The sequence below is a fragment of the Triplophysa dalaica genome, chromosome 1 (assembly GCF_015846415.1).
Source record: "Triplophysa dalaica isolate WHDGS20190420 chromosome 1, ASM1584641v1, whole genome shotgun sequence".
Taxonomy (NCBI): Eukaryota; Metazoa; Chordata; class Actinopteri; order Cypriniformes; family Nemacheilidae; genus Triplophysa; species Triplophysa dalaica.
Genome location: NC_079542.1, coordinates 34,225,310 through 34,297,398, shown reverse-complemented (window position 1 = coordinate 34,297,398; position 72,089 = coordinate 34,225,310). Strand labels below are relative to the sequence as shown.

Here is a 72,089-nt window from a genome sequence, read left to right as displayed (position 1 = left end):
TTATAAGCCCTCGACACGAGTGTCGAAGAGAGCTTACAAGCCTTGGACGGGAGTCTAGGCCGACCCCTCCAGGTGGTAGCCGTTTGCGGGCACAGGTGTCCTGCAACAGCACGCTCCACCTGGGGGATGTCGACATATCCTCTAGCCGCCCCGCCCTCCAGGGAAGTAACAGCTACAGAGCCACCAAATCTGGAACGCGACGAAAAGGGCGCGTTCCAGGATTTTGATAGCTCCTCATGCACCTCCGGGAAAAATGGTACCGGGGCAGGGCGCGGCCTCTGGTCGCGCCCCAATCCCAGAAACCAAGAATCCAGCCGCGAGCGCTTGGGTGAAGGCGGCGTACCGCACGACAGCCCAATGCTCACGGCTGCTCGGTTGAGCATGGTTGACATCTCAGCTTCAGATTCCTCATGACCTCGACCGACCGAAGACGGGAGATCGGAGGAATCTTCAGCATCCGATGCCAAAAGGGAGCTGTCCGATGCATAGACAGAGACTTCGTCCTCATCCCTTTTACGAGTCTGCCCGCTATGGGACGGTCGACCGCCGCCCATCGGGGACGCACCAGGTGAGCGTCTCGGGGTATGGGTGGTCTGCAGAGCCGGAGCTGGCAGAACAACATCCATAGGAGCCCCCGAATCAGCCCCGTCGCTCGCCACAGACGTTAACGCCGCCGTAGCGGCGGACGTCCGGGAGGACGACGGGGTGGTGGCGTCACTCAGAAAGAACGCCGCCAACCGTGACCGCAACACCTTGATCGCCGTGTTCTCGCAGATAGAACACGAGGGATCAGAGAGACCGGCCTCAGCATGTTTGATCCCCAAACACATGAGGCAGGTATCATGGCCGTCTGACTCAGGGATGAGTCTGTCACAACCCAGGGCACAGCTACGAGACATGCCCGCAGCTGCGGGAAAAAGTGGCCCTAAAAAGGGCCTTATTTTCTCTCTTAGAATTTGTAGCTCTCTGCCGAAACGCCAGGGAAAGTCCGCTCTCAGAGGGGGGAGTTCCGCTGCTCCGCGTTGAATATCCGGCAGTAGAAGTCAAAGAGAATGATACTTAAGCCAAGTAGCCGTCAGCATCAGGTTCCGAAGAACAAAGGATGATGAATGACCGCCGCCATCTTCCTTTTATACCCGTATGTACGGGGCGGAGACTGGCGTGCTCGGGCCATTCGCCAATCACCATTGGCGTTTTAGTTTTATCTCGGAGATGATAGGTTCTCAGAATCAAACCCCAGTCTGTCTCTCAACAACGTCGAGAGACCGACTGAAGGGGAACTGTCTTTTCTAAGACGTTTATCAGATGTTTTCGAGATCTTTAGCAGACAACTTACAGACGCACCTGTAAAGGGAAAATGTCTTATGCCAAACTAAGGTATATGTTTCTTATTGCTGTGTTTCAGAAGAGAATGGCTAATATTAGATGTTTATAGATTATTAGGACCTATATGTTTTATCCATCGTGCATATTTTATAGCAGATAAAATGTTTCTTGACGCATGCTTTTCCATTACTGTTCTGTAAATACATATGAATAATAATCACAAAGTTTGGTCATTATGAATACGAACCTTGCATTAGAGAACAAAAAAAACTAATCAATACAATTTCTCAGCAATTCAGGCATTTAGTATCTTTAAATATGGCCTTCTGTTGGAATAGATGATAGTCAGTGTGTGAACAGCCTGAAAACCTCTGATCTGCCTGAAATGAAGAGTATCTTTCATCCAGCAATGATAACATACATCCTTTGATAGAACCAACAACTTGCTCATATACTTTTTTATTCTTCACTTTATGTTCAGTCTTTTAAGTTTTGTTGTATTGTATTCATTTTATTAATTGAATTTAATTCAGTAATTTAAGTAATTTAAACAAACAATAAAAACTAAAGAGAAAGAAAATATTAAAGATGAGTGTTTACGTTCAGGTGCAATTCTCTGGTTGTTCTGCAGGTGTCCTCATAACTCTGTCTTCTTGAGGATTTACAATTACTCCTGAGCACTCGCTGAATCCACTCAAAGGTGTTTAAAAAAGTTATCATTTATTTTGTAGTATTGATTTCTGCATTATCTCTGTGAATATTCAAATCCACTGCAATAACAAAACAGTCAAACTCTGAGGAAATCATTGATTTTCCATTGAAGAATAAAAACGTACAGTATATATATATATACATCAATTAATCACAATACTACAGAAGAGAACTGACTGTGATCACAGATTTGTTTTGTTTTCGCAGGTCAACACACATGTGAATATCACCAGACTTCTTTAGGGAGACCCAAAGACATGCATCTCCACTTTAATTGATGTCTTAAGTCAAGAAGAAGACTTTTCTCTTCTTCTCTGCATTTCAGATATACCAACATTAGTATGTACACAAATTTGACAAACTCTAAATAGGCACATGTACTCTGTTGTATTACTATGCCGGAAAAAAAAAAACATTGACAAACTCCGAACAGGCATAGTTTACATAAAATGAAGACGTACAAGACTCACAAGGCAAGCTGATTTGACAGTGTCATGGTTCCACTACCATGTCATGTTTTATTCCTGTCTCAAGTGGAGCCATGGCATTGCCTGATGGTTTTATGTGGGAAAGACCTAGTTCTTTCTCGTGTCTTGTCATTGTTCCCTACATCTCGTTCCTCGTCAGCCTCTCCTTAGTGCTAATCCCCAGCACCTGTTGCTCGTTACCATCCTCTGTTTGTTTCCCCTATAAAGAGTCCTCATGTTTCTTTGTCTCGTTGCTCGTGCATTGTATGCAGTACCTGTTCATGTTCCTGTTTCCCGTGTCTAAGTGAGTTTAGTGTAGTGTTTGTTACCAGTGTTTGCCTTATAGTTTAGTCAGTCAGTGTTCTTGTTTAAGTTATATATATTCCTGTCCTGTTTTCCCCCTCGTGGGTTTTTGTTTTGCCTGTCTTGTTTAGTTGTGTTTATTTGTTAATAAACATCCCTGTCACATCTACCGTCCGTGTCTGCCTGCAATTGGGTTCTCACGCCATGTCTCAAATTGAGAATCATGACAGACAGTGCTTAAACTTTGACTTTCATCTCCTTCTTACACAAACACAACATCAATAAAATGAAATATCTTGGTCATTCACTTGGGATAGTCAAGATGCAGGGAATAGGTCCTGAGGCAGGATCTCCAAATTGCTGATTTTTTCAACCTTTAGTTAGTGTGTAATGTTGCTGTTAGAGCATTAATAATACCTGCACAATGATAAAGCTCAAAGTTCAGTGCCAAGCGAGATTATGTCTTTAACAGAAATTGCATTTCAAGGACTATAGCCCTCTACTTCACAGGATTATTTCTGTGTTATTTCCCTTGCCATAGAAGAAAACAATTGCGATCTCTAACATAGATTGACGTTTGCACATGCACTAGCAGACCTCCGTCACACTTCAACCGATCAGCATGTTTTTAACTGAAAAAGTGAAGTTGACCCAATTGTTACTGTTTAATGCTAAAAGCCAAAGTTTATGAATACACGTTCACTGAGAGGGGCACTGAGAGGGGCACCGACCTATCACATCAGCCTGAGAAGCGGAAGCTTGCTGAAATGGTATGGGTGGGACATCTTTACAAACGGAAGAAATCCAGTGTGAGAAGCTGAACAATAGACTTGTTAAACACCCAAAAAACACAATCAAAGCTTCGAAAACAGGGAAAAAGTCTAATCTAAAATCGACAGCTGAATTTAAGTAAAATTAATAGTGTCATCAAAATCGACACATGCATATCGTGCAAACCAGGGGTAAGTATTAAAATGACCAAATTTTCATACATTTGATGCAAGGCATTGCAGATGAATAGGATAGATAAAATAACTCAAGCATATCACCACAGAACTTCCCTAGTTATTAGTTAATGACTTGTATCAAGAGGATTTTCCCTTTGATGTTGTTTAAATATGCATATAGCTGGCTTTGGTTCATTTAAAAGAGATCTACAGAAGCGAACAGATCGTAGGTTTTTAAACAAACGCCTTAATTTTGCAAAAGAAGAATTGGAAAGTACATCAATAGCCTCAAAACTGAACATGCATGTAGTGTACTGCCTTAAAGGGGTCACATGAATAAAAACATGATTAACTTGTGTTTATGGTGTAATAAAATGTGTTTTACGGGTGAAAAAACAATTTTACATACTGTACAAGCACGATGTGCTCCGATTAGCCAGTCGCCCATTGTGTTGTTATTGGCTGAATATCTCAATCGTGTGGCGCAAATGTTAACTAATGTTAACTAACTACTGTAAACTAATCCCTTCACACTGGAATCTCCCCTTAACTCCCCTTGAAGTTCACTTGACAGGGCGTGTAAGGTCAACTGGACAAGGGAAATTTCCACTGAGTCACAACAGCAGGTTTCTTTTCTATGCGGTTTGCATGTCAAGATTTGAATCTCTTACACCACATTCACCAGAGAGGACCAGAGTATCATTTTTACAGTTTTATGAAAAATTGCGTTCAATTTGTATGCGGTTTTTTTCTTTTTTGTATTTTCATACACAAACCCAACCGAACATGTTTGTCGTGTTCTTTTAGCTTGTTATGAGAAGTGTTTTCCATCCAACCGGTGAGCTCTTAATGGTGTTAACTTCATTAATTATATCTTAGATGACAGAAAACTAGAGATGCATATTTGAACTGTTTTTCACTAGCAATAATGAAAATAAATGGTTTAAGCAGTTTTTTATTTTCTTATTTTCATGTAAATATGTAGAATGAATCCTTCATTTGAATCGATCGTGTTAACAAATGAATCCCACAGATGTAAACAAAACATTTTCACAGGACACTAGAAGGTCAGGTCGTTTTAATTTGTATCTTTTAGGAATGTAAAACACGTCTGGAGCCTGGGTTGGTTTTGCTTGGTTATTGAGCTGGTTTTGTTATGCAGATCTGGCAACCCTGTCACCAGGCGACCTGTTGGCACGGGGGTCGACAACTCCGCATTCGCTGAATGAAAACTTTTCATCGTAATTCAACTTAATATTCAAAGAAAGAATAAATAAGTCTTACACCAATGTTAAGTGCTAAATTGTTTATTTCATACATATTTTAGCGACAATGAGATAATTTCTTACATTTACAATTGGTTAGTTTGTGAAGCCTATTTCTTTTAGACAGTGAACGGCAGCTCAGTGCTTCTAATCCTAAACAAGCAGGGAATTTTGCAGTCTTACGTGTGCCTGTCTTAGCTGCATGCTGATAACAAGAAGGATGAAGCCAACAAAATAGAAAACTATGACCTCTTTATTCCATAAGGCAAACAATGTACATTGTTATTTAAACATGCCCAGCTCGTTTGAAGTGCAAATTGTCATTATTTCCTCAAGATGCCATTTAGCCATTTTTATATGATTAAATCAAAGACATATAACATAATAAAGGTAGCCTGTAAAATGAGTTTTTCAGTCATAACTAAATGTTGTTAAGCTTTAACAAATTTTGCATAATAATCAATTAATGTTAACTGCAAACATATAGTGGAGAGAGCAAGTTGATTTATATGATCAAAAATGATAAAAGTACAATTTTGCAAGTTTAAAAGCTGAGAGTTGATCATTCATACAGTGTGTAGTTTGATGTTGTTTTATAGGACTCGTTTGATATATTAGCTAAGTGCTGTTAAATAATGTTCTACTCCAGAAACTGTATTTAAATGAAACATAAAGGCATGTTTATGTTGTTTTCTCATTTTAAAACTAGAAAATGAATAAACACACCCAAACAGACACCTGATGACGTCTTTTTCTTGTACTAACATAGGGATGGTCTTTATTTTCATTCTGAGTTTTGCATTTCTACCTGATTTGATTTGGTAATTTGTCTCACAATGACAGCGCAGGGGTTCTGAGAGGAGCTTCTGCAAAGATTCAAGAGAAGAGTGAAGAAGAGAGGAGGACTCTCACACTGAGTGACATCTTCATCTGTAACCGCAGAGGTAAGTTCTGCTCATAACACATAAGAAACTCAATTCTCTTCTCTATTCTCATATTCCGTTTGTTCAGTAGAGAGATGGACAACCTCGTTCATCTGATTTTACTTTCTGGTGAGTATATATCACAAAATTATCTCATAGAACACACAAATCATGTTAACAAACATCTTCATTTTTGAACAGAATGTTTTTTAAGACTGTGTTACTTTATATTATTTGTCAACAGGTCTTGTTTTCTTTCCTGGTAGTTTAGAAGGTAATACATTCTTTTGATTCTTAACATGCAAAATTATGTTTAATTCTAAATGTTGATTTTGAAATAACATTGTTTAAGTCATTAGTTAGATAAGGACACTTATTCAACTTTCACTTGGATGTTTTATGAATCTTGACGTCATTATTATTTGCTTCGTGTTTCAATGTTGATTTCTTAAAACTACAATTAGGATTATTAAAACAAAGTGTTTGTAAAATTTGAACAAATTTAAAACGTAATCCGTCCATATTCAACTTAGATCGTATTTCAAACAGCTTTGAAATGTAACTGAAACCTGCAAAGTTTAGCTGTTCAGAGGGTTTGTGGGTCTACAGTATCAGTCTCCAAACAAATCATGAAGGTTAAAGAGATTCAAATGGTTATTAGCAGTTTATCACAGATGTTTTTATATTTACATTTTGTTTCAGACAATATAGCGATTAAAGGAAATGCAGTACAGTCGTCTACATTTCTCACCTGGGCAGCTCAAAGTGCCATCGATGGTAGAAGATATGGAGCATTTGAAGTATTCTGCTCTGTTACAGCATATGAATTGAACCCATGGTGGAGGTTGGATCTCCTGCAAAATTATCAGATTAGTACAGTACTCCTCACTTCTAGATCAGATGGAAATTTGGAGCAAATCAATGGAGCAGAGATTCGTATTGGAAACTCACTGGAGAACAATGGAAACAACAATCCAATGTAAAGTTATTTATGAAATCAAGCTGCTTTCGCACCAAACAGTTATAAGACATCATAGGAACCAAACATATAGTCTGTCCTCCCTCTAACACAATTTATAACGTTCTATTGGCTGCATCTGTTGCATTAGGACCTCTGAAGTGACGTAAGCGAGCCGACAGCACAGCATCCAAAAATGTTGAACAACATGTGCTTTGGGCTGTGTTTTTGTATGATGAGGGTTTTGTGATAACGGAGACAGATAGACATATCAGTTGTAATTGAAAAATAATAACAACATAAATTGCTATATGTCAAAAAGCGGGTACTTCTGCCAGTAGTTACAGGAGCTATAAATGATCCTCCTGTGGTGCAAAAGCCTCTTAAACCTTTCCTTAGAGATTGATGGATTGAAACACCTCTATAGAGATTCATTGATCTCTCTTTCTTTCTCTCTCTATTTCTTTCTTTCTTTCTTTCTTTCTTTCTTTCTCTCTCTCTCTCTCTCTCTCTCTCTCTCTCTCTGTCGGTCTCTCTGTCATTCACTCTCTCTCTGTCGGTCTCTCTGTCATTCATTCTCTCTCTCTCTCTCTCTCTCTCTCTCTCTCTCTCTGTCGGTCTCTCTGTCATTCACTCTCTCTCTCTCTCTCTAGATGTGCTGTGACTTCTGGTTTTCTAGCTAGTCAAACCCTCACTTACTCATGTCATGGGATGGAGGGACGTTATGTGAATGTGGTCATACCTGGACGTGCATCTTATCTCACTCTGTGTGAAGTGGAGGTCTATGACACAGGTAACTGACTCTGTACCATTAGATAGCTCTGGGGAATTTGATTCACTGTACAACATTTACTTCTGGAACTGTTGACATCATATAGAATTGTATGATTTATTAATCAAATCTATCTGTTTGTAACTTGATCAGTCATGAAATATCCCACATACAGTATATTTACGTTTTAAAATGTCAAAGGCTGTCAGACTCCAAACAGAACCTGAAGTTTAAAGGTTTATCATAGATGTGCTTTATATAACTCCAGATTGAATGATTGATTATGTTCTTTTAGACAATTTAGCATTTAATGGAACGGTAACACAATCCTCCGCATTTCTCAACCGTGGAGCTGAATTGGCCGTAGATGGTACAAGATATGACTCAAATCCAAAACCACAATGCTCAACCACATCATCTGAGAGTAACCCATGGTGGAGGCTGGACCTTGTGAATAATTATGACATCAGTACAGTGATCATCACTGCTAGATCAGACGAATATGCAGGTCAAACAAACGGAGCAGAGATTCGTATTGGAAACTCACTAGCAAACAATGGAAACAACAATCCCATGTAAAGTTATTCATCAAATCTCTTGGACACATTTCATTGATTGATATTTAAACCTTAAAAAAAGATTCCTTTTAATCTCTCTCTATCTAGATGTGATGTGACTTCTGGTTTTCTAACTGGTTACACCCTCACTTACTCATGTCATGGGATGGATGGACGTTATGTGAATGTGGTCATGACTGGACGAACATCTTTTCTCTCTCTGTGTGAAGTGGAGGTCTATGGAAAACGTAATTTCTAAAACCTTAATTATGTACAGTACAGCTGAAATTAGATTTGCTATGGGCAGTTTCCCGGACAGGCCATTGGGGGTCCCCAATACATCAGTGCTGTGTTATCTTAAAATGCACACAAGTGATCTTTTTTGTGTAAGGCACGTTTGTAATCACACTTAAATATCTTAAAAAATCCCTGCTCAGGGAAACATCTTTATTTTAATGAGTCATATTCATGTAGGTCAGTAGTGGATCATTGTATTGGCAGTGCAAAAGGTTGTGGAGTCAATCCCCAGGAAAAACACATAACAGAAAATGCGTGGCTTGAATGCACTGGATAAAAGCATTTGCCGAATGCATAAACGTTATATTATATTTAAAAATGTACATTTCGAGCCATGGAAATATAGATTTGTGTGGTACTTTTCAACACATATTGCATCTGTGTGTGTCTTCCAAAGCATTTAAATGACATTATATCAATGTGTATTTACAAACCACAAGCTGTTGTGAATGTGTGTTGATATCATTGAAATCTGAGCCAAACACAACTGACCTGTTTGAAGGAATAATTTGTTGATGTGTATGTGTATGTGTATATTTTATTTGGCTTTTTAATGTATACAGCTTTAAAAGGCACATCCATCCTCCCTGTATTATTAAAGTAATCTGTAAAGGTTAATTGGGTTTATAAATGTCTTCTGTAGTAAAACTATATTTTCAAACTATCAGCATTGGCTTTATTGCGCTAGAGATGTGCGCAAGAATTCACATGAAGGAATGATGTGCAGTAGTTTTCTGCAGTCTTGTGTATAAACTTATTCAATAATGAGATTCTACTGGTCTGATTTTGATTCAGATTCTTGAGTGTTTGTTGGACTAAACTAACATTTTACTTAAAACTGTGTTTTGTCTGTTTCAGCTCATAGAAAAAAAAACCTTCTGAGGCTGAAATTTTCCTCCAGTGGTGATGTAGAGGTTGAGAGCGACAAAATCCTCCAACAGGTGAGAAAAAGAGTCTTAAAATACAAAAGTAAATGTGATGATTTAAGAGAGAAGTGATATATGAGAGTGTTTGATGTGTGTAAATATATGAGATGAGTGATGATGAGAGAATGAGAAATGACAGTATGTTTCATGTGTGGATTGAAATATTTGATGGATTTTAGCTCCAGTCTGCTCTGGCATTGACCATCTCTGATTTTAAACTGTCCTGGACACAAATACCCAAGAAAGAAGAAGAACAGGAGGAAGAACAGAAGGAGGACGGAAGCAGGTACATTCTCTTTAAAATGTTTTGAAATACAGTGATTGATCAACAGAGAAACAATATCGATAGAGAGTGATCTAAAATATTATAAAAGTCCACATTAAAAAATACATCATCACAAATGCAGCGAGTTGAGATCCCAGTTGCTGGTTAAATAGTAATTGTCTTTGTTGGGGTTTGACTGGGATTGATTTTAATGTTTATTGTCAGGGAACAGAATTCAGTGGGGGTTATAACACGGCTTTATTCAAAACAAAACAGAATAAGCAGGTATCAGATCAGTGACAAAAACAGAGGCAGTCCGTGGGGCAGCAGACCCAAGAAATCGACTAGAAGGATGGGGAAAGATGGGTACGCTGGTGGGAGGGGGAAAAAGTAAAAAGGGCATCAAAAAGAACAAAAGCACAAGAGCCTGGGCAAAACAAGACAAGGCAGAAGTGTTATTCCTAATCCATCACGGGAAAGTTAGTAATCCAACAAAACAGGAGAGTAAATTATCCACACAACGAGAGAGGCAGTAATCTAGTATTACAACACAAGGTAGCAGCATACTGTGGATATTGCTTTTTTTTTACATTCACGCGAGCGTTCACTTACAGATGAACACACAGCCTTGCAAAGGACACTGCTTTTTAGGCTCATACGCGTACACACGGGTTATGACGCATGTCCATCACGACATATTGCAACACCTCTCCAGGCCTACAGGGGTCAGGTTTTCTCCTACAACATTGCATCAATGATCCCAGGACACTGTTGCCAACTGGTTGGTAAACTATTTACTGCCAGAAATGGAATTCGATTATGTGACCTGCGAGTTCTTTACATTTGGGGTTGTCAACTTTGTGACTTTGAAATAAGGGTCAAAATTTGATCTGTGCAGAAGTGCTAATTATCATATGCATGACCTAATCGCATCGTATTTCGTATACAGTACTACATTTTAGTATTTTAACACAACTAAATGTGCAATAAAGCCGTTCTCATTTACATATTTTCCGTTTCTGTTTTCAGAAATAAATAAAATAGTAGGCTATGCGTCCATCTGGGTAACAAACCATTCAGAAACAAGGCCTCATTTACTTAACCTAAACTGATTCGTGTCAGGGGGCTGTGATCAGATGACAGATGTCGGTAATATCATTCTCAAGAGTCCTGATCGCTGCTGCTGCTTCAATCACTGGTTAGACAGCGGAGCAGTCAATAAACGGTACATGCAAAGTCACGTATGGGAAGAAGCAGGCAGGCTCAAAATACGGGATGTCCCGAATAATACGGGATGGTTGGCAACCATCTTTATAGACGAGGTAACAAAATTCCTGCGCTACGCTTACAGTGCACGCGTATTATTCTGATTACGCTGTCTCTCCCATACGCTTCAAAAGGGAACTATACTTCAGCCTTCAGTTTAACGATCTGACAAAGTGCATACAGCGACAGGGGATTAAACATGGGCAAAGCAATGAGGGCACAAAGGGGGGTGGGACACACACACTGACAACCAGCACAAATGACAAGATGTCAAAACAGCCCCACGTGCTCGACAACACACACACAGACAGACAAAGATAAACCTGGGGTCTGATAGTTAATACACTGACATCTGGATGATTCAGTTTCTGTTGTGCTAAAATTATTGTTGAATTGTATTTTTTGCAGGTCCTTGTGTTAAAAGAGCTGCCGTTTAAAGTCATTGATCCAGACCATATCACTCCTATATATGTTTCATTAATGGTGTCTATAACTAAATGTATCAGATTGTTAAAATCTACATTATACACTTATTGATTCTCTAAATATAGGCAATAAATGACACACCCGCAAGTCATTGACAACACTTGGACCTCACAATATCTTCAGAAAACACAGATTAAGTTTTCTGACTCCCACACAGACTGCAACTCAACCAACTTTAAAAGGGCTGAAAGTCAGTAAAGACATCGGTGAAGTAGTTCATGTGACTCCAGTGATTTAGCAGTACATAAGATAAAGCAACGAGGATCCTTTTAGTGCGCAAACAAACAAAAAAAGGCTCTCATGAACGCATCATTGCGTTCACTGTCATTGTGTCTTGGTGCATCTCGAAAGGGTTTTTATTTTAAATTGAAATTATTAAATATAACTGTTATTTTTGTTTGCGCACAAAAAAGTACCCTCGTCGCTTTAAAGTACTTAATGTTAAAACACTGGATTCACATTGATTATTTTAACAATGTCATTACTCACTTTCTGTGCTTTGAAAGTTTGAAGCGTTGAGGTCTACGTTGGAGTCAGAAAGCGCAACAAAACTATCTTAATGTGTGTTCTGAAGGTAAACAGAGGTTGTAGGGTTCTCCAACGACTTGAGGGTGAGTAACACGTGGCAGAATTTTCATTTTTGTCTGAGAAACGCTTTAATTTAAATACACATGTAATCTAAAGGAGTTTGTTGGTAGACTCTTTAATTCATATTTATTCATAATTACATTTTCAATCTAACTGTTATCAAGATTATGATTATGAGTTTGTATAATGTTTAAGCTCATTTTGTATCAGAGATAAACACATTTAATGCACAATGAGACCATTACACTTTATTTACGAGACAATTTCAATATTTTAAATGTAAACTCATAATGTAAATGTGTCATTGTTTAAGTAATAAGAAAACCATGTGAGGAATATTGTGTGTAAAATAAAAATTTGTTGTGTCATGTTGAATTGTTGCCCAACTGAGTAAACGCACAATGTGTATTTTTAAAAAGGAAAAGTGTGTGACTTGGTACATTTCCATCCTGAATAAAATCAAGAATCTTCTTAGTTTAACAAGTAATCATATTTAACATTTCATCAGATTTTATTTGAACGTGCCAATGCCAGTGTAGCGATACAAGAATTCTATATAATCCTAATCTGTTATGGTAGAACTATTTTATAGCCTTTTAACTTTAAATAACCACATAGCTACAGTAGGCCAATGTGTGTATATGTTTGTTTTATTTGTGCACTGAACGGAACTGCAGTAATATTATGGACATGTTGCTGTAGCAGGTCAGGTGCCTTGAAATAATGAATGTCTGGAAGTTAAAACGTCTTGTTGCATCAATGTGAAGAAAAACACTTGTAATGTTTTAAAAAATAAAAAAGGATTTGTGTTTATGTTGTACTTATTAATTCACAATGTAGGGTAAGTAAATAAAGTGTGCCATTTTCTGCCAATGAAACATTTATGTATTTTAATTAATAGAGAAAAACTAAAAATTAAAAACCATGTCATTCAAAAATAAATGAATTTAAAAACTTCTACATGAAAAGAGTTACATATTGGTGTGTAATGATAGATCGCCTGTAAAAGATATCTGCTCAAGTCATTGCATTATATATTTTTTATATTAAGTCATCCAAAAAAGTTAAGTAATATAGTGATATATTGCAGATATAGTGACAATATTACTTGATCAGAATCTCTTTCCAACTGCATGGTGTTTCATACACAAATATGTGAGTTAAACCCCAAAGTTTCTGTGGACAATGATCATTCTTAATGTCGGCATGAAGATTTTTACACAGTGGTGAAGTATTTTTGTAAATTATTTATCCGTACACAACACATTTAAAAACGTTAAGGGCTCGGCTTAGTCCAGGCGAATTGCGGTTTCGTTCTGCGTTTTCGGGTAAAACGAAGCTTGAAAATGTTGAGAGATGGTACTGTGTTTTCGAACAATCCCAAACCCCTTTGTTTCTGGAAGCGGTGTTTACATGAGACGTATGAAAAATAGCGTATGTGGCGAAAGAGATCGCAGAGGTACATCTGTACCATCTCTGCAACACGACATTCTAAAACATTATAGTTTTAGTTTTCAAGGTGTTGGGTTAAACCCGCTGGGTTAATGTTCTGGATTGTTTCTGCTCACCGCTGGGTTATTTGAAGAGTCTCGCACGCTTACCGCCCTGAAGATGTTGAGTGTACTACGCAACTTTCATTTTAATAAAGAACAAAGGGGCAAAGTCACTGGTTGGAGCAATTTAAAGGTAAGTTTTTTTACGTTTTAACTGAATATTTATTGAAATAGACAGAATATTTAACATTTTACAAGTCTTAACTACAATGGTACAATGGTCCAGGAACGCTTCTCTCGGCGTCCACTCTGGACATTAAGTAGGTATGATGACATCGTAACCACTCGCGGCGAACATTTTGACTCAAAAATGTGTTCCAACCCGCGCGGTACTAAAATGTGTGTGTCATTCAATATCTTCTCCTGGCCGCCTGGTGGGAGTATGTTTTTCCAGAATACGACGATAACTACATCGAGGGCAAGCCCCTGGAGCGTTGGACACTTCGGGATTTCAGCCCTAATGTGATTTCAGGTCACTGCGGCTTTCAGTAAATTTGCGTTGCGTTCAACCGGTCGTTGGGCTTCATCTAAGCTTTGGACACTAATGAAAGGTAGTTGGACCTAAATACATAGGTCTTATCTTGTTACTTACGAAATTCCATCGAAATCCATCGAGGAGAAAGTATTTAACTAAATCGCGGAAATTGTGAAGTCACATTTGTGGCGGGTAGATTAGCGAATGTAATGCAGGCGCCGTTCTAAAAAAAACATCGTCTGTATTCAACTCATTCTGACGGTGTTTTTCTTGAAATTTCTCTCAATTAGTCATGCTATGTAGTTTAAAATGCACATCATATGTGTTGTATGAATATGAATTAGCAATTAATTTTGATGTGTATTGTTTTTTTCTCTTGTATTCTCAAAATAAATGTTTATGAATATGTATGAACACTTATTCATTTTATTTGTTTTCAGTGAGGTACCATGGGTCTGATGCCCATTCCAGCTAAAACAGTATATTTTCATGATTTCATTTGAAAGAACTAACAAAATCCTACCTTCTATTCAAATTTCATGCAACTATCTGATAAAATAAGGAAGTTACAAGCAAAAATGTGTGAATAATAAGCATTTTAGGTCACACGACTTCTATTGGAGTTAATGTTAATTATTTTACTATATTCCTCGGTACTATAAATATCATAACTTTCGCAATCCTCAACTGATTTTCACAATTCAGGTGTCGTCGGAAAGGGAAATTTTAGCTCTGTCTATTCATGTGATCCATTTTGAGATTAGGGGTGTTTGAAAATTTTGTCCCCATACCTACATTAAGCGGCCAGTCAATTATGTTGCTCCCTCTGTTTTAAACCAAAAATTTCAAGGTTTGTGCATATATTAAAGAAAGACGAGCGTGGTAGCCTGTATTTAATCAGTTGATTTGCTGCACGTGTGGTTTCTCAGTGTATTAAGTGTAATTCATAATGTATTATACATAATTTATATGTCTTTAGTTAGTTTTATTAATTGACATGTGTTGCTACATATTGTGGAGAATTTGTATTAATTATTTTTAATGTTATTTATAATGCTTGTTAATGTTTGATATGAAACATTTTTATTTATTATAATTAAACTATTTTCTTTTAATCATGCAAATCTAAAAATATTGCTGTTACTGGCTGTAAAAGTTAAAACATTTATTAACAATTATTTGTACAGTCAAATAAAAATGAATTTTTAAAAATATATGTCAATTGTCTTGATTGAGAATGACGTAGAGAAGAAATTAAGAATAACCCAGCAAGAATAACCCAGATTTAAACACATGAATAGTTAAAATGACAACATTTTAGTTTTTTTCAATAACCCAGCATGCTGGGTGATCATGTGTAACCCAGTGTGCTGGGTTACTTTAACCCAGTATGTGTTCTGTCCAATATTTACCCAGCGCTGGGTTGCCAATTGGGTTGTTTTTAACCCAGCCATTTTTAGAGTGTACCCAAAAAGTGTTTAACATGTGGAAAAATAACCCAGCAAAACAACCCAACGGACTCAACCCAGCGGTATGGGTTAAAAGATAACCCTGCCATTTTTAGAGTGTTCATGCTACTTAGATGTTATCGTAATTGGTTACTTTCCACCATGGATATATCTACACCAATTTATTTAAGTGCCATTTAATTACAGTAGTACATGTGATGTTTCAAGACAGTGCCACCTAGCGTACATGAGATGTTACACTTTTTTAACAATTGCTTATAACTCTTGAACGCTTTATCTAAAATTTGTTTTCTGACATAATTTCTCCTCCTTGCCGATTCCACTGATGCCTCGTTTGTCATTTTCTAACATTCTACATCATACATGGATGTTGTGCAACTTAAAGATGTTTAGAATATATATACTGTATCCTCTACACTGTATTTCTGTTACTTTTGCTCTACTGTCTCATTTCAGCCATTCCTGAAAACGTTTCTTGTATCTTTGAAGTGTATGTTGTGATTCCATTCTCAGCTGTTTTTTAAACACATTCGTTTTTTACTTACATTTTGTTCTTGGGACTGTGAGCTGTAATCGCTCCAACTTTGGTTATTGTGACATATCGCTACTTCACCTTTATCAGCCTTTCCCAGGAGCCCGGTTGTGGGATGTCTGCTGTCCCCTCTTCATCAGAGATTTGTCTTTTTTTCTCTCGTTGGTCTGCTCCACTACGGCGCTTGACACCGTTTCGCTGCTTGCAGCTATATGTGTTAATCGTTATAATGTGAACGGCCCTTTAGTCAGGCATATGTGGGTAACCATAATGAACAATTGTCATTAATCGTATTGTTGACATATGAAATCATGAAACTGCTTCCCATTTCATTTCAAATCAAAATTGTAAAGCTAAAGTAATGCTAAAGAGAGCGAGGATATGCTACTATATTCAATTCCTCTGTCCTTACGTCTTTTCATTGCACATGTGAAGCATAAGCTACTATCACATGATGGAAGAGCCGGCCCTCCCTATAAGTGACCTAAGCGGCAGCTTTGTGCCCAGCCGCCACTAGAGGGCCCCCAAGAGCACATGAAATTACAGCTTTTTTGTGATATATTCACCACACACATCCTTTTTCTCACGTAGGACCATACCCACAATTTTTTCTTTGGTGTGTGTCAAAATTTTTGAAATGACGGACTAAAGGCAAGCTTGTAATATCAAAATAAGTGAGGTGGTGAAGGATTTAATCATTTAATCAGTTACGTAATTACATTTAATCATTTAATTACTTTTGTCTTATTAAGAGGTGAAGTCATAATATTGTGAGTGTTTTAATACATGCATTTGATACCCAACCTATGTGCGGATAATGAAGTGCTTGCAGCAGAGGAATGTGAGTGTGTGGGGGAGAGGGGGCATCTTCGGCTGCAGTTGTGTAGGGGGTTTGGGGAGGTATGTGGAATGTATGTTGTTGTTTTTTTAGGAATGTTTTCCAAGAACCAAAAAGGACACAGCAGGAGTTGATTGGTGGAGAGAGGACAAAGCAGAAATTGATGATTGGTGGAAACAAGGGAGACCCCCTCCCTCTGCAGAAGAGAGATCGTGGAGACATACCATATATTTGTGTAATGTTGTTTTTTCTAGATTGTTCTTTGTGAGACGTTGTGTCTGAGACAACCCAGCGCAGTACTTTGATACTTTCTGACCAATAAACTTCAATACTTGTTAGAGATTGCCTTCCTTCAATTTTTGAAAATGCAGGACGCCTTTAAAGTCCAACAGTGGCCAGTCAAATTAAAGTAGGTGGTATTAACTGGTTAGCGAGCAGAGCAGTGACCAGGCTAGATGATCTTGCAGTGATCTTGACTAGATGAATGCCTCCTAAATCGGCCACACAAAAAAGTGGGAAAACCACAAAGGGAGGGGCGATATGAACTCTTCGGCTACCGTTAGCGCAGTAACAGGTGCTAATGCTAATAACATGGACGCACTGGCAAACGCAGTTACTGCTTTGCAGACCTCTATCGACTCGTTTCGGGAGGAGAACCGGGCGTCTATTGCCTCTCTACATTCAATCCTGAGTATGTATGGCCAACGAATTACCGACGTGGAGGAATGAGTTTGACAAGAGGCAGAGCAGTGCGGAAATTTCAAATTCGCTGATTAAAGACAACGATGCATTGAGGGAGAAGGTAGCGTACTTGGAAAACTACACATTCATCGATGCGCTTGGGGAAGACAGTTTTAGAAGCTGCCATCAGTCGATAGAGCCCACAGGAGTTTGGCCCCAAAACCAGCGGATGGCGACAATATACCACAGCCATTCATTGTCAATCGTCATCATTTTCAAACCAAAGAGTTGATCCTGCACCTCGCCAGACAGAAGGGACCGCTCTCTTTCAACGGATCAAGATTTCACATCTTTCCTGATTACAGCCATAATATCAACAAACGACGCACAGCCTTCTCTGAATCCAAAAAGAAGCTCCACGCCGCGAACAACCTGTTCGGCCTCTTACTCTGCCGTTCACACAATGGGAAACGTATGGATTACACCAACCCTGCGGGGGCGCTGACCTACATTGATTACAAGGTTATTGATGATAGCACCACACACGCTGCAGAGAATGGTGATTGAGGTACTGTTAATGATCGGGTCCATGACGCCAAGAATCATTTAAAAGAGATGGTGGTGTCACTAGATAAGGTACTCTGTCATACTTTCTGACAGTACTTTCTATTTTTATTGTACTATATATATATATATATATATATATATTTTAGCATTGTTCATAGCTGCAGTGAATGTTTTGTTCTTTACGGTGTGTATATACATCACACATAATGCTATTTTATTATTATTTATTTTTTTGTGATCACCACCGATCTCCCTACAGTGACGATCTAAGGTTTATGGATATCATGGTTCCAATTACGTGAAATGATGTCCAGGTCATGTAATACACTGCTGGAGAGGTTCATTAATGGTTGAAAAAAAGTATCCATCGTTAAGGGTAGTATGCAAATGCAGGTTTGCAGTAGTTTGAAGTTTTCTGAGGGGAATACCTTTTTAAGGCTTTTCTATGTGTTATATGTTGTAGTTTTGAAGTGTTATTTGTTCTTTATGCAGTTTGTGCACCTATCCGGCTTTCTTATCATCTAAATGGGGTAAACACGGGTATTTCTGAATTGGGTGGTTCTAATGACACAGAATAATTCACATCTTGTCCCAGGTACAGATGACATGAAAATTATAAATTTGAATGTGAAGGGTCTGAATCAGGCAATTAAGAGAAAAAAGGTTCTCTCTCACTTACAACATCTTGGGGTTGGCATTGCTTTCCTACAGGAAACCCACCTTCAAAATCGAGACCAGTCTAAAATTCACAAAGAATGGGTTGGGCAAATGTTTCATTCACAATTCAACTATAAAGGCAGAGGAGTAGCTATACACTTTCATAAAAAGATTCCTGTCATTGTATTAGACACTATCTTGGACCCAAATGGCAGATATGTGGTGGTTGTGGGAGGGCTGTTTCAGTTTATCTTAGTATTGGTCAATATTTACTGCCCAAACTTTGATGATGAAATTTTAGGAAAATGCTAAACTATATTCCTAATCTGGATAGTTGTCACTTGATTATGTCGGGGGATTACAACCCGGTGATGGATTCTGTCTTGGGTCGCTCTTCTCAGTCTGTACAAAGACCGTCTAAATCTGTACAAACAATCCAGTCGTTCATAGATATACATAAACTTATAGACCCATGGAGACTTAAACATCCCACCAAAAGGGAGTATTCATATTTATCCAGCGTACACAAGTCATTCTCCAGGATAGATTTTTTTTGGTTGACACCGATTTGCTTAATGTTATAACAGATTGTTAATATGATCCAATCATTATTTCTGATCACGCCCCAGTTAGTATTAAGGTAACTCTTCCAACTCAGAGGACCAAACGGACATGGCAGCTTGATACTCTCCTGCTGGCTGATTCAGACTTTGTGAAGTTCATTGCGGAACAAATAGATTTCTTTCTGCAGGTAAATAGGACGGATGGCATCTCAGCCTCAACCCTCTGGGAGACACTTAAAGTGTATCTCAGGGGACAGATAATTTCTCGCTCTGCTTATATTAGGAGTACGAAAAATAAGAATATTGAGGAGCTATCTTCAGAAATTAAGGCTCTGGACAGACTCATATTTGGTTCTCTGACCCCTGCTTTGATTAGGAGGAGAGTTGGCTTACAAACTTAAATTGATCTCCTAACTACCACCCAAGCGGAGAGGTTCATTTTTAAGTTGCATAGTAGATTCTACGAAGAAGGAGGATAAACCTTCCAAACTATTAGATAGTCAACTCCGCCAGAAAGCTGTCCCGTGTTATCTCGCAAATTATGCTACCTGATGGCTCCTCAACGGATGACCATCAGGCGTTAAAAATTACTGCTTTAAAGACTTTTATTCTAAATGATATTCTTCAGATTCAATACTAGATCACAACCAATTCCTTGAATTTACCCTGACTCTAAAGAACGATTGGAACAAAATCTTACGCTGAAGGAAATCAAAAATGCAATATTGTCCCTTCAGAGTGGAAAAGCCCCTGGCCCAGACAGATTTCCAACTGATTTTTATAAAAAAATGTATAGATAAACTTGACCCTCTTCTTCTCTCAGTCTATGCAGAAGCACTGGAGAATAATTTTATTCTGCCAACGCTCCGCCAGGCATCTATTACACTTTTGCTGAAAAAGAATAAGGACCCTCGAGATTGCTCATTTTATAGGCCTATAATTCTTAAAATCTTGCAGAAATTTGGAAACATATCTGGGTATAAACTAAATTTTAATAAGAGCGAATATTTCCCCATTAGTAATAATGCCAAATAAACTGTGGTTAAAAGATTGGAATGTCAGGACCCCTGCATGGCTCCAGATTGAAAAGGTTACAAGCAGCCCACACTCACTCCCTACTTTGCTCTGTGCACCCCTGCCATCACTAGTTAATAATATTAAGAATAATATAATTGTAACTCAATCACTACGTATCATAACTTAGTTCAAAAGCTGTCTGGGTATTCAGAGTATGTTTTCTCATTCACCAATAACACATAACCATCTTTTTCAACCATCCCTAATGGACAATGGCTTCAAAATTTGGTATGACAAGGGCATTCATAGTATTGAGGATTTGTTTGTTATTGATACTTTTGCTAGCTTTGAACAATTTTCCCAAAAAATTGGTCTGACCACTAATAATTTTTTTCGATTCTTGCAAATTCGAGATTTTACTCGTAAAAAGTTTGCTAATTTTCCTACACTCCCCTCTCCCTCCTGTTTGGATTTCCTATTAAGGGTCAATATGCTAAATAAGAGTAGAATATCATTTATTCCCATATCATGGATAGCTGCAACCTATCTATTTCACATATTCGAGAACAGTGGGAAAGTGACTTGGGGGTGCAGCTGTCTGATGAGGAATGGGATATGGCTCTTACTCGAGTCCACTCTTCTTCCATGTGTTCCAGACATTCTTTAATACAGTTCAAAGTGCTACACAGGTTGCACTTCTCAAAAGCTAAATTAGCAAGAATATTTCCTAACGTAGACCCAATATGTGATAGATGTAAACAGACGCCAGCTACTTCCTATCATATGTTTTGGTCTTGTCCGAAACTTGCCCTTTCTGGTCGTCCTTTTTTGAAGTCATCTCAAAGGCTTATGCCTATAACATCCCATCTTCTCCCTTGATTGCCGTTTTTGGTTGTTTTTCTGATACAACGGGGTCCATTCCCCCTGTTCATTTACATAAGGTCATTGCCTTTTCCTCCTTATTAGCTAGACGTTTAATTTTATTTAAATGGAAGGCTGCTACTCCATCACATCACCACTGGATTAGGCACATGGAGAAAATCAGATGTACCCTCAACGGTTCCATCAACAGATTCTACAAAACCTGGGACCCTCTGATAACTTATGTGAACAATTTACCTGGACTGGAACTGGAACTCTGAATGTTTACACCTACCCTTGGTCAGTCCTGAAATAATGAATGTTAGGTGCACTTGATTTTTATTTTATTCTGTTGTCTGTGACAAGTTTGCCAGGTCGATTTTGGGTTTCGTCTGTCTTTGTCTTTCTCTTGTTGGTTTTTATGTTTACTCATTTTGTCTATTGTTGTTTGCACAACTGTTGTATACAATAAGTGGAAAATAACAAATAAAGTGTTTAAAAAAAAGGTTTAACATCCGGCAGTATTCACTGACGCATACGACAAAATGCTGATTAATTTGATATAATTACAGTATCTGTCGATTCAGTTTTTTATTTGGTATAAGGTTAAGAATAATTGTGGGCATATTTTAAATTAATTTAATGGTTATCAGGTAAATACACTAAATTGAAATAAAACAGAAAAGATTCAATAATCCTCAAGGGCTGTGTGGCTTTAAAAGGGTGTTTACATGTTGTGGTTTAATTAAATATATATATTTTTTAAAATAACAGTTTTGCAAATAGTTAAATGCATTAAACAAAAAATCCACAACCTTTGTATCGTCTGTGCTTAAATTTTGAAGGGAAAGTTCACCTAAAATTGGAAGAACATGAAATTATCAAATGTTTTGACAATCACAAAGCACTTGTAATGAAAGGTTTATGAGATTCCTGCATCCCAAACACAGCTACAACTAACAGAATTGGTGTGTGTTAGATTTAATGTGTGCGTGGAAATAATCAAACATTAATAATAGTCGTTTGTATTTGGGGTACAGGGGTTCCCGTAAAGCCTTTGCCCGACCCTTTACGTAGACAATTGGTTTCATGTCACATGACTACAAATTGCAAGTTTATATTGTAACGTTACACACAAATTCCATTTCATATACTTGGATCCTTCATCCTCAAACACATCAAATGCCTAACATTTACTGAGCTTTGTATTAGTTTAATATAGTATCTTATTTCTAACCAAAATATTTCCAGCTTGTTGTCATTGCTGAGCTTCATTAGCATGACTGTTAACATTATTATATTACCTACATATTTAAAGTACAGCTGTCAGCAATATAGAAAATAAACATGTCTAAATAAAACTGGAAATCTATAATCAGAGTTTAAAAATATGACCTTAGATAAATTGAAATGCTATAATAAATATGATATAGTTAATCCATTGACACCTGACTACTGATGCTCTACACACTTTATCTCAAGCTATATGACACACAATTACACAACTTACAACACAAAAATAGTGTTGACGACTATAATGAGATTGAAATGATGACATTCAGCAGTGATGAACACCACGTCAATCACACCATCAATAATAGAGAAGAACAATAATAAAATTTAGTGAATAAAATCAGTCAGCATTTTTCCTTTTCAGATTAAAGATGTTTCACACAAGAACCTGTAAATAAAACAAAGATTCAGTCGATCACATATATATTTTTTCATTATTATACTTAATAATAAAGACCAGGAGTGTATTTCCCAAAAGTATTGTCAGTTAACTATGGTTCCATATTTCCAGTATAGTTCAACAAATTATTATGAATAAATGTTTGCAGTCTATATTCACCTTTGTCTGCTCGCAGTTCTTCTTCTTTCTTGGGTAGTTGTGTCCAGGACAGTTTAAAATCAGAGACGTGTGATCCCAGAGCAGACTGGAGCTAAAATCCATCAAATATTTCAATCCACACATGAAACATACTGTCATTTCTCATTCTCTCATCATCACTCATCTCATATATTTACACACATCAAACACTCTCATATATCACTTCTCTCTTAAATCATCACATTTACTTTTGTGTTTTAAGACTCTTTTTCTCACCTGATGGAGGATTGTGTCGCTCTCAGCAGCTACATCACCACTGGAGGAAAATTTCAGCCTCAGAAAGGTTTTTCTTCTGTGAACTATAACTGAAAACACAAATTCGATAATCATATAGATATACAAACACTGATATTTGAGGGAAACACTGGAAGAGGGCATCAATGAACCAAAGCAGTAAGAATACAGAATAACAAGAAACGACTAAAAAATTTAGTTTTTTTTCTTTGCATATTTGAAAAATGTTTTGCTGCAGAAGACAAAGAGATCTCCAGGTCACAGAGATCAATGAAACAACTAAAACGCTGTATTATGCTTCCTAGGCAAGTAGTTAATGTCGTCCCTTTGTAAAAGAAAATAATATGTATGATATCACTGTTTTACTAATCCCTATTATTGAAGTTTATTATAGAGACAAGCACAGCATTGTTTGATTACATTGTCTCTTAGCATGCTATGAAAACTCTAAAGCACTTGTGTGAGCTAAATCTAATACTTCAAGCTACTGAGTTGTTTGATCCCGGAACAATTAGGTTGACTCGCACATAACCTTAACACAGTTTGGCTCCTATAGAACTGTTTCCAAATCCTGGTCCTGGAGATCCCAACACTTTGCAATTTTCTCTCAATCTCATCTGACACACTTGGAGACTTTAAAATAGACTTAAAAGGTGTAGAAGATAAGGAAAATGTGCAGGGCTGGGCTTCTCCAGGACCAGGATTGGGAACAATGCTATAAATATGTATCCTTTCAAGACATGTTCCATATCGTGGGGCACAGGTGTCAAACTCAATTCCTGGATAGCCGGTGTCCAGCAGAGTTCAGCTTCAATCACACCTGCTTGGATGTTTCTTGTAATCTTGAAGATCTAAATTAGCTGAATCAGGTGAGTTTGACACATCTAATTTATGAGATTACTAAATGTATAGTTTCATTCAAGACACATTACCATGTGCCTTCCATGACGATGGTGCTGAATTGATTTTGGTATTGATCACTTTAGAACCAGGGGCTGCTTCACTGCGTTACATTAGATCATGCTCTTTATAAAATAAATAATCGAAATGGCATTCATCAGGATCTTATAAAAATAATCAAAATTATAAATTGTCAGTTTTGTCTTCACTGGCCTTTGGAAGTGTCATTTATATTCTAACAGCAATGGCATGGATGCCTTGATGCACCTCCATGACTTTGTTCCGGACGAAGGCATACGGTTTATTACCAAAATGCTGTTGTAATGTAAATGACAAGCCAAAATACATGAAAAGTTTCCATTTTAAGTCAAAAACGGTGTCATGTAAACAGCCCAAAACACTGTGACGACTTCACCCTGCCTGTGAAAACCAGACTAAAATCTCAAAATCCAAATTTGAGATAACAAGCATGAAAGTTTGATTTTACAATGGTTTAACAAGGACATAAAGATTATATTCTCAGAGAATGATCTTAACACTATGTTGGATTTTATTATTATGTTGATTTTCACAGACCGGGCTACAAAATTTTCCAAGTCAAAGTTTAAACGTTCTTAACTCTACCAAACATTATAGTTTTTTTAGGAATTACGTTTTCCATAGACCTCCACCTCACACAGACTGAAAACAGATGTACGTCCAGTCAAGAATACATTCACATAACGTCCCTCCATCCCTTGACATGAGTAACTGATGGTTTGAGCAACTAGAAGATCAGAAGTCACAGCACATCTAGAGAGAGAAAATCAATGAATCTCTATAGAGGTGTTTAAATCAATTAATGAAAAGTGTTCAAGTGATTTCATGAATAACTTTACATGGGATTGTTATTTCCATTGTTTTCCAGTGAGTTTCCAATCCGAATCTCTGCTCCATTAGTTTCTTCATGGCAGCAGTCTGGTCTAGCACTGATGATCACTGTAGTAATGTTACAATAATCCAGAAGGTCCAGCCTCCACCATGGGTTACTCTCATATGCTGTACCAGAGCAGAATGGGCTAATAAATGGGTCTGGTCCATATCTGACACCATCTATGGCATGTTGAGTTTCCCAGTTGTCAAATGTGGATGACTGTGTCACTGTTCCTTTAAATGCTAAATTCTCTAGAAAATATATGTTGAAAGAGAGTTGATCAGTCAGTCTGTAGATATATAAACACATCTATGAGAATCAAGTAATAACCATTTGAATCTTTTCAACTCTTATGTTCATGACAGACCCAACTGCCTCTTTAATCAACTGAAAACCTTTAACCTGACATTGAAATATAAATCTGATACTTCATGACAGCTCTAAAAAGACTGAAAATTCATTTTAAACGATAATGTTACATTTCAAACATTAAAAGACAAAAACACAAGGAAATGTTTGATTGATGACACAAATATGTGACCCTGGAAAACAAAACCAGTCTTATGGGTCATTCTTTTCAAATTGATATTTTAACATAATCTGAAAGATGAATGAATACGATTTCTATCGTTGTATTACTTTTAAAATAGGACAATATCTGGCTGAAATACAACCGTGTAAAACTGCAAAATATCTAAATATTGAGAAAATTGCCTTTGAAGTTGTTAATCAGAGGCAATGAGGCAGGCCATCCACTCACAAAAATAAAGTTTTTATATATTTTAGGTAGGGAAGTTACAAAACATCTTTATGGAACATGATCTTTACTTAATATCCTAATGATTTTTGACATAAAATAAAAATAGATAATTTTGACCCATACAATGTATTTTTGTCTTTTACTAAAAATGTTCCCGTGCTACTTAAGACTGGTTTTGTGATCACAAATGATAAATTATACATTTTGAGTGATTTTGAATTAAATTATAAATAAAGATTTTTTTCATAAAATGAATCAAATTTCCCAGTGCTATATCTATCACTATAGAATTAGTTGTCTTATAACCTGTCCCATAGACCTCCACTTCACACAGGAGGAGACTAGATGTACGTCCAGACATGACAACATTCACATAACGTCCCTCCATTACACCACATGATAAACTGACAGTGTTTCCAGGTAGAGGATTAGAAGTCACAGCACATCTAGAGAGAGAAAGAGAGACAGAGAGAGATAATCAATGAATCTCTATAGATGTGTTTCAATCAATCAATGAAAAGTGTTCTAGTGATTTCATGAATAACTTTACATGGGATTGTTGTTTCCATTGTTTTCCAGTGAGTCTCCAATACGAATCTCTACTCCACTGGCTAGATCCAAACTGCTGACATCAGTAGTGATGATCACTGTACTAATGCTATAAGTATCCAAGAGATCCAACCTCCACCATGGGTCAATGTCATAGTCTGTGACAGAGCAACATGGACTAGCAACAGGATCTGGTCCATATTTTACTCCATCTATGGCATAGTGAGCTGCCCAGTCATTATATATGGATGATTGTGTCGCTGTTCCTCTGAATGCTAAATTCTCTAGGAAATATATATTCAAAGACAGTTGATCAGTCAGTCTGCAGATATATCAACACTCATGAAATCTGTTAACATTAAAGATGGATTCTGTCATGTACTGTAACATATGAAGTGATTTCATGGACACAGATAAATAAATCCTTGATTATACTGTAAACATAACAATTCAACGCAAAAGATAACTGTCAGAATAAGTTGATGATGCACCATATGCAGCAAATACTTCCATTGCTTAGATTTCTTTCATATTTCATATCGCTCTCTTTTTTATAAGGGGCTTAAATTAGTAAAACAATTATTGATGATTAGCGAAGAAATACAATGGACCCTATCAGACACAATGGACACAATGTGATGCCAGGCATAAGTGTTTTTTTGCTAGTTTAACCATTTTCACGTCATGCGCCGTATTGTTTATTTAGCAAATGTCAATGGTGCAGTATTTTTAGTAGGACGTTTTAGCGGGTGCACAATGTGTGTAAACTCTGTTTATTAAACACACAATGACGCGCAGCATCACACAAACATGCCCAATATAAAAATGAAAGGTTTAATGTGGAAAAAGTATATTATTGTGAACATAAGGATAAGTCCAATCAAGTTCTGCTATGTAAACTATGTCATGCCTCCTGACTTCTTCACACTGTTAAACGTGCTGGCTTCTCATGCTTCACATGGTCAACTTGTTAAAAAACAAGTCAGACATATGACATAGTATTGCTATGCTTGATACACTCACCCAGCACTCCAATTTGTTTCAAAAAGTTTTTAATAAGTTTGGGTCCCTGTTTCATAACATATATTTTTGGAACTATCTGAAGTCTCCATGAATCAAGGGTCTTGCAAAATTTGACCTTTTGTTGGCCCAACTCTCTCACAATGGCTATGGGCAAGGCGAAGGACAAAGCCTACCAACGCGCCAACCGACGAGCAAGACCCGCTTACCGTAAAGATTGTCTGCGCTGGCGGTGCTGTGGGCCTGCAGCAGGTTACTCTTGAGATAGTGAAGTTTAGGTGTGTCTGTTTGTTCACGGCATTTCAATGAATGAAGTTATTTAAGCGGTGGATATAACGCTGGATTTGCAGATCGTTTGAAACTAATAGATGGAGCGGTCACATTGCTAAAAGATGTTGGAAACTGAAACTGAGTCATGTTTAATTGGCAATCGGCGTGTACGTCAGTGATGCATAGATGGCGGTTACATCCGTGGGCGCTGTGGATGATCTGCCAGTCGGGTGGATCGGGTAATAGAAAATACATTCTGATTAATTGTGGGTGGGACAGATCAGTCATTAATGATAAAAATATTAACTACATTTCTCTAAAATATGAATGTGTTTTAAATTCATTTTCCATCCGGCAGATCCTCATTTGCACTCATTTAAAAGAAGTACTGCGGCGGTAGAGGGGGTCGAAACAGATCCGAGATAAAAAAAATTAAAAGAACTAAAAACAAAACAAAAGGAAGGGGAAAAAAAGTGCAGTGTGGGAGCATTTTATTGAAGTGTAAACAAGGATGAATCAAGTGTTGGGTATGTAATATGCAACGGCTGGGAGGCATTGTATGTATATGAAAGCCACAAAAGCAAAGTTAAAGTATATGAATCCACTGTTAGGAAAGTTACAGTATAATATTACTAATTATTTGAACAGACAGGGCTAGTAAATTTACCGAAAGTCATTTGTGTGTGTTGAATGTTGCAGTGCAGGGGCGCAGATGGGATTTTTTTATTTGGAGGGACCAAGTTGTTTGCAAATGATTTCATCTAAGTTAGTTATTTTGCATAGTTTGGTCTTTAAATTTAGCTCAAGTAGTTTCTTTGCGTCGTCTGGCTTAATGGTTTGCACTCAATTTGACTGTGTTAATTCGCTATTTGCCTCGGTCCAGTCACCTAATAGTAATACTCTCCACATTTTGCAGTGTTTGCTAAGTAATATGCAGCCATATCACCCTATAGCCCAAGGCTAACACCAATAAGCTGGTGTGTGGTTGGCATTGTGGCGCAATATGGCTGCCGTCACATCATCCAGTTGAATACTGCACATTGGTGGTGGTTGAGGAGATTCCCCCTTCCATGAAAAGCACTTTGAGAGCCCAGGCATATACAAATAAATAACAAAACTGATCTGTCACATCTGGGAAAAGTCAACAGGCATAGGATACTTAAAAAGTTTGTTTTTTGAAAAAACAAGGTGGTTGACTCTTTATTACCTTGTGTGGCAGTTATGAAGCCTATTTATTTCAGTTCATCAAAATCACCAGCTCATTCATAGATGATGGCGTTTGATCACTATGGTTACCACTACAACAGACACAATTAAGGAAGCTAATAGCTAGTCATAGGACCCCGGGGGCGGGATCAGGAGTCTTAGCAGACAAGGAGCAGGAAACTGTCCCAATTCTGGGGCAGCAGCCTTCTAAGATCTCTGACCTAAAAACAAGACCTAAAATTCTTGGCCGAAGCCGAATAATAACCGAATATTACTTTTGTATTTCTTCTATTTATTTAGCCATTTTTTTACCTTCAAATAAAATTGAGCAAACAAGTAGGCTAAATTAAACAAAAATGTAGCCTTCTCCCTTCAGAAATAGCCTATATTAGGCCTATAACTGAAAGAATGTACTGTAAATTAAGTACTTCATTAAAAAGTGTCATTCAACATTATATGCTAAACATATTAATAAACAAACTTTTTGATAATTATAGGCTACACTGCAAAATAACTCTCTCTCCCTCCCTCCCTCCCTCCCTCTCTCTCTCTCTCTCTCTCTCTCTCTCTCTCCCTCCCTCTCTCCCTCTCTCTCTCCCTCCCTCCCTCCCTCCCTCCCTCCCTCTCTCTCTCTCTCTCTCTCTCTCTCCCTCCCTCTCTCCCTCTCTCTCTCCCTCCCTCTCTCCCTCTCTCTCTCTCTCCCTCTCTCTCTCTCTCTCTCTCTCTCTCCCTCCCTCTCTCCCTCTCTCTCTCCCTCCCTCTCTCCCTCTCTCTCTCCCTCTCTCTCTCCCTCCCTCCCTCCCTCTCTCCCTCCCTCCCTCCCTCCCTCCCTCTCTCTCTCCCACATGTTGCACAGTATGAATTGGAACATATTATTGGACTTCAGAAATAGATCAGTGTCTCTACATCTCAAACACCCCAAATCATGCTGCAGGTGGAAATGAAACACATCAATTTAGTTGTTATCCAACGATAAGGCGTTTCATTTTTGACATATATGAAGTAAACAGAGATGTTTCGGAGTAAAGTCAGAGAAATAAATGTATCTGTTAAATCAATTACATGTTATAAACTTGAATTATTTTGTGCCAGATTAGATGCATAAAATATCTGTTGAATATATTTAAATGATAAATGATTACTTGACAATTCAAGTAAATAATGTGTTATTTTCTATATTAGCGTTTATAAAAGTAGTGAATGTTGTATTTAATGTTTCTGCACTCATTAACATTTACATTTAGGCATTTGACAGACGCTTTTATCCAAAGCGACTTACATTGCTTTATCCTATACATTTTACATAGGTATTTGCAATCCCCCGGGATCGAACCCACAAGCTTGCGTTGTTTATGCAATGCTCTTACCACTGAGTTACAGGAAAGGTCTCACACAAATCATGTCAAGCGGTTATTGGGTGAGTGAGTAAATCATTACATTGCTTTGTTTAGTGTCTTAAAAGCCTATTCATACTATTCTAGAAACTTTTCACTCATCCGCAATCAATCTTATCATTTTGGATGTGTTGTGTTGATGTTGTCATGTAAATATATGTGAACATATAGAATCAAATCTTTTAATGTTTTGAAGTTATTGTGCATGAGGACTGGTTTATAAAAACATCATCTTATATTTAACCTTTGATTTGTTCATTCTTCAAGTATTTTATATAAGTCTTGCCTTGTGTTGTTTCAATAGTAATCATACAAGAGCATTCCAGCACAAATACCTTACAAATGTATTGAGATATAACATCTGTACTACGTCTTGTGATGTGGTAACCATGGTATAAACTGAAAAATGTACTCAATAAACAGTTTCAAAAATGAATATTGTAATATTAATTCAATATCTACAGACAATCTGAATCTGTTTTTTTATATTTCGAGTGGAAGACTGAGCTTCTAGATGAGTGTTTATTAAAATAACAAACATACCAGAATGAAGCATTAGAGAACAGTCAGAAACACATTTTCATGAGAATTAAACTGAATAAACAATAAAAACAATAAATTACATAATTTTACATTTCTATGTGAAGGATCAAAATATTTCATTACCTGCTAAAGTACCTGGAATACAAACAAGACCTGTTGAACAAAAACAAGAATTTTTACACTGAATGACTGACATCATGTATGTTGAGATGTTTGTGTGTTATATGAGGGGATGTGATATGTACGTACCAGAAAGTAAAATCAGTTGAATGAGTTTTTCCATTTCACTGCTGAATTAAAGGAGTATGATAATCGAGAATAGAAGAGAATAGAGTTTCTTATGAGTTATGAGCAGCATTTACCTCTGCGGTTACAGATGAAGATTTCACTCAGTGTGAGAGTCCTCTTCCTTCTTCAGTCTTCTAGCAATACAACAATACACCCCTCTGGACATTTGGTTGTGGCTGCAAATCATGCAATACAATTAGAATAAATTACATTAGCTAATGCCTACACGTAACCCAACCCTAAACCTAACCTTAAAATAAAAACCTATTCGTCTTCCTTGGTAGAATTTAGTTTGTATTAATCTTGGCATTATATGAAGAAAAACGTTTAAAAGCCATAACAGCAAATTTAATGGTGATGTCATAGATATAAAAACTAGATGCCACATTAGCATCTGTTTCTTTGGGCCACTTTACATACGTTGTCTGCTGTATTGGAACTTTGCGAGCCGGTCCGTTAACACTAAAGATCAAGCTGTCTGTATGTAAACATTTTTATCATGAAGTGTTACGAGAGGCTGATTCTTAATCATATCAAGGCTGGTCTTTCACCCACTCTGGACCCCACCAATATGTATATAGAACCAACAGGTCAAACGACAATGCTGTCCCACCATTCTCCACACTGTACTACACCACATGGAACAGCTGTTGTTTGGCCCACAGCTCTGCGTTTAATACAATCTAAATAAGCAGGCTGTTGTTCAAAATGTCTGACCTTAGCACACAACACAATATCTGATTTTGGATAAAGGACGTTTGGATAAACCGGCCACAGACAGTCAGAATGGACCTCCACCACTCTCCTACCCTGACACTGAGCATAGGAGTTCCACAAGGTTGTGTACTGAGTCCCTTTCTTTACTCTCTGTAAACACAGGACTGCATCCCATAACACCAATGCAATTATTAAATTTTCTGATGAATAAAAATGAGTCTGCTTACAGAGAGGAAGTACAAGGGCTGACAGTATGCTGCAAAGATAATAATTTGTCTCTTAACATAAAGTAAACCCCAAATAAACTCATCATTGGTTTCCGTAAAAGAAGGATGTACACACACCCTTGTACAACAATGGCGAGAGTGGAGAGGATTGCAAGCTTTAAATGATGTTTAAACTAAATGAAGTTTACATCTCAATACTTGATTTTCTGTTGAGCTCTATTAACTTAATGTCTATCTGAAAGTTACTTATTTTATGTTGAAAAAGCTTTGCAACGTAACTTGAGCTGTTATTTCAAGACTTATTTACAAGTCAAATCTGGTGTTCGAACATTGTATGAATCACCAATTGCAAATGTAAATCTTGTGCTGTTACCTGGAAACCAAAAGATAAGCAAGATATAAAGAACTTTTGTGTTGATTCCTTATTGATCGTTTCTTCGTATGGATTAATCTTAATCATGAACACAAGTTAATGAAAGACTTACAGAATGTTTTATTTCTTCAATACATTTCTTCTGAAGTCACAGCAGTGTTTTCTCTTGCTGATAATCACTCTCATCATGTTTTGTGTTATGACTGCAGAATAAAGACACTTTTATGCAGACAATTTGAACCCAGAGATCATGAAATAAAAACTGAACTCAACTGACTGATGTAGAACTCATTCTCTACATGCTATTGAGTCATGAAGTCTCTCAGGCCCGGTTGGACAGACAGGGCTAAAATGGAACCAGGACTAGGCCTTAGTCAAATTAGTATATTTAAGTTTTATTTTTCAAAATGCCATTGTAAAAACACGATGCTGTGTATCTTGAGACAATATGGCTCTGATATTTGTAAGATATCTTCAGTTAAAGTGATAGTTCACCAAAATATGTTTTTCAGTTTACTTGCCCGTCAGGTTGGAAAAAAACTGTATACGTTTCTTTAGAATTTCTAATATGAATGCAAAACAGACCAAAGGCATCGAACCGAACATTAAAGAGGAGGTGATAACAACATCCATCCATCCATTTTCTACCGCTTATCCGTACTACCTCGGGTCACGGGGAGCCTGTGCCTATCTCTGGAGTCATCGGGCATCAAGGCAGGATACACCCTGGATGGAGTGCCAACCCATCGCAGGGCACACACACTCACTCATTCACTCACGCACTCACACCCTACGGACAATTTTTTCCAGAGATGCCAATCAACCTACCATGCATGTCTTTGGACCTGGGGAGGAAACCGGAGTATCCGGAGGAAACCCCCGAGGCACGGGGAGAACATGCAAACTCCACACACACAGGTCGGAAGCGGGAGTCGAACCCCCAACCCTGAGGTGTGAGGCGAACGTGCTAACCACTAAGCCACCGGGCATACAAAACAACATCTGCTTGTGGATAAAGTACGTTTTAACAAACCGGCCACAGTCAGTCAGAATGGACCTCCACCACTCTCCTACCCTGACACTGAGTTTAGGAGCTCCACAAGGCTTCGTGCTGAGTCCCTTTCTTTACTCTCTGTAAACACAGGACTGCATCCCATAAAATCAATGCATTAATTAAATTGCTGATGAATACAAATGAGTCTGCTTACAGAGAGGAAGTACTAGGGCTGACCGTGTGGCTTGAAGATAAGAAATTGTTCCTTTATCATAAAGTCCCCAAAAGAACTCATAAGGGATTTTCGTAAAAAAAGGATGAACATACAGTACACCCTTGTAAAACAAAGATGAGAGAGTGGAGAGGATCGCAAGCTTTAAATGATGTTTAAATGAAATGAATACATGGGTGCACCACAATTTTCTTAAACTACATGGCTCAAAATATGCTTGGGCTCTGGAAGGTTTCATCTCAATCCTTGATTTTCTGTTGAGCTCTATTAACTTAATGTCTACTTGAAAGTTGAATGTGCAATGAACAAAGAACATATTTCAGTTGAGAACTTTGAATCAAAATATGGAAAACACAAATGCAACTGAATAAACGCTACTTTAGTATGTGAAACTAAGGTACTTATTTTATGTCGAAAAAGCTTTGCAACGTAACTTGAGCTGTTATTTCAAGACTTATTTACAAATCAAATCTGTTGTTTTCGAACATTGTATGAATCACCAATTGCATATGTAAATCTTGTGCTGTTACCTGGAAACCAAAAGATAAGCAAGATATAAAGAACTTTTGTGTTGATTCCTTGTTGATCGTTTCTTCGTATGGATTAATCTTAATCATGAACACAAGTTAATGAAAGACTTACAGAATGTTTTATTTCTTCAATACATTTCTTCTGAAGTCACAGCAGTGTTTTCTCTTGCTGATAATCACTCTCATCATGTTTTGTGTTATGACTTCAGAATAAAGACACTTTTATACAGACAATTTGAACCCAGAGATCATGAAATAAAAACTGAACTCAACTGACTGATGTAGAACTCATTCTCTACATGCTATTGAGTCATGAAGTCTCTCAGGCCCGGGTGGAGTGACAGTGCTAAACTGAAGCCAGGATAAGGCCTTATTTAAATTAGGATATTTAAGTTTATTTTTTTTCAAAATGCCATTGTAAAAACAAGATGCTGTGTATCTTGAGACAATATTGCTCTGATATTTGTGTGATATGTTCAGTTAAAGCGATAGTTCACCCAAAAATGTAGTTTACTTAAGTTTAATCTGTATACATTTCTTTATCATTTCTAATATGAATGAAACACGGCCAAAGGCATCTGACCAGCAACATCGACACTCAATAAGGCATGGTCATGCATAATGCAAATAATCTTTGAAAAGAAAGAGCTGCTGTAGAAAAAAGGGCGAGTCTGATAGTGAACGTAAATCCTTATAGTTGCATGTTAAATCAGATGAATAGATCTGTCTTTTTTTTTAAGGTTTATTTATAATACATATGTAATATACTTTACACTTATATCATTAAAATTATCATTTGATATTACTACATTAAAACTATGGTCAATTTTTCCAAGAGATCGGTCCCCAAAAACAGCATGAATCTAAAAAGGTTTGAGTCCCCATTATTGCTTTAGTGGGCCGATTTAGCGGCTTACCATCGTCGGACCACCGTCGGCATACTGTCGACAAGCCGATCAATGCAAAAATGCTGTCAGTCTGCCAGCTTTTCTTGGGTGGCACCCAACCAGTGGCCGCTGGGCCTTTGTTGGTTCAGCAGTGGCAAACTGGTCGGCACAGATAAAGTGGCTTGACACAGACGGACCACCACCAGCACAACGTCCGCATGCCGACCAATGAAAAAATGCTGTCGGTCTGCCAGCTTTATTTTGGTGGCATGCCACCAGCGGCTCTGGACCTGGTCTTTATTTTGTAGATGAGAGGTTTTGATAGCTTTGTACATGTTGTCAATGTATTATTGGATGTATTTATGTGCGATGTAACCTTCTGCAACTTACATGGAGCACAGAAATGTGCTGCAACTAATTCAAGCGTGTTTTGATGTTTAATCATAAACAGATATGGTCAAAAAGTTGTTCTCTGATTTCATCAGTTACAAAATAACACATTGAGGAGAACATAGAGATTTCAACATTTCTGAAGGGGGTTACAGAGAGGTAGAATTAAGGTGAGTTGAGAAAGCAACAATCATTTCATCACCTTATGTACTTTTTTGTCATGATTCCGCTATCATGTCATGTTTATTCTTGTTCTTGGAGCAGAGTCATGTCATAGCCTTGGGTTTTGTGTGAGAAAGACATGGCTTTGTTTATATTTTGTCTTGGCATGCTCTTTCTTGTGTCTCGTCAGTGTTTCCGCCATCTTGTTTCCTTGTTACCTTCCCATTAGTGTTTAATCCCCAGCACCTTTTCCTGGTTAATTATCCTTTGTCTGTCTCCCCTTTAAAATATCATTGTTTTCATTGTCCTGTGCTCGTTCATTGTGCTTGTACTGTGAAAGTCTCTGTGATTACGGTCCTGAAGCTGTTCACGTTCCTGAAGCTGCTCCTGTTAGTACCTTGCCGTGTCTTCCAAGCTTCTGTTACCCCTGTGTTTAGTAAGTGTAGTTTAGTGTTTGTATTAAGTGTTTATTTTCTTAGTTTAGTCAGTCCGTCTCCTTATCTTGGTAAATAGTTTTATCCGGTCTTGTTTTCCCCCTCATGGGTTTTGTTTTGCCTTTTTGAAAGTGTCTATGTGATGTTAATAAATATCTGTTTAACCCCGTAACGTCCACGTCTCTGCCTGCAATTGGGATCTGACCATGCCGAATCATGACTTTTTTACAACATATGACCATGCATCTATTTACCACACGTTTGTTTCCCTTTGAATTTTTTTAGTTATTTTAAGGGTTTGACATCCAAATGTGAGTGGCATTGAATTAGGAATATTAAATGTTTAAGTAAACCTAAAAAGCATAAATTCTGTTATTTTAGCACAATTATTTTCTGGATACTATAATTTTTGTTTTCAGTCTTTTGCTTTTACTCTTGTTTGTTTTCTTTTAATGAATCTGGCACTGCATACTAAATTGTCTTGACTGTGTGACAAGCTGAATGTAATGTTTGTAGATTCTTCCTTGCTGATGGCTGAGCAGCAGAGCTGGAGCAGACCTCCTGTCAGAAAACATATCTAAAGAGCTATACACCATATGACTAGTAAGTCAAACCACAAACGTACACAATACTGTTTAAATGTTTTGGGTTATGATTTTAGTTTAGTTGGACAAAAAATACAGTATGAACTGAAATATTGTTAAATATTATCACTATTTAAATTAGATGTTTTTGATGTGAATATATAGTAAAGTGTTATTTATTTCTGAGATATTAGGCTGAATGTTTAGCATCATTAGTCAATTATTCAGTGTCTCATGAATTTTTCTTGAGCAGCAAATCAGCGTATTAGAATGCTAAGTAAGGTCACAAAACTCTGGACTATTGGTAGTCCACCACACTGAAAGCGTTTTACTCCTAGTCTCTACCAGTTTGAATATAGATTAAAACACATTTTTAGTCAAGCATTCACATCTTGTAACCTTGTTCTCCAGTAATGAAATAAAAAATGCATATGGTCATCATTTGCTTGAAATAATACAAACAGCAGTTATGCTAATCCTTCTCCTTTTGCTTTCCAGTTTCTCCCTCCGAGGGATGCACAACCTAAAGTAACTAGAGATTATGGTAGCTCCAGTTTGGATCCAGGATCACTTGTGAAGACTTCCGATTACACCAACACTCATGACCACTTCAGATAATGGCAAATATAGATGGACATATAAAACTACCAAATATGAAATATTGTAATCACTGCGTAAGTTTGCAGATTTTCAGGCCACTATTTTTACAATATTGGCAATATATGTGAACAGACAATGTTTACTCTTTTCAGAGTTAGTCGTATTGATATATGCCCATTTATTTGTCCGCAAAACTCTGCTGGATAAAGTGTTTTACGTCATTCACATATTGTTAATTTGCATATATTATAGACATTGTACCAGTACAAAGTGGTTTAAAAATCTGCAAACTTACCCTATAATATGTTATTTTTAATAGAATATGACTTTGAATACATGACTTGTAGAGCTATTGTGATATGAACTTTATGTTGACAGATGTTTCTCAGTGTGTCATAGCCCCCTCTGGCTGATTAACTTCTGATTGATTGTAACATTTTCTAGAAAGCTTCTTCGAAATTGAATACATTTTAAAAATGGCTAAACCCTTAAGACAGTTAACATGGGATTTCCTGTGGTAAAACCATCATGTCATGTTGCCATGAAATCATGTTTGTTTTTTCAAACTAATGTTTTGATATAAAGGTTCTACAATAGTAATATTATAGTAATGCAGGAGTGCTGTGGTAGCCTAAAGTTTTGAAAACCATGGGAACAGTTTATAATACTGTGCAAGTAAGACTATGGTTATTTTTGGATTTACTGTGGTTTTACTGGAAACATGGATAACTATACAAGTATGAATATAAATGAATGTTAACTAAATGCTTCTATTTGTGTAACGTTGGTTAAAAGCATTTGATAAATGTTATGCATTTGTGTAAATTTGCTGTTGCTATTGAACATGTTTGATCCATTATTGTGTTGAAGGACATTTTGGTTAGCTTGATTTAACAATTATGAACTGCGGTCTGACTGCGGACCGCCAGTAAAGATTATTTATAAACCAGTGGCTCAGCAGTGGACCGCAGGCATAAATATGGCGGTTGCTGCCAGTGGACCATCAAGTTTGGCACCAGTGGTCCGCCGCTGGCCTTATGTTAGCTGGGAAGCTTCTTTAAGTTAAGGGGGACTGCAGATCCTGCAGCTTATCATTTTTTGATTTGGAAATTGTAATACATGTGTGGGAGTGTTGGTGATATGATCTGTGTGTTTGCATTTGGGGTGTGGCTACTATTAGTAATGACCTATCAGCATATATCCCCTTGACTATTTAACGGTGGAGTAATGTCACCTGGGGTTTGTTATTGCTGGAACGGCCTAAGTAGAGTGCACGTTCACTGACTGGTGTGTTCGGCTGATAGCTGTTGGCATAGCTGATGGCATAGCTCATTCAATGCTTTGTCACATCCCATCATAACACTGCAAAGATAGTGAAAATACACCAATAATACATGCATGTGATAGAATAAAGGTACAGTTGAACGCCACCACAAAACAAGCTGTACGATTATAGACATATAATTTAGGGATGCACCAATATTGTGGCCACTGACCGATCATTCTTTAACTTTTGAAGACGATAACCGATATGTTGGCCGATACACAGTATATTAATATGAATATAACATTTTATGAGACTGAAATAAAAGGCAAGACGTGGACAACTGCTTTTATTTGAAAACATTCAGTGCAGAAAACAAGGTAACCATTAGTTCTCTTTTCCCTGTTTTATAATGTACCAAGCCTAGTTAAACTAGTACACTAGTTAAAGATTCTTTAATCTTCAAACTTTTCTGTTAACGTTTATTTTAATGAACAAATTATAGATTGTCTTCCAGAGCAACCCAGACACATTTTCTTAAAATAGCCTCAAGTCTAATGGGTCTCAAGACAGAAAGCATTCAGACTGCTTCAAACAATATGGTTTTATAAATTACACATTCAAAAATATATATTTGTATCTAACAATGTTTGGCTAATAACAATAAGTGAATGATCATCGTGACAGAAAGACTGTATGCATTTTAACTCTGAGCGGCGTGCAGCAGAAGTGGTATAACCAGAGAAAATTATTTATAATTCATCAGCTATAATATATCGGCCTTATTTATCTGGCCAATAATTTATCGTGTATCCAAACCATTTTAGAAATTAATCATTTAAGTGTAACCTTTATCAATTCACGATAGAATACTCAATTACTATACTATACTATACTAAACTATACTTACCATAATAGCAAATAACAATTATTTAATTATTATTATAGTCCATAAACTCAGAAATAAGACCAGTAGCAGGCTAAACAGCATCCAGAGGGTGTCATTTTTAACTGTAGTGGCGGCTTTACACCACAATAGGGCGCTGTATCGTCATAAACACAATGACCCTGACGCTGACTTAACTTTAGATAGAGAAAAGAGCTGGAATTTATACTCCGTAACTGTTCAGGTAAATGTCATTAATATAACATGTTAATATGCATATAAGTAACGTTAAATCCCAACCTTTCTGTTCTTTAATTTTATGTGTTTTGTAATCTTCAACATGTCAAGTTTATTTTCTTGTATATGAGAAAGTCTGTTTCTTATGTTTCCCCTAGTTGAGTTAAATTATATTTCCTTTTTGCTTTATACATTTTGATAAATTTTGTTAAGAACGTATTTATGTTTTCTGACTCCTTCTTTATGTTGCGGTTTGAGTAACGAGCTAAGCCATAACACTATATCGATGTACATGATATCTGTAGTGTTTTACCTGCACTCATCCCCTAGTAAATCTTTCCAAGACTTTCCAAGATTCATCATGTGTGAAATACAGTCAGGTGTATGGGTAATTACACCAACAGATATGGGTGACACAGAAGGGTAGTATGACTTAAGTAAATTGATATGACAAACTTGTACCTTTTTACGTCTAACAGGGGTCTTGATCAGATAGTTATTGTCAGAAAGACCTTTGTCAATGTTGTAGGGACCACCAAATTTTGCTTGAAAAAGAGTATTTACAACAGGCAACAATGCCAACACCTGATCACCTGGTTTAAAACTCCTCTTTCCGTCTTTCTATTGAACAAAAGTTGCATTTTTATCTGAGACTTTCCAAATTTACGTATTCTCCAATGTTTTCATTGTATTCCATTCATCTGCCAAAACAGCTATTGGTCCCCTGACAACATGTCCAAAAATCAATTAATTTGGACTAAATCCAGTGTTCTCCTGAAAAACTTCCCTAATTGCTTATATCAACCAGACAAGACCCTCTTCCCAATCTGAGCTAAACTCTACACAATAAGAGCACATAAGATACTTTAATGTCTGATGGAAACGTTCAAGAGCTCCCTGACTTTGAGGATGATAAGCACTGGATATATTTTATCTAGTTTGTAGTTGTTGTAATGATTTTGCAAATTGTTTGGACATGAAATTTGAGCCTTGATCACTTTGAACCACCCTAGGGATCCCAAAAATAGACATGAAGTTTGAAAGAGCCTTTAAGACAGATTTAGTTGTGATTGACCTTAAAGGATATGCCGAGGGGCAACGTGTAGATTGACACATATCGGTTAATAAAAACCCATGTCCAGCTTTTGAACGGGGTAAAGGATCCACACAGTCAGTGATCAAATGTTCAAAAGGTTTTTCTAGAACAGGAATAGGTTGCAATGGAGCAACTGGAATCATCTGGTTGGGTTTACCTGTCATCTGACACAACATCTTTCTATAATTTTGACCCCAAAAAACGATGTATTATCCGGCAATGCGTTTCCTCACACCAGTATGTCCTGCTATACCATTATGAGCCAATTCCAATACCGCTTTTCAGCAGAATAGCAGAAGAAATAGAAACTTCCTCTTTTTGATGTAGAAAAGAGTTAGAAGCATTATTCGATACCGTCTCATCAACTTCAGGTATAGTCATAAAGGTGTCTTCTATGGACAGAAAATCTAAACCATCCCCGCATTCTTGTTGTTTTACCATCGCCCATGTAACTGCACATGCTGGGAAAACATTTTGATGTTCCCCCACATTGTGTCAGGTTTTTGTGGTACCTCAGGTATATCAACCATTATCGGTGGAGACACAATACCAGTGTTACCTTACCTCCCGCCAAATCGTTCCCCAGTATAAATGTAACACCAGACACTGGGAGAAATGGATGCATTCCTACAATCACCTCACCGTTAACTAATTTGGATGTAAGATCAATTTTATGTTATGGTACTGAAATAGGAATCATCTCAAGCCCACGAACCAGTACATGTCTCCCCGTAGCCATTTCTCTGGAAAGTGGCAACACGCCAGCCATTACAAAAGACTGAGCAGCCCCTGTATCCCTAAGTATTTGGACGGGTGCTGTAGATTGTTGGTCTGGTAATGACACAGACCCATCTGTGATAAAGGGAGTATAATTCATTGCATTACCACTTTTAATGTCTGATGACGTAATCCATGGTAAACAATTACGTTTTTCCTCATTTTTGCTGCCAGACAATCGATTATCACAAGTAATTAAGCCAACATATTTAGCAGACTTCCCCTTTTTATTAAGGGTTGGAAAGTCCGACACCTTGTGGCCCACTTTCTTACAATAAAAACACATAATATCCACCTTATCTGTAACCGAGTGATTGGAATTAATTTATGGAAGAGATCGTACAGGGTTAGTGTCACTAACATTAGGTTGTCTATTTTTATGAGAAAAAAATCTGTTTTTGTCATAATTATTAACACAACGTTCAGAAACTAGTTTCTGAGTTAACACATATTCCTCAGCCAACACAGCAGCCTCATCCATTGGTTTCACTTTTTGTTCATTCAAAAAAACAGGTACATTATCAGGGAGTCAATTCTAAAAGTCTTCTAAAAGAATAAATCGTTTTAAATCTTCTTTAGACTCTGCTTTTTGTGAAGTACACCACCTGTAAAACCCTCTTTCTCTCGGGCAAACTCTACAAACGTCTGTTGTTCCCATTTCATTCGCTTCAGGTTCCAATTCATAAGCATGTAAGATTACACTTTTAACAACGTCATACTGTCTAGCTTGTTCATCACGTCTCTTTTAATTTCTTTTTCTAAAAAGTGATTATTAATTCATAATGGTGAACAATCTCACATAACTGGTCTTTAAATGAGTTTTCCTAATAACTCCTCAGACGGGCTAACAACGAACTCGTCAACAAGGTACAAAAGAACAAAGAATAAGTAATTTAAGTTATCACAGAGAAAAGAAGAATCTATGCGTATACCACTAATTAATGTCATAGTAAACATTTTAATAAGCGCATTTTCCATCTACATAGTTCTTGTGTTCTTAATTCTGGGAAAAGATACACACACACAAAAAAACGAATAAATAAATTCACTTGCCAATCTTCAACATGTCATACTTCACATACGTCCAGGTGAAACTTTCGTCAACCTGTCACAAGCTGAACAGAGCTCAGGTATCCTAACTTCCATATGTCTAACTTTTTCCCATCTAGTCTTCTGGGTCTTACCGGGCACGAGGCGACTTGAAACGCTCATCTTCATTGCAGCGCCTTTAGCTAGTGCCCGAAAGCATACCCCCAACAGGAATTAAATTCCCACCCGGGATTACCCCTAAAAAACAACAAGGTAATATAACAAAACAAAATAACAAACCAGTACTACTAAGGTAGGTGGGGGGGGGGGTCGTAACAATAGCAATATTACTATCCATTACTATCCACTATCCTGTTGTAAACTATCCATAACAAAGCTATATAATAAACTATATAATACGGTGAAATATTTAAAAGAGAGTTTAGGTATGCATAATTACTTGTCGTAAGGGTCAGACTTACACATACTGAAAGTAAGACTGACAGTCACACAGGTCTCTACTGCCAGGCACTGCAAAAGAGCCCTTGTGAATTGTACATGAAAATACATTATATTTTTATTATAAAGGAAAGTTAATTAAAAATAATTTAAGCGAATTTAAACACTACAACTTTACTCCAATAATACTCCATAGCCACGTTCACCGAGCAACAAAATACGGTTATCAGTCCTGTATTTGAGTCAATAATACGGTTGTGTTCACAGCAGTTTTCTTATTTATGAGAATTACAATTCACCTTTAAACTTTTACGACTCACAATCTCATTTAAATTAGTTGAAAACCTGTTTCATTTTGACAAAGAAAGTAATCTTGTTTAAATGTTGTCTGTCACTACGGTTATATGCATCACATGCAGCTTTAACACGCAGGCTGTGTGATGTTTCAAGACTCACACCTGGAAGTAAATACAATTGTCCGTTGTCAAAGCCATTACATGTGACACATTGGCTACAGCATCTGATTTTATTCATTTCAGAATAAACTGTCTTATCTATTAAATTGAGCTTTTCTAGATGCTAACAGCATTCTCTCTTACCCTGCTATAGTTTCTTCCCACAACATTTGTCTGCGGTTATTTGGTAAAATATGGCATGTAGGCATTTTGATCTTTCTTTGTGACTGAGAAATTTCGGTTGTGGATTAGGTCAAATGTAGTGTAAATGAATCACAAATGTCCTCTCCCCTGCTGTGTGTGTTATATGGTGCAGCCAAGGCCTGCTTCGTCCACTTAAAACTTAATGTCAATATTCTAATGAAGTTGTGTTTTGAAAAATCATCATATGTTATTTTGTGTCATTTAATATAATTAAATGTTTGGTTGTGCAGGGCGAACATGAGCACCCCACTGTTAGAAATCTTTTGAAATCTTTTAATTACGTAATATCTAACATATGTCAAATTCTTAAATGTAAATCTAAGAGATTGTTCAGCTCACAGGGCCATGCATCCATGAATGATATCATCTTAATTTAGTATTAAAATTTTGCCAGATATCTCGACGTCAGAAATGAATCCTTTTAATTCGAGTAAATAAGAGCTGCGGGCCTGTTTGTGGGCGTTTGCTTAAGAGTGAAGGAACTTAGTCCCATATTTACTTAGTTTTAATCAATCCTTACAGGCACAACATATACCTGAGGTTTGGAAAGATGCGGTTATAGTCCCGGTTCCTAAGTCTAGTAGTACTACCTTAAATGATTTTAGACCAGTGGCCCTCATATCAATTTTAATGAAAACCTTTGACAAGTTGGTGAGAACAGAAATCCTGAAGAAATCTGAACACATACTTGACCCTCTGCAGTTCTCTTATAGGTCATAAAAAGAAGTAGAGGATGCCACAGTAACATTGTTGAATTTAATTACTAAACATTTGGAAAGGAATGGGTCCCATGCTCGACTTTTATTTTTTGATTTCTCATCCGCTTTTAATACAATTCCAGCCCCATGTCCTTATAAGTAGACTGTTAGAACAATTAACATTACGTTTTAATTTGGCTCTACACGAATATGTGTCACAGTAAGTGAGAAACAGGACTATTTTTAAATATGCAGACGATATGTTTAACGGCTTCATAGCAATGAGACTTGCCATGGCCCGATTATAAATGACTTCATAAAGTGGTGTGAAGAGTCTTATCTTCAACTCAACTTATCTAAGACAAAAGATATGATACTTGACTTCAGGAAACAAGCCCAACCACATGAAGATATATTTATTAAGGGTCAGATAATAGAATCTGTGCAAGCCTAAAAATATCTTGGAACCATCATTGATTCAAAATTGACCTTTGAAGCAAATTTTGAAGCACTGTGTAAAAGGGGCATCAGCGTCTGTATTGTTTAAGAAAACTAATTTTCACAATGACTAGACCATTATGTTTTTATTTTATCATGCTTTTATTGAGTCACTTTTAAAATTCTCTCTGGTATCCTGGATTGGAAACATGTTTGTTAAGAATAGAAACTCATTGAGTCAAATTGTTACATACACTAGTAAATTGATTTGGGTGCCACAGTGTAGTTTAGCATCCCTGTATACAGTATTAGACAGTAACAGCGAGTGACTAATTCAATTTTAAATGATGACTCTCATCCCGGTATATATATATATATATACATATATTCCAATTTCTACCATCTAGACATAGACTTGCAATCCCGTACTGTACAACAAAGCAGTATAAAATCATCTTTGTGCCGGCAGCTATTACTCAGTTGAATAAGGACAGGATTAGGTTATTATTGTTCTTTGTATTTAATGCATGTATGTATTTATTTAATTTTTATATTGTTGTATGATGTTCTTAATCCATGCGATCTTCATAGATTTTTTAAATATTTTTTTATTATTTTTATTCCCCTATGTTCAATGTCCCCGTGACCCGAGGTAGTTCGGATAAGCGGTAGAAAATGGAATGGAATGGAATGTTCAATGTTTGTGATGTCTTTATACGTGAACTTTGTAGTGTTTTTCGGGGAAACTATGGGTTTGACCACAGTAGTATAATTAATGGTGATCAATCATACCTATTTCATACACTTTACCTGATGCAGCAGAATTAATAGCGACAAACTAAATGCACTAGTCCAGCGAGTGATCAGATCGTATATAAATTCTAAGAAATATTACTTTCCTGGCCTTGGAAACATAACACTCTTACTGTAGTGCAGTACCGCTCCAGAAATTATAACGAAATCAAGCAGTTTAAGTGACGTTAATATGTGATAAGTAAACACAGAAACAATTCGAGCGTGGAGACAAATGTGGGTTTATTGACAATAAACAAAATAACAAACACTAACAAACAAACATGAGATGTAAAAGCAGTAAAGAAATGAAAGAATTAGACAAAGCAAGAGTGGCAGTATTACATACAGCTATTCACATCTGAATAAACCCTCAAGGACAATCTCCTTTTTTAAAGGGGTGAAAGTTTAAAACGCAGCTATTTAGGAAATAACGTTAGCTGAGATACTTGCATTAGCATCTTGGGTGTGCTGGGACAAGTTTTCAGTGCGCATGTGTAGTAGAGTAGGCGGGGCGAGACCGTGGTTCGAGTCCGGTGAGTAATTGTGAATTAGCGCCAGCTGTGCGCACACCGGCCTCGAATCACGTAGGAGATGGGAGCATATAAAAGGAACGAGCGACAGGACCGTCGGAGAGAGAGCGGCTGGGAAAACGAGCGTGCCAGAGAAGAGTGACGTCGCGTCCGAGGACATCTGGCAGAAAGAATCTTACGATCCAGAGAGATCTAGTGTGACTTTTATTTTGAAGACCGGAAGTGTGAAACCCGGAACCATTATACAATAAATTCTTACATCGTTTTCCCAGCCAAGCCAAGCCGACCCTGACTCCTTTCTTCCACATTCAAAGAACCTTTATTACAGTGGTGCCGAAACCCGGGAGAAAGGAGTGAGCCGCCGCCAACCATGCAGACTCCCAAGGGATCGCCATTTGCGGAGGTTATCGCCTCCCTCGCTGGTCTCCATCAGCAACACCACCAGGCCCTGTTGGGTCTGAGAGAAGATCAGGAGAGGAGGTTCCAGGCCCTCGTCCAGACCCAACAGGAGGACCGCAAGGCGTTCCGGAGCTGGGCGAGCCAGGAGAGAGGACCGAGCGGAACGTCGACCGCATCCCCCACCATCCCGCTGCACAAGATGGGGGCCCAGGACGAGCCGGAAGCCTTCCTGGAGCTCTTCGAGAGGTCCGCGGAGTTATCCGGGTGGCAGCAAGATGCGTGGGCGGCCCGTCTGATCCCCCTGTTGTCAGGCGAAGCCCAGCTTCGCCTTCGCTCACCAGTTCCGGGACGCATGCCGCAGATGGTTGATGGCCGGCGCCAGCACTACCGATGACATCGTCGATAAGGTGACACTGGAGCAGTTCGTGGGATGGCTACCCAGGAAGACCGCCGAGTGGGTCCAGTGCCACCGACCGTCGACGCTGGCTCAGGCCATCCAGCTGGCTGAGGACCAGTTGGTGGCGTGCCCTGGGGTCGGCGGACACCTGATATCGTCATCTCTCTCTCTCCCTGTCACACCGTCCCCTCCTTCCAGACCTGTGCCCTTTCCCCGGACCCGGGGAATTTTTTCTCCACGCTCTCGCCCCGCCTACTCTACTACAGCATGGAAGAGGTTTCAGAGTCCTGATAGTTTCAAAGCAAGCGGGTGAGTCCGTCGATATTCTTTCTCAGAACCGGATTGGCTGACGAACGTAGAACGAATTAAGCCGAAGCAAACTGCCGGAAGAAGCTTTCTCCAAGGAGAGAGACAAGTCTCAAGGTGACCGAGCACGATGTGTGAGACACAAGATGAGCCTGGAGCAGACCACGTGTGTCGGATGACCCAGAGGACAGCGCTGCATGGGAAACTAACCTCATCGAGATCGACCCACAGCCAGTGCGCCTCAGCACTGAGGACCATTAAGACCCACCTGTTACCTCGACCATTATGATCCAAGCAACCATCGTCCGTCTAAGCTTCTATTTGAATCCCGTCGCCAGAAAAGGGGGGATGTAGGGTGTGGTCGGATCAAATGTTACTTAGAATTTATCTTTTTTGTGTTTACTTTTATTAAATAATAAACCATTAAAACAAGTTGATTTCACATCGAAAGCTTTACTAGTGTCAAACTTACAGTAAATATCAATACTTTGATTATGATAAAATAATTGATGAAGGATTTCTTCAGAAATCAGCCACTTAAAAGTGAAATTAGCCATATGACAATTAAAACTAGACCGTAAAAAACAACAATAAACATGTTTGTCAGATGCAAACCTTAAAAACAGTAAACTCACAAACTCATTTTCAGATACGGTTTTACATTCTTAGAAAGACACATTTGCAAATGAATAATTGTTTGAAAAGTGCAAAGACAGTCCTGGTGTGGACAGGGAAAAGGGACAATCTTTGTATTGCCTATATGCTTTAGATCAGGGGTTCTCAATCTTTTGCAAGCTGGATCCCCCAAAGCTGGTTCATTGCAGTTAGGGCTTCAGTGCCCCCCCCCACACCACACCACCTTGGATGGATGGCTGGCCGGTCGGATATTATCTTTAGGCCCACATTATTATTATTATTATTATCATCAGTAGCGGTAGGTAGGCATATTATCATTACTAGGCTATTGTTATAATTGGCAGTAGCACCAGACTTCTACTGTGAGCTTCCAGACATTATTATTATTATTATTATTATGAGTAGTAGTATGCCTATCATCATTACTAGGCTATTGATATATAATTATATGAGGTTACATGCTTTATTGTTGTTGTTGTTATTATTATTATTATCATCAGTATAGGCCTATTATCATTACTAGGCTATTGCTATAATTGGGAATTGGCACCAGACCTCTGATATTAATGTATGCTATGCTATTAAACTCACTATCCACAAAACAATCAAATTTGTTCAAAACTCTTTTTTTTAAATCAGTCCAAACACATTTTAATTTTTATTCAGGAGTTATGTATATACAAAACTATAACTTTTTATGACAGTAGTTTAATGATAAAAAAATGTTTTTTTTTTGTTTTTTTTTGCCTCCCATCCTGTAGCCTACTCGCGCCCCTTTAAATGATAATGTCTAAGGATTTCTCCTGTTTTTTTAGACCTAAAATTGCAGTATTTACAATTCCACATTGTCGTTCGACAGTTCACCTATAAAAAATAAACAAAATAAGTAGTTTAGATATTTAAATTACAAAAACTATAAAAGTATTGTTTTTAACTACAATTTTTATCAAAATGATTATGTGTCTTTTCGCTTACATTCATCCAGTATAGGTATAGTTCACCCAAAAATGAAAATTTGTTATTAATCCACTCACCCTCAGGCTAGAAAACTAAAGGGATCTTTATCGTGACAGCTCTCTCCACCTGTTTCATGACTGCTGTCTGCTAGTGCTGCTTCAGGAAGAAATGTGTTTAACGTTATACCAGACATGTTCACAAGTCTATGAGTTTTAAGTCTAAGTCCATTTTTAATACTTCAGCTAATTACTGAAATTAACTGAGTGCACAGACCTGCACTAAACTAGTTTCTAGACATTTTGTTTGTGGGTTTTTTTGCATAAATAAAAAAAGATAAAGTTCTGGTATATTTACGGTAGGAAATTTTTCAAAATATATTTTAATGGAAGATGATCTTTACTTAATTTCCTAATGATTTTTGGCATAAGAGAAACATCGGTAATCAATAATTTAATGTTTGGTTGGCTTTTGCCTCAAAAAATCCTATGCTGCTTAAGACTGTTTTTGTGTCCAGGGTCACATGTGTAATTTCCAGATCAGACACGAAAAAGCTTCACATAATAAAGAACATGATAAACAGTGGGTTAAGGTTCTGTAAGAAACTTAAACAAAACTAAACTGTAAAAACAAACAATCCAGGTGCAAAATTTACTCTTGGTTATGTGAAGGAAATTCCTTGGCAATAAAGTATTTCTGATTCTAACATTTCAATTCATGCTCTCATTTGAAGGCACCTGACTTGATACCACGAAATGTTCTGTGTCCAAAAAAAATGCATTTGATAATATGATTACACCATTTTAACACTTTTTGGCTTCACTAATAGCTGGAAGCCAAGCCCTGGAAATTGTCTCGATTTTGCCAGTTGGACCAAAATTAGACTGCAGATAGTCAATCCAATTCATGTAGTGAAATGATTCTTATTTTGTTGATATTATTATCATATTGAACCAAAACTTTGCCCAAGATACAAAACCGTATGATCTGAATAAACAATATTAAAAGAATTTGAAAGTTAGGATGCTTTGCAGCATGTTCAATTCTGTGTTTTTTATTCATTTTTCTTTGAAAGATTTGTGTTTTAGTTTCTTTGCTAAATTTATGTTTTAATGTTGTTGTTTTGTTAAGATTTTTAATGAATGATGATTTTGAAATTTTCCCGTGAATGAGGTATTGTGGGCTCAGTGTTGAAGTGTCAGTGCATGACACAGTGACAAAACAAGTAATAGACATATGAACTTCTATATGTATTAATTAATCAATCTTTTTTCTGTATTTATGTTCAGATATATCAGTTGCAAAACTTGAGAGCATGTCGATTTTAATTTGGGAACTTGTAAATGAAGTATTTGTACCTCTATACTAAAATGAACACTCACAGCCCCACTTTGAAAACTTGTAAGATAAAACGCTGAGGTTGAATGTTGAGATTTGCATTCTTGGTCAAAACTTACAAAAAATCTTCTGAATTTCAAGTTGCAGAAAAATTGTCACAAATGTGTAAACTGACATTCAAAAAATACATTGGCAGAAACAAATGCATACCACATATTTACACATTTCCCTATATTCAGATATGAATTGCAACCACAAAAAGGCATCTACAGCCTCTAAAACCTGTCACTGAAGTTTCAAATCTTCCCTCCTCGACTGTTGCTACTACTTTCGCGATGAACCCGTCCCAAAACTAACTTGTTTACTTGTTTGTGCTCAGAGGCCAGAGAAAAATCACAATGAAATTAGTTTTTTAAATCACAAATACAGTATTTAATTTAAGGTGAAACTCTGAGTCAATAAAAACATTTTCCTTTACTTAATACTATAAATACATATTTCTATTTCATTCTCTTTTATGTTTATTGTCTGGTATATCTGGTATATTGTCTATATATTTGTTCTTAGTTTGTCCTTAATTATATATTATATTGCTTTTCTAATTTCCGGCACATATGCCAATAAAGATCTTGAATCTGATAAGGGTGGTGTATAAATAAGCAACCCTATTAACTCTTTCACCGCCATTGACAAGTTATCTTGTCATTTAAAAAAAACGGTTCCCCGCCAAAGACGAGTTATTACGGCAATCAGTGTTTGTACTGTTGTACAGCAGGTGGCGCTATTACACACCTTGCGGAAAAAGGAAAGAGTCCCAGAACCTAGAACGTATATGTTTTAGCGGTTTTAAATGATTTTTCTGAGTGTAATCTGGACAGAAGCTTTTACAAAAACGTTAATTATCTCAGCTGTTTAATCAAAGTAATGTATTTTTGAAGAAACCTACCCACATTTAAGGAGTGATAAAAAAACTAACAACTGAAGATAGAAGAATATGGTTTCTTTTGTTTAAAAGCTGAGTCTCTGTTCTTTCATTTGACATTGTTTCTCCTTATATTCTCTACAGAAAATCTACTGTGATACAATATTAAATGACAACCAATGTTCTCTTTAAGCTGCGCACATGTGTGGCCATACAGACTCATTGATGGTCCCGTTCATTGCAATCTCAACCTGCATGCGGACTAAAATGTTAATTCAAGCAGCAGAAGCGATTGAAGAAATGTTACATCTTGATCATAAAAAAACAGGCAGGGCAAAAATCATCTAAGTACCTGTCTGTCTTTGTAAGTTTAGATTCAGTGCATTCTCTGTCTCCCTTCCGATGAGTTCACAGTGTTCATGAAAGGAGTTACATGCAAATAAAGTGCATTCTCATATATTTCTGAACTTGGAAGGCTGTTTAAAACTGCTCAAATATGTTAGAGCTGTAAAGCGCTAATTTGACAGGCAAATAGGGTTTCATTCTGATTGGCTGACGAACGTTCTACGGGTTCATAGGGGATCTACGTGCGTAAACTTCCGGGTGAACGCTGGCACTATTGCTGCTCAGGGAGAGAATTTTAAACTCTTTGGTACTTTTAGATTATGCACTTATGAACTGTTTTAAACTGTTTTTAGAGAGTCACTCTGGTTTGTGTACTGCTGATCCTTCGGGTTTGCGAGCTGATTGATGTTTGTGCAATTACTGACCTGTTCCTTCGTCGTATCTCTGGCACGGGGATCAACTACTATAGACGACTCATGTCAAATACGGTCCTTCTGGCCATCTTCTAAACCACGCTTGGCTAGGAGGCTCACACAGACTGTTGATCCCTTTGTATTAAACAACCTGGCCCGATCGGTTGGCAACGATTCTGGTAACAACGATCTCTTACTCGGATTACATAATATACGATCATTTTCCAATAAAGGACCTCTGGTGTATGATCTGCTGTGTTACCATAAATTTGAATTCCTCTGTTTAACTGCGACATGGCAGAAACGTTTTCCATCTGAACCAGTCTGTTCCCCCAGGATATGGTTATGTTTGTAAATCCTGTTTTATGGGATGACGAGGGGGGCTAAAATGTAAAGTATCTCAGTTAACTTTGCCTGCATACTTTTATTTTGAAAAATTTATGGAGCGATTCCCACCATCCTCACAACTATTTAATGCCCTCCAAAGTGCAATAATGTTTTTTTAACTGAACTTTTGACTTATCTATGTTCTGTGTCTCCAAATGTTATCATGCTGGTGATTTTAACATTCATATAGACAATGTCAGTAAAACATACACAAGTCAATCTTTATCATGCTTGTATAGTTTTTGTGGGAAGCAATTTAACACACTTCCCACTCATTCTAGAGGTCATACTCTTGATCTTGTTTGCTGCTTGTACAAAACCTTATAATTGTACTGTTTCTGAATTGTCTATATCAGACCACATGCTGGTGTCATTCTGTGCCCAACTGGCAGTTTTTAAAGTAAACCCGTGTCGCCCGGTCACATTTTGGAATATAAAGAACATTGATGTGCATATTCTTGCTAATGAACTTGCCATATTCTCTAATATCTCTCTACTATTGATGAACTAGTCTCATATTACAATGATGGACTGAACAGGATTTTTCATGATTTTGCACCTGTGAAAACTTGAACTGTTTCATTTGTACATTCAGCTCCTTGGTTTACACATGTACTGCATGAACTTAAAAATAAAAGCTGCATGCTAGAGCGCTTGTATGCTAGGTGTGGCCTTACTGTTCATAAGAAATATATAATGAACATATTCAATCCTAAAAGGAAGCACTGTCCAAAACTAAATCTGACAATTATTCTAACATAATTGAAGATGGCAATGGGATCTCTGGGTTTTGTTTCTCAGTGGTAAACAATATTCTGTGACCCCCGGATTCTTTGCATCTGAAATTCCACTGATCCATGTGATCACTTTATGACCTTTTTTTGAGTCTAAGATTAGAAATATTCTCCTGCAATTACCATGAATTCCACATACGTAAATCACTATTACTTTAAGTGCAAACAGTATACAAGACTGCGTTTAAAATAATCACACACCCCAAGTTGGCCACCCCAGAATGCCAGCTATTCACTGAAGTTCATCTTTCAAACTGAAGGAAGTCCTTTTTTTGGAATCCTGAAAGAAAAATCTGTTCATTAATCTGTACACACTTGGACACATGACTACTTCTAAACTGAATGTGACACTTGCTGCCATATTTTGTGTTTACAAACAATTAGACCGGATGGCCGGTTGTTAACCCCTGATCTATCTGTGACCCTGAATCACAAAACAAGTATTAAGTAGCACTGGAACATTTTTTGTAAAAGACAAAAATAAATTGTATGGATCGAAATTATCGATTTTCTTTTATGCCAAAAATCATAAGGCTACTAAGTTGAAGATATCTTGTAAATTTTCTACCTTAAATATATAAAAACTATATAAAAACCTGCCACAGTGCCTCTGATTAACAACTTCAAATGCATTTTTCTCAATATTTTAATTTTTTAGCACTCTCAGTACCTGAATTTAAAACGATTGTGTCTCAGCCAGATATAGTGCTACTCTAACTCATACATCTATATAAATTGTCTTATTTTATTCGCTTTTAAATTATGTAGAGATCTCATTTTCAAATTTTCACATTTGAAATTGCTCAAAACTATGGCAACGTTAACAGTTTAGGTGCTTGGTGTACTGCTGTTACCTTTTAGCCTGCTAGTTAGTTTTACCTAAATTCAAACCACATGTCAGTTGACAATGTGCACACCATTTCTTTCGGTTCTTTTGTGTCAAACTAGTCAAAACTTATCCACATTAATAAATCAATACAAACAGTACTTGCCCAACAGTAGTTTGTAATACTCACCTTCTCCAAGTCCTCCTCCACCGTGGCCATAGAAAGGCTGTGTCTTAATCATCTCCCTTGTTCAGTAGTGAGGGCCAGTCACTGACCAGGGAGTCAGCCATTTTAAGGCATTTCTCATTCGCAAAATCCTTCCAGTGCACTGAAACGTTCATTCCCTAAAAAATCCCACAGTGCACTGCAAAAAACAGAGAGCATCAATGCTGCCTATATTCCCTTATACTGGAAATCAAGTGACAAGTTCTGAAGACCTTTTACCGAAATCGCTGGAGCCAACTCAATGAACTTCATGAAACACCATATAACTTTTGAAAAGACAAACACTATTTTATTTATCAAATTGAACTGTTGTGTTGCCTGCCTGAAAAATAAATAAATAAATGCGTCATCGCTCTCTCGCGAGAAAATCTATGTCATCGTGGAATTTAAAAAAACTGTGAGATTTGTTACAAAATCTTAGCACCACAGTTTTGGCAATCATCCACTTCAAACTTTGATTGTAAATATTTATATATTTATAATTGATTTATATGTATATGCATAACTTTCCTAAAAGAAATAGAATTGTAATGGACAGAAAACGAATACAGGCTTGAATAATGACTACAATGCACTGGATTCCACACAGTCTTGTGACATGTAAAGAACGTCAGTGGACATCTACTCACAACATTTTTGAAATTATTTCGGCGACACAAATTGAAGGTGGGGTGGTTGATTTGGAAAGGCGCTTACTTTAGCGTCCTAGCACTGAAATTATAATCTCACCCTCTATGAGATTCGCCGTCCAAAATCCACATAACGAATGACAAACTAAATCCATTAAATTCTTCTTCAAGCATGTACACACAGTACCTGTCCAAAAGAAAGAGAGGAACCAATGTATCATCTTTCAGACTCTTTGCATGCCGGAGCTGTGTCCAACGTGTATAAAATCAACCGATGTTAATTTCCTCTTCCATGATCCACACGTTTTTTCATCACTGCTTTTTCAAAAATTGACTTTCATGTAGTAGATCGACTAGTTGTTGGTTCCGTGGGAAAGTTGGATTGTTGCTCATTGTCCGGCATTTTCCCTACATTGACACAGTGGACGTGAGCGTGCTGATGACGTATGAAATGTGCGTGAACAGGGTGCAGTGGTATGCAAAATACGTTGGGTGAAAATTTACACATGACCAGTCATATGTCTACTCTCGTAACCCCACAAAAACAGTTCAGGCTCAGGATTTGTTTTTCCTTTAACCCATGTATGCAAATTAGCCCCCCCTCGTCAGAACATATGCAATTCTGAACCAGCTGATGGAAACATTATAGCTTACCACACACTTCTCAATTCAATTGACAGGTCATTTAAGGTTGACTGACACAGTGCTGAAGAAATTTCGCAACAGCAGTTTTCTTTTCCGTGTGGTTTGCATGTGCTGATTTGAATCTGCCACACCACATTCAGCAGCGAGGACCAATGTATCACTTTTATAGTTTAATGTCAAAAACACTTTTTAGAATTTTGCCATTCTAAGTCTTATTTACAAATCAAATCAGGTATGAATGCAAAACTGCAAATGAAAATAAGGGCATACCAGAGGATCGGTCATCAGCAGTATGGTGCTACAATTTTTGCAATTACTAAAGATATTATACAAATTGTTAAGAACTGTTTGAATAAGGAAATAGTTCATTGTGTAGAAAGTGACTCTACACAAAAAGAGTAACATTTTCTATGAGATTCGAGGCACTTCATTTGCAAACCAGTCCCTTAACTACCACAAACTGTCCACAGACTTTTGTGGGACAATCATGGCTGTGTAAAACAACAGCGGCAGGCTAAACAGTTATTTTATCACAAATTTTAAACAGAAAGGGTTTGAACAATGTTCAATGCATGCCTGATCAGAAACTACCAAACAAAACACTACCACAGTCACTCCAGCAGCTGCTTTTATAGGCCAGACTCTCCGACGACATAAATGTCCTGTTTATTTTTATAGGTTTATTCGACATTCAGCACGGCTCAGACCGATGCGCTCAGGCCAACTGATGTCATAGTACTGCACGACAAAGTCAAGACCCAACTGCATCAAATGCAGTATGCTCTTGCGGTACTATAATGTCATAGAGCAATCGGTCTGAGCAGCACTGAATGTCGAATATGCCTCTGAAAATCAACAGGACATTCACGTAATTCGATAGAGAGTCTGGCCTATAAAAGCAGCTGCTGGAGTGACTGTGGTAGTGTTTTGTTTGACAGTTTCTGATCAGTCAACCGTTGAACTTTGTCTAGAAACCCATTCTGATTAAAATTTGTGCTCAAACACAACTATTTAGCCTACCGCTGTTGTTTTACCCAGCCATGATCGTCCAGCCAACAACATTCAGTACTGTGAAGTCTGTGGACAGTTTGTGATAGATAAGGGACTGGTTTGAAAATGAAGTGGTTGACTGTCAGAGAAAATGTTAGTCTTTTTGTGTAGAGTCACTTTCTACACCATGAACTGTTCCCTTATTCAAACAGTTATAAACAATTTGTATCATATGCTTAGTAATTGCAATAATAGAAGTATGCTACCATACTGCTGATGACCGATCTTCTGGTATTTTCTTTAAAGGTTAGGTCCTTATTTTCATTTAAAGTTTTGCATTCGTACCTGATTTGATTTGTAAATAAGACTTAGAATGACAACTGGAGGTGTTCTGAGAAAGTTTTTCTAGGAATCCGATGACATGTGGAAGATGTTCAGGAAACTACCAATGACGGTGGAGAGTGAAATGTCTAGAGGTATGTACTGATGTATTGCTAGAAGAGTGAAGAAGAGAGGAGGACTCTCACACTGAGGGAAATCTTCATTGTAACCCCAGAGGGAAAGTCTGCTCATGATACATAAGAAACTCAACTCTCTTTTCTCAAATTCTGTTTGTTCAGCAGTGAGATGGATAAACTCAGTCATCTGATTTTACTTTATAGTGAGTACACATTACATCATCTCAACATTATGCATGCTGTCAGTAATTCTTCATTAAAATCTTTAACACAACTTTTTAAATATATTAACATGTGTATTGTGTTCGGGTCTGTGGGACTTCAATTCATAAATGTGATCTAACAAAGGTACAGGGCAAAAATTACCCACGTATGCTGTTTAGATTGCTTGTAATTGAGATGAGGAAAATATATTTTATTTATTTGAACATAAAGTGTTTGATTGTGTTGAATTAAAAACCCAAAACTGCAGCGGGTCCACCAGACCCAGCAACACTGACTGAGTAACAAAAATGAGAACACCACACAAGTGTTAAAAAACTTCTATGTAAAATACTTGATTTTGTTTTTACAACAGGTCTTGTTTCCATTCCAAGTAGTTTAGAAGGTAAACATCTTTTTCTTGACACATTCACAAATGTAGAATGATTTTTAGTTGTGAAAGAAGTTTTATTTGAGTTGATTGTTTTTCACGTTTGTGTTTCCCCGTCATGCTATTGAGTCTTTTAAGACATTTTACTAAAATTTTTGTATTGAAAATATTCTCAGTGTAGATTTTGGGGATTTTTACCTACTTTAAGAGTGTCTTTGTGTTGAAATGTTTTAACATTTTACCCAGAACTTATGTTTGTGTTCTCACTTTGTATACATGAAACTTAATGCGGTTAAAATGTGACTAGACCGATGTTTTAAAATCTGAGAATTGAATCAGTTCATTAAGGGATATTTTTAAATTGTGGATTGGGTCTTCAAGACCCCAAAGAGAACATGAAGGTTAAAAACATTAAAATGTTTTTTAGTAGACTATCACAGGTGTGTTGACTTCCCAAGACTGACTGATGGACTGTCTTTTAGAGAATCTAGCATTGAAGGGAACGGCTACACAGTCATCTACATATTACACCTGGGCCGCTCAGAATGCCATAGATGGTCTTAGACATGGAGAAGGTGCAGCAGCATACTGCTGCATAACAGGATATCAATATAACCCATGGTGGAGGTTAGATCTCCAACAAAATTATGAGATTAGTACAGTCATCATCACCGCTAGATCAGACGGATTTGTAGATCAAACCAACGGAGCAGAGATTCGGATTGGAAACTCACTGGAAAACAATGGAAACAACAATCCCAGGTGAAGTCAATCACTTGAATACTGTTAATTGATTTATTTACAAACCTCTATATTGATTCATTGTTTTTATTCTATCTAGATGTGCTATAACTTCTGGTTTTCTAACTCGTCGTACTATCACTTACTCGTGTGGTGTAATGGAGGGACGTTATGTGAATGTGATCCTTTATGGACAGACAAATTATCTCTCTCTGTGTGAGGTGGAGGTCTATGGAACAGGTGAATTCTGACACACAATTTTCTACTATTTGATTGCACTGCAAATTACATTTGTTTTGCAGAATTGGTTGTTGGAACTAGTGAAATTTGGGCATCATTTAAAATTTATGATTTTTATTTGAGTGAATAGTACTCAAGAACGCCTTTGTGATGGGGACTTTTTAAATTTGGGCGTTATTTTTTTATAACTAGTTCACATTAAGCACAGATCAGTCTTGTAGTTTTAAACAGAACGTTATATGTAAAGTAAACTGTTGTTCATGTGTTGAGATGAGCTGTTGGTTTAGACTCCAAACAGAACGAGTGGGTCAAAATGATTTACTGGTCACTGTGCGATACTGAGATCCATCTTCATCTTCACTGGGTGTTGATTGAGATGGGGCAGATTCAGAATGAAATCTGTTATAATGTTAAGACGAATGCTATCAATCAGAAATTCACAGCTATTAAACTTGGGAATAACCCAAGTGCAGGCAGTGATTTAAGGGGTTAACAGGGAAGGATTTATTAAACATAAAACAAAAACCCACGATGAGGATCAAAACAGTTAACACAACTAAAATACAAAACTAGAAACAAAAACCTTCCCACAGGGGGGCAAAGCACAAAAGACAAGGTAACTAAAACCTACTATGTAATGATGATGACAAGACTAAAATAAATAGCATGACAACGAGGCAAGGGCAAGGAATTCCAGTCTGGCAAGGTAAGGTAATCCTACACGGCATGGGGATAAAAAATAGGGTAAAGGAGCAAAACGAACGAGCACAGGACAATAGACACAAGGGCATTATAAAGGGGAGCAAATCAAGAGGGGACAGGTGTGGGGCATGAACTAATTGACAATCAATAATGAAGAGACAAGAGGGTGGGAACAGAGACAAGACCAGAGAGAGCATATGGAACGCCTAAAGGGTTAAAATGCATCTCTCCACATTAAACAAGGGATCCTGCCATGATTCTGCCACAAGACCAAGAAAGACATGACATGATGAGGTAGAATTATGACATTTATTTAATGCGTGCGTCTGACATGTCTTTGCTCTTTACCAGCACGCCTGTTGTCTCTTGTTCAAAGAACCAGGTGCTTCCATCATTGAAACGGTCATTTCTTTACTTATACGGTACATATGTGAGACTAATCATATATTTTAGGGGGTTTTGGTCGATTTAAATGAACGTACCCTGATGTGTGAGTGTAATCGTCGAAGCATTTGATTGAGTAATTGACATCCTAAGGCAAGAATATAATGTAAATGTTTCGTCACCTGTCAATATAGATCTAAATTGTGTTGAAGTCTTTGATTCTTCATGTCATTTACCTCATAATCTAAAAAAATGTTGGATTCTGTGTGCAGTTTTATTAATCGTTATAATGTGTTTTATACATACTTGAATAGAGAATTACTGCACAAAAGTTACAAACTTCTTTTAAATGACACATTCGATTTGAGATTCACAAAAATGGGAATCACAAAAGCCACGTTCACACTGCAAGCCTTAATGCTCAATTCTGATTTTTTTGCTCAGATCCGATTTTTTTGTTTGGCTGTTCACACTATTTTTAAAATGTGGCCAATATCAGATTCCAGTGTGAACTGGAATTGGTTATAAACTGAATTGCATTCGCAAAACAACAATAACACGTAACAGGCAGCACGCTTTCATACAGAATTAATCAAGGGTCAAATCAGCGGTTGTGTTTAACTTCATGCGATGCTGAGAGGATTTTTCTCGTGGTGCGATTTTAGAGCATTTCCGGAGCAGTCATCTCTCGGGCTGTGCACATGCCTGTTTGCACGTTGCATCACGACGTATCCAGTGGCAAATTTTCTTATTATAACGGAATCTCATTTGCTGCATGGCATCGTGTGGTTCACGTGCGGTAGACAGTGCAAGGGTTTATGTTTATAATCTGATGTTTAATGTTTAGCAACAGAGCTGGTAAGTGCACTTAGCGCAGAATTATGATGCAACTAAAAGTCGCATGAATCCCGATATCCAGAAATTCCAGATTAAAAAAGATTGGATTCCATCTGGTTTGTCCTGTTCACACTGACATGCAGTTAACAGATCTGGGTCGCATAAAAAAAAAAATTGGTGGCAGTGTGAACATGGCTAAAGTTATGTCATTGGAACGCTGGGACTACTATGGTCCTACGACTGTGTTAACTTCTTTTTTATTAACTCATTCCCCGCCAGCCTATGAAAAAAAGTTGCAAGCGTTTTTTAACATTTTCACCCAAATTGAATGGCTCACAGTATATTCTCTGTAAAGAATATATGGACAAACAAGATGTCAAATTAAATAACAGAGTATCAGCTTTTAAACATAAGAAACCGTATTCTTCTATCTTCATTTGTTCATTTTTTATCACTCTGTAGATGTGGGTATGTTTCTTAAAAAATCCATCACTTTGATTAAACAGCTGAGATAATTAATGTTTTTTGTCAAAGATTCCGCCAAGATTACACTAGGAACAATCATTAAAAACTGCTAAAACATATATGTTCTAGGTTCTGGGATTCTTTACTTATTCCCAAAGGTGTGTAATAGCGCCGCCTGCTGTACAACAGTACAAACACTGATTGCCATAATAACTCGTCTTTGGCGGGGAAGCATTTTTTTAACGCTGACGGTGAAAGAGTTAAACATGCAAGCTGACATGGCGTTCAAACAAAACAACTAATTTTTATCATTAACATTTTGCATAATCTTCAAGGTGTATATACATGTAAACATCAACTGTATATGTATATTCGCACTATATTTTTTAGAGAATGTGGCATTAAAAGGAACAGCTATACAGTCATCTTTATATAACACCTTTGGAGCTAAGAATGCCATAGATGGTCGAAGATATGGAGCGGGTGAAGCGGCATGCTGCAGTATTACAGGAAATAAATATAACTCATGGTGGAGATTGGATCTCCAGAATAATTATGAGATAAGTACAGTCATCATCACCGCTAGATCAGACTGTTGTCTAGATCAAACCAACGGAGCAGAGATTCGTATTGGAAACTCACTGGAAAACAATGGAAACAACAATCACAGGTGAAATTATTCAGTTGAGATTGATTGATTGATTTAAACATTTCTATAGAGATTCATTGATCTCACTTTTTCTCTTTCTCTCTCTCTCTCTCTCTCTAGATGTGCTGTAACGTCTGGTTTTCAAGCTAGTTACACCTTTAGTTACTCATGTCATGGGATGGAGGGACGTTATGTGAATGTGATTATGGCTGGACGTACATCCCATCTCTCTCTGTGTGAAGTGGAGGTCTACGGAAAACGTAATTTCTTATACCTAATTCTGTACTGTAAATTGGAGCTTAAATCTTAGTGGAATTTTAATAGCTTCTTCCAATTTTCTGTTTTAATCAAATTAAAATCGATTTCAACTGTATGATTAATGATCATTTTTTTCATATAGCTTTGTGGGGAACTTTAGTTTCTTTCTTCTCTCTTCCTATTTGTTTTGGTTTCGATGTATGAGTATTTATAACACGTTCTTTCAGCATTGATTGTCTTTATTTGGCCTCTAATTGTAATGTTTTTTTAATATCAGTGTTTTGATTTGTATTTGATTGTCAAATTTGCGTTTTCTGTGTTTCAGGCCATATAAAAAAGTATTTTCTGAGGCTGAAATTCTCCTCCAGTGTTGATGCAGTCTTAGTGCGCGACAAAATCCTCCATCAGGTAAGAAAAAGAGTCTTCAAGTGGCCGTCACTCAGACAGTTTCTGCATGTCTCATGTTAATTTTGAGTACTTACGGAACAGTATCGCACCCTTAAAATATCCGAGTCTTTAGTTTGAGCACATTTATAAAATACAGATGCAGTTGTATGATTATTTCCCCAATGTCAACAAAACACAGACATATGACTCAGTTTGACTTACCGCGTGCGGTTCATGTCCGGCATCTTTTAACACTGGGACAGCTCCATCTATCAGTTTCAAACCATCTCCAAATCCAGCGTTATATCCAGAGTTTATATTACATCCATCACCCAAATACATTGAACATACAAACACAGCTGAACTTCACAAATGCATTGCTCTCTCTCTCCTGCACCGAAGTGAAAGTGACGCATGCACATGCTCCTTCTCCCGCTCTCCTTGGTTGATGTGTGGTCATGCTTTGCAGGAGAAATGCCTGTAAGGGACTAAGAAAAGTTGTTACAAAACAGATACAAAAAACTTTTCGAAACCTTTACGAGCGATGGGGCTGTGTATCGAGTACAGAAATACTACGTCATACCTCCATATCGTTTTTTTGACAAGTTGACCATGTCAAGGATGAGAAGACAGCACGATTAACATTGTAAAGAAGGGAGAACGCATGAAACACCATTGCATTCCCCCTTTAAAAGACAAAAGTAAATGTGATGATTTAAGAGAGAAGTGATATATGAGAGTGTTTGATGTGTGTAAATATATGAGATGAGTGATGATGAGAGAATGAGAAATGACAGTATGTTTCATGTGTGGATTGAAATATTTGATGGATTTTAGCTCCAGTCTGCTCTGGGATCACACATCTCTGATTTTAAACTGTCCTGGACACAAATACCCAAGAAAGAGAAGCAGGAACATCAGGATAGAGGCGAGTACACACACTGGTTTTGAATAAACATCACTGAAGAGGCAGGCTGTTGTATTTACATCGGTCACAATCCTAATTCATTATGATTAACTAAACCCCCGCAGAGGACGCCATGTGTCCCAGGAGCTCCTGAAAACTGTTTCAGGGGGACCGCTGACTGCCTGAATTGTTCCAGGCAGTTCAACACCGACTGGGCGAGCACTGTGGACAGTAGCGCCGACCTGGTGACAGAGTTCAGTTCCATGCCGAGAAAGAGGATGCTCTGCACTGGGGAGAGTTTGCTTCTTTCTCGGTTGACCTGTATTCCCCATCGATTTAGGTGCCGGAGCACCAGGTCCCTTTGCGTACACAACAGATCTCACGAGTGTGCCAGTCGTCGAGATAGTTCAGTACCCGCACACTTTTTTCCCCGAGGTGAGAAAGGGTAGCTTCCACGATCTTCGTGAAGACCCGTGGGGACAGGGACAGACCGAAAGGGAGGACTCTGTACTGATATGCCCGCCCCTTGAACAGGAACCGTAGGAATGGCCAGTGTCGAGGGAGGATCCAGACATGTAAGTAAGCATCCTTCAGGTCGATTGCCACGAACCAATCCTGACACCCGATGGATGATCTGCGTGATCGTCCTGAACGGCAGCTTGTGAAGGTGCTTCGGTCAGGGTACACAGATCTAGAATGGGGCGCGACCCGCCGTCTCCTTTGGGAACGATGAAGTACGGGCTGTTAAACCCGCTGAACATCTTGGCTTGAGGGACGAGCTCGATGCCTGTTTCGCCAGAAGGGTGGTGAGCTCTACCCGAAGTACGGAGGCGTCCCTGCCTTTGACAGAGAGAGAGAGGATGCCACGAAACTTGGGAGGGTTTCTGGCCAACTGGATCAAGTAGCCAAGACGGACCGTCCTCATTAGCCACCGAAACAGTGTGGGCAGCTTTCAAGCTCCCAGGGACTGCAGGGGGACCAAAGGGACATTCTGCTTCACCATTCCTACGGGGGGTGGTTCGCCCGCTGGCGGAGCCAACCACATCTCGTGGGGGGTCCCGGAGGGCAGGATGGCTCCGCCTACTTACCTACCTGGCGTAACAGCTGCACGCACTGTCGGTTTGAGAGTGGTGGCTGCTGTCGTGTGTGTTCGACCTCACGCCTCGCCAAGATGTGGGATCGGCTGCAAAGTACACCCGGGGAGAATGAAAAAACTCTGTGAGTAAGTGGGCGCCAGGCCCTGAAAAGGGTTCGGCTTTGGTGACGAGGCAGGAACCGTCACGTACCGACTGATCAGAGCCATGGCTGTGAAGGTCGGGCCCGATGTTGTTCTCCCTGGGGTCTCCCGTCAGTGTCACTTCTTGCGAGAAGGTTGCTGCAGGGTGGAGATTTCGCCCTCGACCTCCGCTTACAGGGTGCCGCTTGTGCCGGGGGCACAGGAACCGGAGCAGATGTCAAAGGGGTCCTGGGCTGCCGGGTAGCAGACATTGCGTGGGATCTCGGAGGCCTATGGACGGCCGAGTCGCGGCGCGGTAAAATATGGCTAATCGCCACTGTCTGCTTCTTCACCATCGAAAACTGCTGAGCGCAATCCTCAACGGTGTCACCAACAGCCCACCCTGCATCAAGAAAGCGGACTTTCTCGGTGTCACTCATCTGCGCAAGGTTCAGCCAGAGGTGTCTCTCCTGGACCACTACCGTGGAGCTCTCTCAGCTCCTTGGCCTGGTGGACCCGCAGGATGGCCATGGCGTGTAGAGAGGAGGCAGCCTGGCCCGCGGCAGCGCAAGCCTTCGACACCAGTGATGCCGAAGTCCTACATGCCTTGGGCGGTAGGCGTGGCCGATTCTGGGGGATCTTGACGTAGCCTTTGGCTTCATCACCATAGAGGGAAGTGAGGGAGCCGGAGCTGGTTTGACTGGAGCGGGCCGTGAGTGGAGTGCTCCAAGTCTTACACAGCTCCTCATGCACCTCAGGGAAAAATGGCACCAATACTCGCGGGTGCCAAAGTTAGCATGGCTGACATCACCTCTGCTTCCTCCTGAGCTCGACCCCCAAGGTTGGGGGAGCTTGGAGTCGTCCGTGTCGGATGCCAGCAAGTCTCCCTCCGATGCTGCGAGCCACATCTCATCTACGTCACGCATCGTTTCCGAGTGCGTGGCTGAGGATCCGGACGGTATGCCAGCGCCGGTTGGAGAACAGTCAGAAGAGCGAGTCGGGGTGCGAACGGCCGTGAGCACTTGGCTGGCGGGTTTACATTCGCAGAGGTCCCCACATCACTAACGCTGCTAACACTGGCATACATCGGGGCCTTAGACACCGACGTCACGGTCAGGGTAGCATGCGAAATGGTGGCTGGTTCCCAGAGGAAGACAGCCAACCGTGACCGCAACTTCTGGATGACCATCTGATTGGTTCCGAAGGGCGAACCCCATCTGTCGTCTCGACACAACGCCGAGAGGCCGACAGAAAGGGAACTAATTTTTTCCTTTTTAGATATTAAAAAAAAACATTTATTTTAGTTTTGTATTGCAGAAATTGCATACATTAAAATCTGTGAAAAATAAACCCACTTAGTACATTCCATCGCCATTTTACATTCAAAATGCAATATAATAATATACAGTATCTCAAGGGAGTACACCCCTCACATTTTTTTCAATATTTTATTATATCTTTTCGTTTGACAACAGTGAAGAAATTAAACTGTGCTACAACATAAAGTAGTGAGTGTACAGCTTGTATAGGACTCCAGTGGCAACCTGTGAAGCTCTGGTAAACTCCATGCCCAAGAGAGTTAAGGAAGTGCTGGAAAAGAATAGTGGCCACACAAAATATTGACCCTTTGGGCCTAATTTTGACATTTTCACTTAAGGGTGTTTTCACTTTCTTGCCAGTTGTTTAGACATTAATGGCTGTGTATTGAGGTATTTTGAGAGGACAGCAAATGTTCTGTTATACAAGCTGTACACTCACTACTTCACAATGTGGCAAATTGTCATTTCTTCAGTTTTGTCACATGAAAAGATATGATCAAATATCGATGTACTCACTTCTGTGAGATACTGAATTCATAACAATTTGGAGAGTTGAAAGCATAGTCAGCTAATGTTGCTTTTGGGAGATACACACCTGTTCTTTACTATAAGATGTAATAAAAAACATATAGAATATTTAATCTAACTGACTGAATCTTTGTTTTGTTTACAGGTTCTTGTGTTAAACATATTTAACTGGATATACAAACTGAATCTTTAATGCAATGATTCATTTTATTGAGTGATTTCTATTATTGTTCTTCTCTATTATTGATGGTGTGAATGACGTGGTGTTCACATCACTGCTGAATGTCATCATTTCAATCTCATTATAGTCTGTCTCATTGTATTTGTGTTGTGTAGTTGTGTGTCAAAGCCTGAGATAAAGTGTGTAGAACAACAATAGTGTGTCAATATATTTAGTTCTATTAATAGGATCACATCTTAAACATTTAAGATCCTTTTAAAACTCTGATGAGAGATTTCTATTTCCTCAGTTTTATTTACACTTGTTTATTTTCTATAAACTGCTCATATCTGTGCATTGTGTATAAAAGTGACACATCATCAGGTGTTGTGTGTCTTCTGTGGTGAAGTGTGTCAGATGTGTGCTGCACTGCTGCATCTTCAGCTCCTGCTTACAGTCTTCTGAGCTTTTCTTCAACATATTAAAGTCTTGATCAATACGGCTCAGATCAGTCAAGAATTATTCACTTTATATCTTTATGAAACACACATGTTGTTTGCATTATTGTCTTGCTCTATGAAGCTCAGTACATTTTAGTCATTTGATGTAAAGAACAGCTGTTTCTGTTCATTTCTGAATGTATTGTCGGGCTGATGTGTAGTTATTTTGTGTAATACAAATAAAGTGCTATAAAAACAAATCTGACTTGACATGACTATATAATTAGATATAACATATAATTTCATAGTAAAACATAAAGTGTTTCACATTTTTTGGTGAAATGTATTTTGGAAAGACAGATTTGTATCACATAAACAGAAACACCACATTAATGACATATTTTCACTTGTTAACGCCCCATTCAGACCGCCAGTGACACCATCAAAGTGAGGTGATGTCATTCATTTCAATGGAGAGCTGGTGACACGAGTGACAGTGACACTCACATCATCGTCTCTTGTCAGTTACTGCAGGGGTTTGTTTATAAATGTTACTTGAGCAACCAAAGCTAGAAACACCTTCTGATGACCTCGTATCAAGAGACTAGAGACACACATCAACACAGTTGCTGGCGGTCTGAACGCACAGTAAGTTTGTCCCATCGGGTTAGAAATACTACATGTTACTTGGGATCTTCACGTCCACTAGAACACTTGGGCCAAAAACAGGAAACACGTCAGGAAAGTAGTCAAGTAGTCAAGTGTAAAGAACACAAGTGGTCAAGTGGTCAAGTGTAAAGAACACAAGTGGTCAAGTGGTCAAGTGTAAAGAACACAAGTGGTCAAGTGAAAACTAGGATCTTCATCATCACATTCTAAGCACAGCAGAAATCTTCTCTGGCAAATGCCTTAACACTTTTTCATTTTGTTTCACACATTTTTCACACCCTTGGTCAAAACAACTACCACAGATCTCATTGAAAGAGCCCTAACTCTATTGGATTCACTGTGTCGAAATCACTTTGGATAAAAGTGTTTCTGTTATTAAATTAAATCACTATCAATAAAATCATAAGTCATTCAGCAATCCAGCTGAAGTGGCTTTGTGTGTAATATTTACAGATTTTCTAATGCAGTTCATAAAGAATAAATGCATTTACACCGCAGTTACAACTGCATTGACATATTAGATTTATTCTACGTCTTACAAAAAGGTGGCGCCATTGTCTCAATGAGTGGCTTTTTTATTCATCATAGCATTTATAAAGACTGATTCGTTGGTGAATGAATGCCAGTATTAAAAACTTCATTCTGTGATATTTTTAACCTCTTCATATCTTATAAATAAAATATCTAAATAAAAATCAAGGAAAGATTTAAGGAAGGTTAAGGTTCGCTTGTTGCGATAGATATTAGAGAGATAAGAGTTGACTGATCATTTTTATTACTACTTTTACACAGCTTTGTCACGTCATTCTTTTGTGGCACTTTTCAGATGCATCCCAATAAAAAAATCTGAAATAACTTCACATATGAGCCCTGTTGGTTCTCTTAAAGGAGAGGTTGTTTCGGGAACTTTGGTGTAATTTGAACAGGAACGGGCGGTCTAAAAACATCCCGTTCCCGTCGTCCTTTCAGAACTACATGTCTGCACTCATTCTTATCAACCACAAGTAGGGCCTACAGTCTGCACTTAGGACTATTGTGCATGCGCTGCAAACATGGACCTATGCTTTCTGCGTAATGCATTTTTTGCAAGGTCCGTGCACGCAGCATTTGCATAACGCTCCTCAGAGCGGGCTGTACCGAATAAAGATGGCAGAGAAGAGTGCGAATGCGCTGTCCTTGAAGGATGTTCAACATGGAAAGCACTTCTCCTGCTGGGTTGACAAACATTTTCCATTTATATTTTAAATAAAAAGAACAAAGTATTAACAGACATTTTTTTCTGCAACACGTCTTCCTTTTGTGTTGACGGCTAAATGTAAAAAGCATCTTGACAAGACGAATACAAATGAATATTTTTTGTACAACCTATAGTTTTATTTGTTATCTCTCGCTTTCAGTAGTGGAAATTTAAATGTGATATTGTGGAAAAGATATTTAAATCTAGTGGGAACGGTCGGTTCGGGAAGAAATGTATTCTAAGCGGACAGCGGGTAAACAAAGAGTAAATACATGGCGGGAGTGGGCGGGTGCGGAATATAACCTTGCAGGAGCGGGACGAAAAAAACAGTCCTGCGCAGACCTCTACTTCCACCAACAAAATATTAAAGTATGGTCACATAAAGCGGACAAGAAACAAGGTCTCGTCTTTGAACACCAAACACATTGTTTCCGATAAGCACACCGGTTTCCCCAGGGGTCAAGACCGCAGTAGGGCGGGAGAACCACGTTGCGAGTTTACAAACCATACCCACAGTTTTCTGAAGTGAAGATTCTCCAGAAAAACGCATCGCTATTTCTCCAAGTCAAAATAATGTTACACAGAACAATCCCGTCACATGTGTACAAGCCACAGACATCGCATTCTAACAGTGAACGGACAAATGTGTCACAGTGACATTTATCAAGTTGCCGCAGGTCCCTGGGGTTGTACTTAAAAAATACCGGTACTTACAATGTTTTATTTGTAGCTTTCCCTCCCTCAGTGTGGATGATTTCCATTGTAAACTAAATAAATCCATTGCTCTCTGTCTCCCGTGAGTCTGGGAACATTGTTCTGTGCAGCCAACAACACAACAGTTCGTAAGCTTTGCTACTTTTGCCATGGTGTTGAAACTTCACACATGTGAAAACAACATTGGCGGCGGCGCGATCGGTGGACACGTTCAGAACAAGGGGCGGAAATATTATAATAAGAACGGCTACTTACGTCAGTAAGAGCGCGATTTCTGAACCACTTGTTTTCTCAAAGGTTTGCAAGGATAAGCTCTAATAAAAAAGTTAATGATCTGTCTTTTTTCAGGTTTTCTGAGTTAACAGATGCACTAGAGACCAGATTTTAGCATTTAAACATGGAAAAAGTATGTTTTTCATGAAATGTCCCCTTTAAAGCGTTGCTCTCTTAGTTCTCCTTGCTTAGAGTTTTTATCAATAGTGTTAAACTTTATGAAAAAAGCATTAAAACCTGAAATCCTGAGGGGGAGAAAAAGCTTTAATATGCACTGATCCAACAAACCCCAACACAACAAACAGCTACTATCTGAAATAACTGTGATGAGATGATTATTTAATAATGATTTAATAAGCCTAATCAATATGTCTTCTGTGTAAGACTGATATGAATCTCTAGCTTTACACTACACTACTGCAGGACACACTCAAAAGTCTAGAGCCATTGGAGTGGTTCATCCCTAATGTTCACTTAGTATACTGAGAAATACGGCTATATTTACATACTGCACAGGAGTGTTTTAATGCAATATCTGCTCTATCAGATCAATAAAGGATTATCTTATATCTTTATCATTTTCACGTTTGAGTATATCAGTATGCTTTAATTACTATAAAAATACAGAACTGAGATTGACTGCCCGTGTCTCATTTTCAGCTCGGTTTTTTTTCAAATAAAATGTACATTATAGGTTCAGTTTGAAACTTAACTGCAGTTAAATAAGTGAAAACCACCACTGCCATTGTGTTATATATTTTGTTCAGTTGAGTACTTGGCTTGAACAAGGTCAGGTGGTGCACAGTGTGGGTACTGGTAAACCAGTCTTGCACAACCCTGTTAGAAAAATGAAGCCTAATTATACAGTCAAAATATATTTAAGATTCAAAGAAGAACAAAATTAAATCAACAAATCGTTGAATTGGTTTCCAATCCTGCTCCAGGAGTATCAGCACTGCACATTTGACATATCTCACTAACCAAACTCCTGTTTCAACCTCATAAGTAAAGATTCCAGGACCTCCAAAAAGTGTCAGATTAGAGTGACACCAAAAACGTGCAGTGTTGGGGGTTCTCCAGGACCAGGATTAGGAAACACTGCTCTACTGAATCAAAAGAAAAACAAATGTTATGATAGTAATAATATTTAAGAAATTATACCTGCTGACTTTGAAGAGTTCTCTTTTTTAAGAGTGGCCAGATATCAGAAGAGATTTCAGCAGGAGTAAGGATCAAAGTAATCACATCTCATCTGTCCTGATAATTTCTAAAACAACAAATCATAAGACTACTATATACTAATAAAGACCTTTGCCAATTTGAATGAGGCCATGTATATTAATATATTCAATTTAGTAGAAATAACACCATGTCAACACAAATGTGAAACTTGAAAGTTAAAGTTTAAATAACTGTAATGTAACATTGTAAATAAAAGTACATATATATATATATATGTTATCATGTATTCACCATTATGTTGTTTAAAACCTGTATATGACTCTTTCTTCTGTTGATCAGAAAGGGAGCAGTGTTGTTGTGTTGTTTGTATAAATGACATGAGGGTGAATACATAATATGGCAAAGCATTTAAGCTCTATACTACATGAAGATATAGAATACAAATATTAAGCTTTTGTGTGATATGTTCTGTTTTAAGGTCCGTCCTCGTATCCAAGCTTAATAATCAGATTCAACAATGGGTAAATTATCTGTGTTATGATTTCCGGGGGAGAACCCAAGTGCAGGCAAGCACGAGACAGGAGGTAGGGGTAACACAGGAATTTATTGGACAAAAGCTAACAACAAGGCAAAACAAAACCCACAAGGGGGAAAACAGGACAAGATATATATATATAAATAAACAAGGACAAGGACTAACTAAACTACAAAACAAAGTACTTGAAAGGAACACTAAACTAACACTTACAAGACACGGGGAAACAGGAACAAGGCAAGACTGGGTAAACGTATACCAGCAAAACAGATGCAATCAACGGCGCATAAGCACAAGTATCTTCACGTACATGTATCCACAAGTAACGAACCAGCACAAGACAATGAAACATGAGAGGTATATATAGGGGAAACAGACAAGGGATAATTAATAGGGACCAGGTGATAGGGGTTAACAATCAAGGAAAGCTAATGAGACAGAAAGGGCGGGAACTGACGAGACTCGGGGAGAGAGTATGGAAAGCCAAAAGACTAAAAACTTCTCTCCCCACATAAAACAGGGAATTCTGTTTTGGTTCTGCCTCAAGACCAAGAATAGCCAAACATGATAGGCAGAACCGTGACATATCTGTACATTGATAGCACCAAATTGTGTTACAATCCTAGTCCTAGCACCACACATCTCAACTCAACTCAACTCAACTTTATTTATATAGCGCTTTTTACAATTTTCATTGTTACAAAGCAGCTGTACATGAGACACATTTAATACAAGTATGAATTCTAAAGCAGC

At 37.9% G+C, this 72,089-nt stretch overlaps 1 protein-coding gene and 1 long non-coding RNA gene across 2 annotated transcripts; one reads left to right on the top strand and one right to left on the bottom strand.

Annotated features, from left to right (window-relative positions):
* Window positions 1-22,747: 22,747 nt before the first annotated feature.
* On the bottom strand, window positions 22,748-26,356 carry LOC130417628 (fucolectin-like). Its single transcript, XM_056743311.1, has 6 exons — window positions 26,275-26,356; window positions 25,174-25,459; window positions 24,948-25,087; window positions 23,378-23,466; window positions 23,123-23,213; window positions 22,748-22,752 (listed from the first exon to the last, which is right to left on the bottom strand). Exons 1-6 carry the CDS (start codon window positions 26,354-26,356, stop codon window positions 22,748-22,750), a joined length of 693 nt encoding a protein of 230 aa, XP_056599289.1.
* Window positions 26,357-35,648: 9,292 nt separating this feature from the next.
* LOC130415347 (uncharacterized) lies at window positions 35,649-37,864 on the top strand. The gene is made up of 3 exons (XR_008905909.1): window positions 35,649-35,758; window positions 36,701-36,787; window positions 37,267-37,864. It is a non-coding gene; the product is annotated as an uncharacterized LOC130415347 (long non-coding RNA).
* The last annotated feature ends 34,225 nt before the right edge of the window (window positions 37,865-72,089 follow it).

Excerpts from the sequence above, each read along its gene's own strand:
- LOC130417628 (XM_056743311.1), bottom strand. The coding sequence starts at position 26,356 with ATGGAGGGACGTTATGTGAATGTTGTCATGTCTGGACGTACATCTAGT. Across the intron at positions 25,460-26,274 it reads AGTGGAGGTCTATGGGACAG|AGAATTTAGCATTTAAAGGA; the intron begins GTTATAAGACAA and ends TATATTTTCTAG. Across the intron at positions 23,467-24,947 it reads GGTGGAGGTCTATGGAAAAC|TTATAGTTCACAGAAGAAAA; the intron begins GTAATTCCTAAA and ends TTGTGTTTTCAG.